Here is a 72,089-nt window from a genome sequence, read left to right as displayed (position 1 = left end):
CAGGTCGATGGCTGCAAACCAATCCTGTGGGCGAATGCATTGAAATATGCTCTTCTGCGTAAGCATTTTGAACGGCATCTTGTGAAGTGCTCGATTCAGAACGCGCAGATCCAAGATCGGTCGCAACCCGCCGCTTTTCTTGGGTACAATAAAGTAAGGGCTGTAAAACCCTGACCTCATCTCGGCTGGAGGAACCGGCTCGATCGCGTCTTTCGCCAATAAGACAGCAATCTCTGCACGTAATACGTGCGCATCTGCGGGTTTCACTACAGTGAAACGAATGCTCGTAAATTTGGGAGGTCGCCGGGCGAATTGTATCGCATAGCCGAGACGGATCGTGCGTAAAAGCCAACGCGACGGACTGGGAAGTTGCTGCCAAGCTTCCAGATACCGAGCGAGGGGAATTAACGACACAATCGTAGTACCCGCGGCGAGCGGAACGGCGGTGCTCGATGACGCGCTCTCTTGGGCTGCGTTGATATGTGTATTGTGTGAATGAGCACTCACCTGAGTCCGCTGATGGATGGCTGCGCGGGGAAGACTCTGATGAAGATGTCTCGGTGCGCTCGACACATCCGCTGGCGAGAGAGGAGAGGGAGGACGTAGGGTTATGAGCCCATCCGTCACACCCAACTGCCTCTGAAGACCTGGAGGAGGAAGAGGAATTCGCTCTTTTTGTGGTTCTGTGGGTGCCGGCTGAAAAGCCGGCGGAACGGAAATTAAAGAAAACCAAGGATTCCCCACCCGGTCCTCCTCCGGGGGGGGAGTGGTGCGTTCACCATCTCCCAAAGAGCGATCCCCTCCACCTCCAGGTCGCCCGTCTCAGGGCCGCTTAGATTTATGCTTTCCACCAGGCTTAGCGGGCTGAGCGGGCGGGGCGGGCTGCTGACGGCCGGTTCCTCGCTTCCTAGGACGGCCCCGATGAGGAACGGAGGCGGCCGTCGCTGCAGGACGCCCTCGGCGAGGGGCAGACTGAGGTGCCGACGTCGACGGGGCAGGTGTTGGTTTCTTCCGACGTGGCATGATGTTGGCAAGGGCCTCAGTCTGTTTCTGGGTGGCAGAGACCTGTTGTGCGAAGTCTTCCACCGCCTCGCCGAACAGGCCGGCCTGGGACACCGGGGCATTTAAAAGCCGGGTTTTATCGGCATCCCGCATGTCCGCAAGGCACAGCCAGAGGTGGCGCTCCTGGACCACCAAGGTGACATAGCACGACCGACGGCTTGTGCGGTGGTCTTGGTCGCACGTAGCGCCAGATCCGTAGCCGCACGTAGGTCTTTAAAGACCGCCGAATCGTGACCTCCCTCGTGCAGGTCCTTCAGAGCCTTAGCCTGATGGACCTGCAACAAAGCCATGGCATGTATGGCTGAGGCCGCCTCCCCACAAGCCCGGTATGTCGACTCCGTCAGAGCTGACGAATGCCTGCAGGCCTGTGAGGGAAGGGTAGGACAGTCCTTCCAGTAGGAGACGCCGGCAGGACACAACTGCATCGCTATCGAACGCTCCACTGTCGGGATACCGGCATACCCTTTAGCGGCCCCCCCATCGAGGGAGGTGAGGGGTGATGGCTGATGCGGACGGTTCCGGGAGGAAAACGGGGTTTTCCACGTCCGAGTCAGCTCATCATGCACCTCGGGAAAGAAAGGCACTGGTGGGGAAGACTGTGAAGCCCGTGCAGCCCCAAAGTACCAATCGTCTAGGCGGGACGGTACGGGAGGGGGAGGAGCTCTCCACTCCAACCCGACCGCCTCCGCAGCCCGAGCGAGCATGGCCGTCATCTCCGGGTCGAGATCGGGAACCGCAGCCCTTCCCGAAGGAGGGAGAGGATCCGGATCCACGTCCGAAAATGACGGCCCCCCCCTCCGATGTTACGACCGATACCGAATCCTCGGGAGGTCCGACAGAGGCAGAAAACGACGCAGAACGCGCGCTCTCCGTCTCCATCGGAACCTCAGATGGTTGCGGATCCGGTGGCTGAGAGCCGCTGGACGAACCAGCTTGCCGATTCAGCACCGTGAGGCGGAGGTCGTCTCTCCGTAGCTTCACAGCCGCCTTCTTAGCGGTGATCAGCAACGGAGGGCGGCGTTCCCGGAGAAACGCCACACGACCCCGCAGATCCGCAAGAGTCAGGCTCTCGCAAGCGGAGCATGTCCCTCCCACGAAAGCAGCCTCAGCATGCTGGAGACCCAGACATGAGAGACAGCGATCGTGTCCATCGCGAGGACCCATGTATTTGCCGCATCCAGAAGTCGAACACGGACGAAAAGACATCTTTAAAAAGACGCTTTAACGCCCGTGAGCAGTGAACGGCTGTCTTTAAAAAGACACAAGTTCAACTGCAGCTCTTTTAGGGGAAATCACTCTTTTAGCTGTGTAGTTGATGAAGCACACAGGGAGGAGAACGCACACACTCAAATAAAAGAGAGTGAAAAAGGTGATCACGTAGATCAAAGGTGGAACACTCCGCGAACCTCGCTGTGGTGCCTTCGCCCAATCAACTAAGCACGCAGAGATCTATCCGAGAGAGGTAAGAGCAGCTTCTCGTGAGCAGTGTTAGTCTGCCAGCTTTCGAAGCTAAAAAGCTGATTTGATAACTGCACCTGCCGCTCATTAAATACCTGTGCGGCGGGGCGGCGCCGGCAGATGCAATTATCTGCATGCCAAGTTCATTGGCGTTTTAAAGGTTTCTCGAAGCAGATAGGTCACCCGCGAAGCGGTTCCCAATTCGTCGGTCACGACGTGACGTCGTAGTGACCGACTGAAAGGGAACACTGTGCTACCATAGTGATTTTTGGATATTTTAATGCAAAAAATTTACATAATGTGCATTTAATTCATCTTGACAACCTATACGTCATTTTGCAATGGTCTATTCAAGACTATATTAAAAAAAATTATCTTAAAAATGCAATACTATCGCTCATAATCTGATATCTGTACCTATGGTTTCTATGGCAGCAAAGGTGGAAACTAGGGATAATCCAAACACTAATGACTAGTGACACTATGAACCGCAAGTGAGCACTGGTTGAAACTGTTAATTATCTGAATTTAAACATTGTTGAATATATAACGTAAATATACATGTGAATAAAATATATTACACTGTGGATATTTTAATGGGCACCTATTTCATTGCTAAAAACGTCATTTTGTGTATTTGGTATAATACAATGTGTTTGCGTGGTTTATGGTAAAAAAAAACACATTATTTTCCACATACAGTACATTTTTGTAGCTCCAGATATACTGTCTTCCTGAAAAGCACGGATTTTGTACAAAACTCATCAATTTGAAAAGCGCTGTGTCCCTGATTGGCCAGCTAATCTGTACGTTGTGACTGGCCTGAATACCTCAGACGTCAGCCGGAAATGTGACGCTCCTTACCATGTTTGAATGATTCACACACAATGCAATGCTAACAAGACTCAACTTACTGGCTAAATCCGAAGCGGAGGAATAATGATAATGTCTGTCTTTTTCTACCCAGTCTCACAAAGTTTCGTGATATAGTCACGTATTTTTTTGATTCTTTTTTCGTGCTATTATCACGAAATTTCGTGTTTTTTCGTGATCGTATAACGAATTCCTGTTTTCGTGTGATTATCACGTATTGGTTACTCAACTGCTTTTTCCTATTTTTAAACCATTGTCGCTTCGGTTTAGGGTTAGATTTGGTGCTTGTGTCACAAGGTGACGATCTTTTAAGGGCGGAACCAAAGTTTAGGGAAGTTTGGTTCCGCCCGGAAGGTTTCCCACCGGGCCGCATTCGAAGACGGACCGTGTCACTTCCTGGTTTCCAGGGCAACATAATCGGGGCTTATGAGCCACAGGTGTAAAGAGTTAAGCGAGTGAGGTGTGATTGGAGGCTGTGTGAGAGGGAGATGAATAAATAGCTCTGCAAGAACACAAAGAAAAAGAGACTCAGACACGAGAGGCGAGTGACACGGGGAAGCTCCTTTGCCAAAGGCAGACAAAGACACGCACCTTTTGAAGAGCCCGAAGCTCTGTTGATCCGGCGACCGCTGAAGCGGGCGGAAAGAGGACAGAGTCACAGAGGGTGAAAGGAAGGCAAGCGATGGATCTTTTGAAAGGAGCACCCCGAAATCGCTTATTATTCCTGTTGGTGGTGTGTATCGTAGTGCTGAGTTGGGCTCACCGGGTATGCTGTTTTGGATTGTTGTATTCGCTCTCTCTCTCGTTTGGATTATAGCCTTACATTGATGAAGATACCGAAGACCTTATAGGTAGAAGAATTAAACGAATACTGACCTTGGATGAAAGAAACGAAGGAGGGAAAGACACATCATTGTGAGTATACGATTGTGGAAAAGTGGTGTTGGTGGCTGGAAACCACTTTGTCTATGCATCTAGAGTCCTAGCAGTGTGAGATAAATTTTGGAGAGCGTGGGACGAAGAAAGTACAGCAGCTGTGAGTAACGGAGTCTTTTTATGGATGTGTTGTACATATATTTGACCTGTGTATCTCTTTGAGTGTTTTCGAAAGAGAGTGGGTGGCCCTACCCCTGAACCAGCGCGGTGGGTGAGCCAAAGGGTCTTTGTGCTGAAACAGCTCTAGTGACGAAAACAAACACTAGGCCAAGTTACCATCTCCATATTCTTCGTCCAGAGTGAGGTGAAGGAAGACGGGCGTCTATTGTGTGCACTAGCGTGGTGGGTGAGTCTTGGATGTAGAAATTTTCACTTGAAGTGGTGCTGTGTAATGCTGTGTATTGCAGTGAGATTGCTGTGTCTTGTCTGACGTACCCCCGCCTCCAGTCACTCGTTCTTGAGACGACGAAGAGGAAGAACGGTTCTAGAGTAAAAACCTGTACATGAATATGCTGTGAGTGTGTTTCAGTCTTAAAATCACGGAGTGGCATCTCGAAGTATTTTCCCAGCCAAACGCTTGGCGGACTTGAGTTTAGGAGTGGCGGTGAAGAACTGTGCTATCGACGGCGTGTGAGTATTACCTATAATATTGCTACCTTACCTGTGTCTTTTCATCATCACAGAGCTTGAGGCGAAGGAGATCCGTCGGCCCGAGGTCTCGACGAAAGGGCGCCCCGGTCCAGTTTTCGATTGACCAACGGGTCTCGAGGAAAGGGCAGCGCTCGACCCGGTGTGCCGGCGTGACGTTCTCGCCCCTCTGTAGACCAACGAGCTCGCCGAGAGGGTTTTGGCCCCCGGCGACACAGAGGAAACCACTGTCCAGTTGACGCAACGTGTAGGCCGCTATCTCATCTGTGGAGAGGAAGAGCCAGCGTGAACGTTGAGATATCGAATTGTGAAGAGAGCCATACCTACCCAAAGCTGTAGTCAGCGCAGAGTCATCTGTGGAGAGAAAGAGCCAGCGTGAACGCTGAGATATCGAATTGTGAAGAGAGCCATACCTACCCAAAGCTGTAGTCAGCGCAGAGGTGAGAGAACCATTGGAAACCGATTCATTGTGCCTTTGTGTCCCAGCAGTCATCTGTGGAGAGAAAGAGCCAGCGTGAACGCTGAGATATCGAACTGTGAAGAGAGCCATATCTACCCAAAGCTGTAGTCAGCGCAGAGGTGAGAGAACCATTGGAAACCGATTCCTTGTGCCTTTGTGTCCCAGCAGTCATCTGTGGAGAGAGAAAAGGAGAGCCAACGTGAACATGGAGATATTGAGCTGTGGAGGAGAGCCTGGAGTGGCTGTTATTTTAAGTTCCCCTTTCCCCTTCCCTATTTAATATTTTTAAGTAAATTAAATAAAGTATATTTTAATTTTATGCTTACCTTGTGTGTCTGGTCATTGGGGTGGCTTTGGGAATCTCCTCGAGGTGGAGAAAGGGGCGTGACCTTATTTACATCTGGGTCCACCCCTACCTGTGACACTTGCATTAAAATGTCACTTTATATATTGGTTTATACTATTTTTTCTGATTTATTTTTTTATATGTCACCTGACGTTGGGGTTCGAGTTGGGTTTGTTTAGGGATGTCATTTTATGTAAATCTAACCCTAAACCGAAGCGACAATGGTAAGAAAATAGGACAAAACAGTTGAGTAACCAATACGTGATAATCACACGAAAACAGGAATTCGTTATACGATCACGAAAAAACACGAAATTTCGTGATAATAGCACGAAAAAAGAATCAAAAAAATACGTGACTATATAACGAAATTTCGTGAGACTGGGCTGGTCTTTTTACATCACCAATCCCAGGAAGTAAACTGTTGCCTTCAATCCGTGTGTTTGCTGTAGTCCAAGAAAATAAATTTACGTTGGAGATGATAACTCGCGTCATTGTTTACTTTGGGGTTTGTACCTTTTGCATATAGTTAACATGTAATGAACTAAGAAATCATGAATCGGACAATAGGTGCCTTTTAATAAAATCCATTTAATTCATCTTGACAACCTAGATGTCATTTTAAAGATGCAATTATATTAAACTCTATTTCACGCAATTGCAGTACTATTGCTCATAATCCGCTATACGTATTGTTTAGACTCGAAAATGCGTTGGAAAGGCATACTCAATGATTTTAATAAAAATACGTTTTTACAGAACTTTACAGCCAACCTTCAGCAAAAACAAGGCTGAATTTTGATCTCAAATTGAGTACGTATAGTACATTGCTGGACTGTTCCAATCTAGAGCTTTTCTTGCGTTGACAAGATTCATCAGTTTCGCTTGACAGGGCCTCAGGATTAAACAGCAGGGCAATACAAGTGGGAATATGAGGTGAATATACCTGGCAGCAGCCAAGTTCAGCAATTATGGAAATGAGAGCACTGCTCCTGTGTGAACTAAAAGCTGTTTTTATTGTAACCCCTAATACTTACACACCGAGAGAACGGAGCTAAGTAAACACAGTATTTCAATGTTATGAATACGGATATCGTCCAGAGTAGCTATTTGTATATAATAGAAGTGCTGACTGTAATGTTTGCTTCAGGGATTTGTGTATGCGTTATGCATTAATATGTATATTCACATTTTTCTGTGATATTATACAGCAGGTATGGTGTAGTTTTACATTATTCCTCCCAATGGTAAAATAAAGCATGGCGGGCACCTCTTGCTCCGGTTGCATGTGCCCATTATGGATGCATATGTGGCTTAATTCTATTGCGGTGACTGAGTGATGTGGCTTTAAAGAGGCTCAGACAGCCCACTTAAAATGTGTCTATAAAACTGCCACGCTTTCTTGGATCATCAACATCAAATGCCAATAGTGATGGATTCCCCCGTCCAAGACTCTGGCTTAAGATATAGCCTACGTACAAATCTGAGGAATCGTGACAGCTTTGTTGATCAATAAGCATTTCTTCTGTTCTCAAGGTTTGATTTGGCTTTTTAAAGTCAATTTGAATATTTTGCATCAGTTAACCCTTTGGCTAGACAAAATGATGTCTTAAACCACTGAGCTGCAGTGCCTGGTATGCACCATTTCATATGATTACTTTTTTATTTGTTTGTTGTATTTTGAGGCAACAGATAATTGAATTTATATAATTTTGCACGACTTTCTCCAGGCCACATAAACGCACACAATATAGTTGTGGTTAGGGCAAAAAAGCCACTAGTGGATTGGCCCTATTCCACCATGCACAGTTCAACATCATTACGTTGTGTCTTGAGGATATAGACCATGTTAATAAGATTAATTTCTCGAAACTGCTTTCTTATTAAAAGTATCATGTGACTTCCTTGTAACGTGATAACAAAACAAAACTCCCACACATATTCTGCCTGAGTGAATTTGAGGTGAGGGGTGACAAAATGACACATCAGGTTCATTGTCTCTTCCCCCGGAGTGTCAGCTTGTGAAGGATGCTGCAGTTTACTTCATTTTTTACAGCCAAAACCTCCCTCGTGACATATGCCTCCACCAGCCTTATGAGAAACAATTCATCAAAAAATTTGCTTAGACAGAGACTTAAGCATCTATACATCTGCAATATCTAACAAAGGCACCGCTTGTACACATCGTCGACATCTACAGGAGTCTCTCCCATCGCATTGAAGCAGGCTTGTGTATGTTTACTATTTAGAAATGCTTATTTAATGAAATAATTCAATTGTGAGACTTTGGATTTTACAGACAGGGTCATATGTTGCTGCAAGAGGAGGGCAAAATAAATAAATAAATAAACTGCTGCCCACATCTGTCCAAATACTCCTTCTTTCAGTCATATTTTTATCTTCTTTTTCCATTTACTTATGTATTTATGTAAAAAAAAACCTGCAAAAACAACCAAACTATTTTCCTCTTCATTGTTTGATTAAATTGTTTGCTACAGTATGCGCAGTCCTGAATTTTGCGATCAGTTGAATGGGCACAGTGTGACAAGCTTGTTTGTTTTCAATCAATTCTCTGCTTGATGACAACCAATCTGGCATCAAAAGTGGACTTTCCATCGAGACCGCCCTGCTGTCTGCTACTAGAACCCTGCGGCTGGTGAGAGCTACAAAACCCCGTCATCTTATCACGGTTTTGGACATTGTAAATCATACGATCCTCCTGCGCAACCTCTTCTGAACTATGCATCACAGGAACCGCGCTAACCTTATGGGCATAGCGTACAAAACCACAGTGAGTCCAATCATGAATGCCCTCGGCTTCTTCTATCACAAGTTTGCAGGCGATATGCAGCTCCACCTGTCATTCCAGCTTGAGGACCCCATGATCTCGGCACGTGTCTAGGCCTGCACCTCAGACATCTTGGACTGAATGAAGGAACTCCACCTTCAGCTCACCCTTGCAAAGACAAAAATCCTCATCAACCCAGCCAACATATCATTCAACCACGAGTTTACTTTACAGCTGGACTCGACAGCTCTAACACCAGCTAGGTCAGCCAAGAACCTGGGGCTGGTTTTGAAGCTAAGCCTTGCAGACTCTTAACAACCACCTGCTCATGCAGATTTGCAATGTTAGGAAAATTTTTGCTGTTGTCTTCTCAAGACTGGATTACTGGAATGCCATGTTGGTTGGATTTCCACTTATCACAGTTAAGATACTACAGATTTGAATGCAACTGCGTGTCTAGTCATTAATCAAAAGACAGAATTTGACAGTTCTCTCGGTCTCGCTCCACAGGCTACCTTGCTTTTCGGTAGCATAAAAGCACTTGTGCTGTTTTTACAAATGCATGCATCAAATGTGTCACTTGCTGACATGTTTTTCATGAACTAAGTATGTGGAGATTGTTCCAACATATTATTTTCTTTCATTCATTTATCTTTTGAAAAGATAAGAGCCCAGAAAAAAATGGGAACTCGTTCTAAACTGTTAAAAAGCACCTCAATGTGGTCATTTAAAAAAAAAAATGGTTGATTAAATACAAAGAGTATTTTTTTTTTCAAATTCTAGGCAAAGGGTTGACACATAGATGCAAAAATATATATTTTTTTATTTATTTTAAATCTTGTTTATCTCACTCTTTTTCTATAGCAGCAATTTTGTTATGCTATCATTTTGATTAGTTTAGTATAATTAACTCGTTCCCCGCCAGCCATTTTTTTTTAAAGTTGCCCGCTAGCATTTTTTTTTGTGATTTTCACGAAAGTTTCACAAAATGCCTTCCAGGAAAATTTCCTTCTAAAAATATATAAACATAAAATATATCAAATGAAAGAACAGACCCTCTGCTTTCAAATAAACAATAAACAAAACAAACAAAAAGTTTCATCCTTTTTTAATATGGATTTCTTTAAAAATATATATATATTTTTTTGTAGAAAAAGCTAAAATAATTGCATTTTTGTGAAGGAATTTTGTTAGAGATCAGATTCCGAATGATGTTCAAAACATTCAGTACATAGGGCTCTATCTTACACCCGGCGCAATGCAGCGCAATTTTGCTAGTTTCCACCCTGCGCAATTATCATTTTCACGTTTAGCGCCACGTTGTTTAAATAGCAAATGCCTTTGCGCCCCCTTTTGCGCCCATGGGCGTTCTGATCTAAAAACGAGGTGTGTTCAGGCGCATTGTTGACGCGTTGCTATTTTGAGGCAACTAAAATAAACTACGCCATTGACCAACAAAAACCTGCTCTAAAGTCTAAAGTCAATGGCGCAATATGTTTTTTGGGTAACACTTTATTTTGATAGTCCACTTTAGACATTTTACTAACTATAAGAAACTTTGCAACTACAAATCAACTACCAATCTTTAGAGAATCAGTAGACTGTCTGCTTAATATCTACTAACACTTGATTGCGATGATATCTCAACAGACATTCAACTGTCTATAAGTATCTTTGCAGGTGCATGTCAACTTATTCCACTAACCCAAACCTCTTCCCTAACCCCAACCCTTACAGTCTACTAATACACAAATGACAGTCAGTTGACACATAGTTGCAAATTATTGAAAGTTAGTTGACATGTAGTTGCAAAGTTATTTATAGTTAGTAGAATGTCTAAAGTGGACTATCAAAATAAAGTGTAACCGTTTTTTGTTATTTAAAGAGCGCATTAGTAATATGCACCTATAAATGGGACGACAACGCGGGTTTGCTTATCACATACATGAATGCGCAGCAGCACAAAAACGCTTTTAAATATGAAAGATTAAAGGATTGAATGTAAAATATTATTATTGAGTCTCTTGGACATAGATGAGGACTAATTATGAGACGTTAGAAGACGTAAAGAGCTGCTTCACCTGCACCCTGGTTAGTAAATAAATGCTTTGCTTTAAACAAATGCATCTATTTTTAAATGTTTTTTTAAATGCTACCTCAAAGATTTATTGTATATGATGACTCTGTACCTGTGGATATGCTGAGATGAGAAACATTTAAGTAAGGCTTAAAAAACCTGACGCGGTCCAAGTGCTGAAACGGCTCTCCACACGTTTGTAAATTCTTTACAGTATCTTCTGTTTGTTACAAATAAAGTATTTTTAGAGTACAAACCTTATACTTGTAAGTTATTTTTTGATGATATTGGATAGCCATACATTTAAAGTAGGGCCGGGACTTTAACGCGTTAATTAAGATTAATTAATTACACAAAAATAACGCGTTAAAATTTTTTAACGCATTTTAATCGCACTTATTTTTGCACCGCGGAACATTTCTCATGAGTTTCGGCGGACCGATTATACTGGAGCACCAACTAGCGTTCATGACTTCACAACAAACCACAGTGAACATGAACCAAGAGGCTGATGAGATCGCTTTGGTTGGCCCCGTGGATGGGAATTTTTTTATAAAAAACGAACGGATGTAAGCGTCGATAAAAGCATGGTTGTGTGTAAGCTATGCAACAAGGAATTCACATATCACCGCAGCACATCGAGCATCTCAATGCAAAACATACAGCAGCTAGCGTGGACATTAGCCCGACTCCGGGCACAACGACTTATTCGGACGGGATTAGTTTTACATAGGGATGTGGGGTAAAGCAAGTTTTTATCAGAGCTTCTCGGTGATTTTAGTCCAGTCCGAATGCTCCATGTCAGTAATCATTACGGACAATGTCAGTAAAGATTACGGCGTCTTTTACCTTCTGTAAAAAGGTCCGGAGAAATTACCTCAGGTAATACAAATCCAGTGCGAATAGACCAGCTGTAAATATACACGTAAATCGCGTCATTTCCTTTTAATTTGCGGGTTTCTTTTAAATATAAAAGCGCTTAAAGAAGCGTTTACTTGCGTTCTAGACGGAGAAACAAGTCAGTTACAAGTCAGTTTCTGAATAAAACACGACACAAACTTTAAAAAAAAAAGTCAAATTTACTTCTCAGAGGCATGGAACTGTTTATGAAACTGACGTTCTCCCCAAACTGAAATTAAACACAGTGTTTCGCGTTTTCCTTGTCTGTGTCATGTTGTTTGCACATCTGATATCTGGAAGCAAGGTAACGTGCACGTGAAGACGAGAGGTGACGCGCTGCGCCAACGAGTTACCCCTCCCACTTCTGAATGTTTTACAGAGATTTCTAATCCCGTCCGAATTGACCATTAATATTACCGACGTCCTGTGGTAAAATTACATTACGCCATCTACCCCTGTAAAACCAATCCTGTCCGAATAGGGCTCAATAAACAATATTTTGTTGCTTAAGCTTATGTATTCAGTCATTATTCATGGTACACTCTAAGAACGAATGTGTTAAAAACAACACATTAGTGTTGATTCTGGGACAACACACTAACTGCGTCGTCCTGGAATCCACCCATCTCTGTGTTATTATTGAAACAACACATTTTGTGTTACTTTTAACACAACATGTGTTATACTTGAACACAAAATCAAGACAAAATGACTCATAATGTGTTAAAATTACACATAATGTGTTAAAAGCTTACAGCACAATGATGTGTATAAAATTAACACATCCTTTCTAAGAGTGTATACTAAAATCCATGTAAAAAATTACTTCTTAATGTTCTCAGGTCAAATATTTATATGCGATTAAAATGCGATTAATTTAGATTAATTAATTACAAAGCCTCTAATTAATTAGATTAATTTTTTTAATCGAGTCCCGGCCCTAATTTAAAGCAATTAAAAGCCTGCTTTTTACTTCCATGACTAAAAGAAAACGGGTTTTAATAAAAAAATAACAATTTCAATACAAGTGAAAAGCAACACAATTATTTAACATTAATCTTAAACTGGGGATCTTCTTCCTCCGCTTAGTTTTTCAGTTTACAAAGTCCGTCATCTAAATAGGGACTAGACATAGCGCCAGCGCAACAGGCTTTTAAAGGGGATGAGAGCTGAGACTCTCATTGGTTTATTGCACATTACGCCCAAAATACTCCCTTTACTCATTAAAAAAATAGGACCAACCCTTTTCGACCATGCGCTCGGCGCATAAACCATTTTTCCAGTCGTTAAATTCCCGTCTAATGCTCTTAGATTGTTAAAATAGGGCCCTTATAGTTTAAAATTTGTAAATGACGTTTTGCCTTCAGTTTTTTCATAAATTGGGTAAGTATCTAGTGGATAATTGCGGTATTGCAGATTAACATTAAATTAATCAAGACACGTTTTTTATTTCTCTTAATTGACGAGATAACTCGTCAATGGCAGGGAAAGAGTTAAAAATATGGGATGTGACAAGATTCCTATTACTATGAATAGGAGACAATGCAATATGGTGACGGAAGTCCCACCTTTCAGTAAAAAGAACCAATCATTACTCTGTAAAGAATGACGATTCTCTGTGGTAGTGGCTCTATACATATGGTTGCGTGATGCGCATGCCAACCTGTGTCTGAATTCAAAATACGTTTTATTTTCCGACCCCCTCTCTGATTGCCAGATGCCGGAGTGCAACCTACGATGAAAAGCACTTCTTTATGTTCTAAATTTTACATTTGCCATGTTTTTTGTTTGATTTCGAATTACAAACCCACTCATGTGGATTTATGATCCATTGCAGTCTCATTTGAGCAACCATGATAACTGGCAGCCGAGCAGTCGAAATACACTATAGAGTACTTTTTTTCAATTCAATTCAGTTTTATTTATATAGCACTTTTCACAATTGTTTATTTGTTCCAAAGCAGCTTTACATAAAAAAAAACAAAAGAAAATTGAAAATGCAGAAAAATCTGAGGACAACAAAAGTATTAAGATACAGCGGCTTAAACCGTACTAGTGAGCGTAGTAATAATGTAACATATAGAAGAAAGTTCTAAATCAAGCCAGTGTCAGCTGTCTCCCAAGGAACTGAAATAAAAAAAAACTCATAGGAAAAACCCTTTGGGAAAAAGAAAACCCATTGAGAGAAAGCTTGTAATGAACTTGCTCTGTGTTTTCCCAGTCATGTCTCTTATGAAGTTCTGTTCTATCTGCCATGTTTTGTAGTCTTTTGTAGTTCTTTTGTTCACTGGTCAGTGTGTTTATTGTCTCCCCAGGTATTTCTTGTTATCTCGTTTACCCTGTATATATATAGCCCTAGTGTTTCAGTTGTCCTTGGTCAGTCTTTGTGGATGTATGGTTGGTTTCTGTCTTGTGTTATGGATTACCTGTCGTAAATTATTTTGGTTTCTGTTTCTTTATCTGTTTTATGTTCACATTAAAGAGTACCTATTGTCCGTTTTACGGTTTTACATTTCCTTTGGTGCGTAAGTGGGTAGTCCCACTAAACACTGGACGTCAGATAGACGTGCAGATTATGTCTATACTGGGTCCGTCGGTCCATGACTAATTCTGGACATCTATACAACGTCCAAACTAGGTCCACTATTTGGACTTCCAACCATGACCCAACTTGGACGTCATAATTATGGTCAACATTTGACCTTGAACTGGGTAATTATTTTGGACGTCTATTTGACTGGCCTATATGTACATATTTCATGTGTTTATTTACAAATAATCAACATTGTTGTTTCAACATGATTAATATGAATAGCCTATATTATTTATACAGTATTTTTCTGTTTTCTTGAATGACATACAATTTCATCTAAATTTACAATTAAAAAAATCTGTAATTAGTTTGTTATATTAAAAGTATATGACCATACTAACAATTTAACATGAAAAACACAAATACATTTATTGTAAAAAGTGTATAGGGTGACTTAAGACTGAAGTAATAGTCAACCATTTAAGATATTGATGGCCTAGGGGATAGAGAAACTTGTTTGTAACCAGGAGGTTGCTGGTTCGATTCCTACAGTGGGCAGAAAGTGACTGAAGTGTTTCGGTGTTGCAGTGATAGTTGCCCAGTATTTGTGTCTGTGTGTGTTCATGACTTGCAATGGATGGGTGAAATACAGAGACAGTCATGTCTCTTTCAATTTTATACCCTTTTACATGTAGTTCCCACAGACGTGAATATTAGACGTGCAGTAGACGTAAAAAAAAGACGTCACCTAGCGTTACAAAACAACCCCTTCGATGGACCGAATTTGGACGTCCAAAAATTACCTGAAAAAGACGTCACATTGTGCATGTAAACGATATGCAAAAGGTACACACCCCAAAGTACAGTAAACGATGACACAAGTTATTGTCTCCAACCTAAATTCCTTTTCTTGGACTACAACAAACACATGGATTGTAGGCAACAGTTTACTTCCTGGGATTGGTGATGTAGACAAGACCGACATTATCATAATTCCTCCCGCTTCAGACTTACAGCCCGTAAATTAAAGGAATATTCAATTTTCTTAAAAGAAAAATCCAGATAATTTACTCACCACCATGTCATCCAAAATGTTGATGTCTTTCTTTGTTCAGTCGAGAAGAAATTATGTTTTTTGAGGAAAACATTGCAGGATTTTTCTCATTTTAATGGACTTTAATAGACACCAACAATTAACACTTAACTTAACACGTAACAGTTTTTTTTCAACGGAGTTTCAAAGGACTATAAACGATCCCAAACGAGGCATAAGGGTCTTATCTAGCAAAACGATTGTCATTTTTGACAATAAAAATAACAAATATACACTTTTAAAGCACAACTTCTCGTCTAGATCCGGTCCAGCGCGACCTAACGTAAATGCGTAGTGACGTAGGGAGGTCACGTGTTACATATAAAACGCACATTTGCGGACCATTGTAAACAATAAACTGACACAAAGACATTAATTAGTATCAGTTGACATACAACAGCGTAGGAACGGTCCTCTTTCTCAACACTTGTAAACACTGGGGCGGAGTTTCGCGTTCGTCCTCTGTGACCTCTTGACGTCATGACGTATTGCGTGGGGTCACGCTGACGCATCACGACCGGATCTGGACGAGAAGTTGTGCTTTAAAAGTGTATATTTGTTATTTTTATTTTCAAAAACGACAATTGTTTTGCTAGATAAGACCCTTATGCCTCGTTTGGGATAGTTTATAGTCCTTTGAAACTCCGTAGAAAAAAACTGTTACGTGTTGATTTAAGTGTTAATTGTTGGTGTCTATTAAAGTCCATTAAAATGAGAAAAAACCTGCAATGTTTTCCTCAAAAAACATAATTTCTTATCGACTGAACTAAGAAAGACATCAACATTTTGGATGACATGGTGGTGAGTAAATATCTGGATTTTTCTTTTAAGAAAATTGAATATTCCTTTAACTCCTGTTAGCAATGCATTGTGAGCAAATCTTTCAAACATGGTAAAGAGCGTCACATTTCCAGCTAACTTCAGAGGTATTCAGGCCGATCACAACGTACAGATTAGCTGGCCACAACGTACAGATTAGCTGGCCAATCAGGGACAGAACTTTTCAATTTCAGGCGAGAATATATGTATAATATTTATATGTGCAATCGATTAGCAAAGATGGCCTTGCGCAACAATAAGTAAACGTCAGAGAGATGTTGTTTCTGCGTGATGCTTATATAAAAATCAGTGGTGTCGTCTCGTGTTTTAATATTCACATCACCGGAAATAAGTCAGCAAGTGTCCCGAATCCCTGATGTATAGTGACCCAGTGTCCTTACCAGAGCCCGAATGCCTGTATACGATATACTAGCTGGGTGAATTCCAAACAGCCTGTGCCTTTTCAAGGAAGGGGATGGGTGCAAACAAACGCTCCAGGTAAAAATAAAATGATTGCTTTCATTGCTCTATTCGCCAAGTGTATTTTAATCGGCCAAGCTATGCGACACAATGACGGCAACTCCATCAAAAGTTTACACATCAAGACCTCTAATCTTTGAAGGGAATCGGGCTGATGTGAAGCTCTGTTGGCAGCTTTTTCCAGTCACAGATATAGCGACTGTACAGCTCATGTGCCTTCTTCACTCATTCATTACCAATGGCGGAATGATGTGTAAAATATACGAAATGGTAAAGCGGTTACTGTTACGATACTAGTAGAGTAGCTTGTCTTTTTCTGTATTTCTTGTTGTATGTTGCCTGCATAGGATAAAAGCAACCTTCTGAATGTTAAAAAGAAGTCTCTGTGAAACGACAAAAGCTCATTCATGCCCACATTAAATGGTATATTTGTCTTTGTGTTTTCTTCCAAGCTCTGTAATCGTATTACTGCATTGTCCGAGCAACCTTAATGACTAACTGTTGAAAAACAGCTCTAATTGCACAATTCTAATGACTTTGTCCTTGCTCAACAATAGGTGGAAAATATTGAATTTGGCCCGCATACAAAATCTACCCTATTTTACTGCAGTAGGTAATGCTCATTGATCTGTGAAATTATGAGCTACCATTAAAAAGAACTGGTTACCACATAATTCAAGACAGTCTGATCTGCTTTTCTTTAACCTATTCATCTAAAAAAAAAAAAAAACGTACAGACTTAAATGTCATTTACATTAGAATGTACCGTAATTACCTATAGGGAGATACAATAGGCTCCTTCTGGCTAAAGAAATTGTTCAATTGAAAGAGCAAATGAGTTTGTTCTGTATGCACTTAATGGTTTAGCTTTTAATCTTGATAAGAAAAGTTATGCCTTGACTTTACAGAGTACCTGTACTCGTAAATGGGAGAGGTTTAAATTGATGTCAACAGAGATCCTGAGCACACTAGTTGGAGGTGCATACGGTATCTCTGCTTTAAGATATATGTTTGACAAAAGGTCAGATAGCATTTAATCAATATATAACATTTACTTGGAATAATGCATGGAGGATCATCATTAAATGCATGTTTGCGAAATTACACAGGCCTTCTAGTCAGGAAATTCGTTGTATAAAAGGTCTAAAAACCTCGGACTTATGATGGGCCATCACAACCCAAGATAGATACACTATATGCACATAAGATAAACTAGTGCTTGCTGAATGATTTATTTGAGAAATACTTCAATTTCAGTTTGTCTTTTACAGCTGTTTTCTGATAAATATGAAAACATCAACAGTGCAGGTTTAGATGCAACAGTAAAAATCATGCCTCAAAACATAAAGACTTGACACTGACTGAATTTCCTTCATTATTTTACTGCCTTGATTAACATGAAACATAAAAAACACGTCTAGGACACAAATAATTTTCAGTGAGAGGGATGGGCACAGTCTTGCAATATAAAAGTACTGTAATTGTGCAGTAAGTACATGGAGACTGTACAGAATAATGTTTATAAATTCAGCATAACATTAATGATGTGATGTAGCACTTTTACATATACCTACGTACCAGGGTAAAGATGCCAGTACAATGTTTAGTAAGTCGAAATATTTTTCATGATATTTTTATTGCACAATATTGTTGTGAATCTTATGTTCTGCCAGCAGGATGATGCTGCTGATACAAAAGACAATGACAAGTATAATGTCAAAGGTCTCTTTTCATATATACCTTATAAGTTGTAATAAAGTACACTGGCATTGAGACATGGAGGTGGGACCTTTTAGCAGAAGCTTCTGACCTTTGTGTTATTTTTAAAGGGCAGAAAAGAAGCCGTTTGTTTCCTGAATGGACCGTTGGAGATGATCCTTGTGTATCCGTTGTGCTTCATAGATCACTGAGTGTTATCACTCCACAGGTGGAAAACACAGCGGCAGAAGTTGGATGGGAGAACAGCTGTGAATGGCACAGGCGAGACCTTTAGACAGATTTCCCCCATCTCATCCTCTTGTTATTGTGCATTGCGGTTTCCCTTGATGTTATCAGGTAGACTGCTGGAAAGCACTGCGGTGGTACAGTTTTATCGCTTGGATAGGACTTCATTCTTCAGATGGGTTGGTTTCATGGCTCACAGGTTCTTATTTTTCTTTTAAAAAATGTTGGTGTAGCCTGCTGTCTTTCTACAGTACTGTATAAGACTGTTTGTCTGGTTATGCAGTATTTATTGAGTCAAATCACTAGTGTGGCTAGTTAAAGTTAAGCTTTAACTTTGTTTTTAATAAGTTTGGGACAATGTTCGCTATGCTTCTCAATAAATTTCAGTGAAGTGCCATCACACCCAAAACCAAAAGGGTGCTCTCGTGCAGAAACTCGATATGCACTGTAGAAGAAGTACCATCTCCACATGCAGTCCATGAAAATCGGTTGTTGCTAGAAGGGATACAGCTATGTCCAAAATCACATAGCTGTATATCATCTAGCAAGAACCACTGTTTTTCATCCTAATCCTACCCCCAAACCTCTCACGAGATTGGACCATAGCTGTATCCCCTCTAGCAAGAACCATGAACATGCCTATAAACATATTTATGTTGCTGTTTATCAAACCTTTTCGGGTATTTTTATGATAATAAAGAACATTTATAATAATTAAGTTTGAAGAGTGTTGCTTTTTTAAATGCATGTTATGAACTCATTCTAAGTGAATTTAGATTGATGTGGACTTTTTACTGATCAAAGAGCCATAATGCATGAAAGAGCTGTGCATAGTATTGCCTTTACGATTCAGAATCAATATCAGGTTTTATTACTATGAATCACGATTAATCGCCCCAGCCCTAGTTTTTAATATGCAGTACAGTACATTATAACTGATGTTAGATTACCTAACATGAGGGGGCTTAGTTGAGTACACTGAAAAATTGTTTCCTTCAATTATCAATATAATAACCTTTATAAGTTATTTTAACGTTATTGCATTGTAAAACCTGATAAGTTAGCTCAACTCAAACCATATTGAAACCGATTGCCTCTAACCTTGTAAGTTTAAAAAAAAACATAAATATGAGTACTGTGAACTTAAATATATTGAGTCATACTGTATGCACTTATATTCAAGTTCACAGTACTCATATTTATGTGTTTAAAAACTTAAATGGTTTAAGGCAATCGGTTTCCTCAAATGGTTTGAGCTGAGTTCACTTTTTAGGTTTTTCAGTGTGTAATTGTGACTGAGTTGCTGTAACTTATAAAGTTATAAAGACTTATAAAGAGTTAAAGTAATGTAAAACAATTATACAACTAAAATACTAAATTGAAACAGTATGTGGGCAAGGCCGTAGCCAGGATTTTTCAAATACCGAGGACATTTTTTATATTATTTACATTTTTTCCATATTACAGAATAATAAAAAACATGTCCAAACTACGACATAGCACAAATGTAACTGTGTCTGTGAGAATTTTGTTGGTGACTAAAAGCATCCAAAATAAATCAATGGTTACATTTCATCATCTGAAGTGCAAGTCACCCTTTGCCTAGAAACTGCAAACTGTGTCATTTTTTCAAGAAGCTTCTTAAATTTTCAATTTAGGATGAATTTTTAAGAGTATAGAAGGAGTTTATATATAATAAGGGCTCTTAGTGGCTGCTTTTTCTTCAATATTCAGCGTAAGTCTATTTCAAAAAATATATTTTTTGGTTTCTAATAACAAAAATTAATCTGTTTGGCACAGCTATATTTTGTCTACAAAAGTAATTTCAAGCATTTAACCATAAGCCTTCAGATTTAATGATTTTTAAGAGAATAGTTAACATTTTAGTTAAGTGACCTTAAACTTTTGAGCAGTACTGTAGGTTTTAATCTCATTGGTAGCCGTATTGCATCCCATATTGTAGGCTATTTGCTCCATAACCTTTAACTTTCTCACCTTCCCTCCTATTCTGCTCATCTTTTGCTGGCTTTCCAAATGATAGTTAAGTTTGTTACAGCCTTTTCATTTTCATTTGCTTTATTAGATTAGAATTACAGACGTGGAGAGACTCTTTCTTATGTTGCATGTTACACAAACATTCTTGCCTTTCTTGCATAGGCTACTATTCTTGTATAGAAGCAGTGCTTATTATACTTTGTGTTTGCGACCGCTACCTTTGAGCTTGTTGTACTTGCCATCGCTCTGTCGTTGCGGGTGTGAGGGACTCTGGCGGACTGCACGTGAGGACCGGGCTGCTTGTGATTGTCTAGCAGCACCTGCTGCTCGTTGAGTGTAGAGAATGATACATGCTCTCGCGTCAGTCTCCAACCACGACAGAAAAGATCGCTAGATTTGTCCTTTTTCGCTTTTTTAAGTTGCTAAATCTAGCGACAAAGTCATCAACAAGTTGGCAACACGACGACACTGCTCGGACTGTGCATGTATATAGCTAATCCTGCTTCTGGTTGGCTAACGATGGAAATTCAGCCAATCATCATTGATTATGTGGTTGTCCCACCCCCTCTAACATACACAGCCCAATCAGTTCTGTGTTTCCCACCCCTCAACACACGCAAGAGAAAAACATTGCCTGTCTAATGATGAGAGTTTACTCGCTTCAGTGAGATTAATTATACTAACGCGCAGCATTTTAATGTCAGTAACGCTGTAAGGAAAGGACACTTATATTTATTTAGTCGTTATTTCCATCACTGCACGTGATGATCCGTAGATGCAAGGATTGTCTCGTCGGCTATTTTCACATCAAAATGAAACGAAACTTCAAGAAAAAACTACCGAGGACATGACCTCGGTGTCCTCAATGGTAGCTACGGCCATGTATGTGGGTCAGTGACAAAAACAGTTTGGCAAGATGAGAAATTCAAAAATCTTTTTAAAAAAACTTGTTTTAAAAGCACGTATCATGTTTATTTCAATGCACATATTGTATTTATGTTAATTTAATGCAATAAAAAATAACACTTGCACCATTTTTATGAATGTTAAGACTGAATGGACCTGAAAATGTCAAATGTAACTGCCAATTGCGCCGAAGATTGAGAAATATTAAATATTTTATCCACCTTGACAGCATGTAAGTGGGATAATACGATAATAATAATAATAATAATTTTAAAATATAATTTTACTAGTTATTTCTAAATGTAAATTTTAATGCGTTTTTGTTATATTTGTCCTGACATATGCTGAAAGCTCTGTTTTCTAAATAATCTTTGACAAATGATGTAAAAATGTATGTAAAAAAAATCATATTACACTAAACTATATGATTATATTTTTTTCCACATTTTTTAAGAATATATTCATGTTTTCATTTAAAAAAAATACTAGTTACACCAATTGACACAGACTGGTTACACCACATTGACATTTTTGCAATTATCCCCCAAATATTCTTTCAAAATGAAATAAAACCAGACATTTTGGACTTGGTCTTCAAAAAAGAGAATGTATGCAAGTAATCTGCAAATTTATTTTGAAGCTTTACCCTTTTACATTGAATTAAACCATACGTCACGTCATTGATATGTTGGCTTTCTCAAGCAATTTCTGTTGTAGTGTATCTACATCAAAGGTCACTTTGATATAACAATAGTAAAATAAGAGTTGAGGAGGTTTGAAGGCATAATAATAAGACACTTATGTCTGACAATCTACCGTACGTTCATTAACAAAAAAATTTGATAGCATGTATCTATTATAACAAGGTTGAGGGTTCAATTCTGTTAAAATATATTCCTCAGGGCACCATGTGCCACTTCAGATAAAAGCATCTATCAAATGCATAAAGTAAATGCAAAAATTCTAGTCGACATTGTGCATTGACCTGGATGATTGAACAGTTTTACAGATAAATAATCTGATTCAACTTTGCTATTTGACCAAATGTAACTGTTTTCCACATTTTTCCCAGTTCAAAGAAATTGAAAGCAAGATATCCTTTAAAAGACTTGTAATGGTCCTTCCATATAATAAAGTGAATAAGGAATTGAGCTGTTAAGCCCCCAATATCATGGAAAAGTATCATAAAAGTGGTCCATGACTTACACATTACATTCCTTGTTTCCAGTGAAAATGTTCCTCATAATTCAGCCTACGTGCAGTCACATTTGTAATGCCTCAGGCTTGAAGTCTTGCCTGGTTTGATGTCATCACACAATGGAATCAGTTAAATGCGGAAACCATTTGTATTAGTCAAGTAACAGTAACAGCTGGAAAACTTCACGCAACATCAGATGCTGTACACATTAATAAAAAATGATGATTAAATGCTTCCCAGTCTTTGCTTTGCGGAGCAACATTTTTCTTCAGCCAAAGATGTTTAAAGCAATTGATACTGTATAAGGCATCCTTATTAAGTCCGCTCAGCTCCATCGATATCCAAATTACAAACATTGATCAAGGGTTAAGGTCAAAACACTGAGAAATTACTTATCACAGTCCGGTTTAACCAATCCTGAATCTCCCAGTGATTTTCCATGTGGTTTTAGATATTAAATGGTTATCTAATCTATGGGCTTTATTTTAACGATCTGAAACGCAAGTGTGAAGCGCAAAGCGCAAGTGACTTTGTGGGCGGATCTTAGGCACTGTTGCTATTTTCCCGGCGGGAGAAATAACTCTTGCGCCAGGCGCAAATCAATAAGGGGTTGGTCTGAAGTAGGTTCATTATTCATAGGTGTGGTTTGGGCGTTACGTCAAATAAATCAATCAGAACGCTATCCAACATTCCCTTTAGACGCAAGGGCGCAAGTTCCATGGCGGCTTGCTATTATTATGACGGATTTACCAGGCGCACGGCAGGAGCGGTTCACAGCTGAGGAGACCGACGATCTTGTAAGAGCAGTCAAAGACAGAGAAGTTGTTTTGTATGGGGATGGGAGAAACCCGTTCAAATCAGCGTAGGTTAAACAGGCGTGAGAGGAAATAGCCACAATTGTCTCATCAGCTGGCATCCCCATCGTTGCGCCAAGCGCTACAATGATGTCAGGAGACGGGGGAATCCCAAGCTTGCCAGCATAAATCGGGCACGCCGTGTAACGGGAGGTGGATCTGCCTCTACACATGACCTGACGCCAGTAGAGGACATCGCTGCGTCCACCCTCACCGCTGAAAGGGTTTTGGGGCTTTGAAATCGGACCCAAGAAACGCAAGCAAGGTCCAACCCCAAAGTACTCTTACAAATCAAGTTCATATACATTAAGGTTTCTTATGAAAACATTTTAATTATTATTTACATAAAATAAACGCAATACAGCCACACATCAAACTTATGAAAATATTTTAATCGTTATTTGCATGAGAATTTTTTAACGCAGCCACACAATAAATAAAAACTATCACCACAATGCTCACCACTATGATTTCCCTTATCTCATGTGTTAATATTTTTTATTGCAACAATTTATGATTTGCAAAAATAACTGTTGCATCTGTGTAGATTAGATAAGCAAAGTGTGTGTGCGTTGTGCACGATATATACATTATGGTCAAGCATGCGCCCTTAAAATAGCATAATGAACCACGCGCAACGTGCCACTGAATTTAGACTAGTTTTTTTGGTCAGTGGCGCAATTGTTTTTTGAAACTGCAAAATAGCATCAGGGATGGTTTGCGCCGCAACACGCCTCCTTTTTTTGCGCTGAACCACCCAGGGAGCGCAAGTTCATTCCCTAGTTTGCCGACGTGCGTCTGTGGAGGGAAAAACCCGCTGTGCGCCGGTGCAAAATACGAATGATACATGCATCACTGACAAAGTCAATTGCGCTGGGTGCAAGATAGGGCCCTATATGTATTAGAGAGAACCTTCATCATTTGAGCGTCTTCACGGCGTTGATGCATTGCCCACCTCGCAGTCTCCTTTTCATAAAATAAACTGTTAGAGAGATAACTAGATGATAAACAAATCTGAAAAACAATAAAGAGTTATAGCATGGTCTACGTAGTGGGCCTTTTGATAAATGAAAAGCAACGGAGTAGTGGCAAACCGCCACGATAAATACAAGCACAAAATACCATTAGTTGTAGTGGAAGTAGATCAAATAAATGCATTCAAGAAAGGACTCTTGTGGACAGCCAGTTTTATTGTGACTGATCTTTCCGAAGCATGTGAGAGATGCTGGATTTCCAGTGGTATTAGATGGTAATCATAAAATGCTGTCTAGATTTAAATTTTACATAAATTCAATCTTTCCCTCAGCTGCACCTTTCAAATCTCATCTTCTATTCCACATATTCAAACCGGCGTTCTGCATTCAGTTAAGACACATGCGAAAGCCAATAGAATTTGCCGTGAATAACATGAGACTTGGCGCGACCTGTCGTTTTTTGAATTTGAGTGAAAATGAGATTTTAGAGCTCTGGCAGAGGGGAAGATTATCTGTGGAAAATGACTTAAATTTTCACTCTTTACAAAATGTTATTGCATTGGCTTCAGGTGGCTTGTAGTATAAGGCAAGAGTTCAAATGGAACCATACAATGTTGGAACTAAACAAGGGTGAGTACATAATGTACAACAGCAAAATTGTTGATTTACTTTAATCAAAAGAAATTTAATCTTTTTTATGCACTACCACACATATTGTTGCAATCCCAGTAATTAGACTGTTTAAAAAAATATTTTTTTTCTGATTCAAGTAGTAGTATGTTGCATAATTTGGGGGTCAGTACAATTAAACAAATATAAAGTTTTAAAAACAACACTTTTACAATTACACGAAAGAAAAAGTTTAAAAACCAACAAGTTCACAATCGACCTATAAAACTTTTAATAGCTTAAACAGCAATATAATTCCGCTTGCTAAATTAGCACACCACCTATTCTATGCAGATCATGCATGAAAACAGCATCTGTCACAAACAGATCCGACCCATTCGTAGCGTAAACACAAGACGGCTATGCTTTCATATCCACATATTCATTTAGACATTCATTTGTTTACAAGTCACCGCAAGTTGAGGAAAATCCATAATTACATATTGAAGCAAGCTGGGACATTGGGCAAATTAAATTTGTCTCTGCAGATCTGATATGAATTTTAAAGTGTTCTCTTTATTTTGCCCTGTTGACGAGAATAAGGCAGACCCTAAATTCAATTCAATAAGTAGCTAATTAAATTGGTTGACAACAGGCATGTAGAGAAATGTTTCACTCCACGTGGGATTTAATTAGATTAGTTAATAGGATATGAAGACACTTTTAAGTCTCAGACTGAGACTCTGAAAACATAAGGGATGAGTACAGTGTAGGTAAAGTCAAACTAGATAAGGTAACCAATCTTTCATTTAATTACTGTAATGACCCGGTTTGTAATAAGTGTGGAAGCTAATGTGCGGTGAGCATATATGGGTTGATAATGTAGTCATTACTGCTCAAAAGAGAGAATCTTCACCACAATCCATGTAAATTTCTCTTCGTGCCCTTCATTTGCTCCCTTTCATCCACACTGCTGTACTCCTATTTAAACTACACTGTTACTATGTCATCTCTAAAAATATATATGCTAACCAATGCACTTTAAAATATAGAAATATGAGATTATTATAAACGATTTAGTTCTATCTGAAAAACATAAACATTTAAAGTACATTTGTTGGTGTCGTAAAACATAAACACTGTTTAAGACTACAGTAATTCAGACTTATCAGTTAATTAGTTAATTTAACAAATAGATCATTTCAGTTTGATTTTACATAAATTAGTAATTATTTTCCTGGTTGTCTGATTTGTATGCATTTGTATAATGTGAATCATATAAACATACTTTTATTAGAAAAAAGGAACTATTAAGCCACACCCCTAAATTCAACATCACTGGGGTGAAAGCAGATCATACTAAAGCATTTAAATAATCTTGAACAATAGTTTACATAGTAATACAAATTCTCATAAGATTGTATTATAAAAACATTATTTACAGTACTACTGTATGTTTGCACACTCATTCACAATTAGCATAATCCCTGCCTATGCACTACAGCTATGCAAATTGTGTTTCTAGGAATGCTTTAATCCTTTGGACTTCTACATTATATTGGAATGCATAAGACATGAATAGACTACATGCATATACCAATAAATAAATAAATTAAACTGTGTCCACCAAAGCGTTAAAAAGCGTTTACTATCTTAAGTAATATCTGGTGCTCTTGAGACGCTGGAGAGCGCTTTGAAAGCACTGTGCAGTTTTCTAGTATTCTAGGGTCTTATTTTGAAGAATACTTGGATAAAAAAAACTGCAGTACCCATTAATATTAACATCTCCATTGATAAGCTGAACAATCTATTGTTTGTCCCGACCAGGGCATGAAATTAACACCCGACCACGCGCCAAATGCGGGTGGATTTTGCAATTGGCGGGTAACACTGTCAATCTACCAGCCACATTGGCGGGTAGCCAATGCGAATCAGTGATGTGCGGGTCATTGTATAAACAACCCACTCCCGACCGACATTTTCAACTAACCCGCCCCGCCCGCAATTGTTCAAAATAGTTTTTAAACTCGACCGACTGACCGCGGCCTGAATATCAATAAAATATTTTTGGATGACTCGTAACCGGCACCCGCTCATTTCTTATCAACCTGCGCATTTTACCGATGCAAATTGAGTGATTCATTGAGAGGATGCGACTGCTGTTTCGCAACGTTCATGCGATTGGAAAGAAGATGAGGCACTTTCCTGACTACGTTTGGATGTGCGAGTAAGTATTAAATTGTTGGTGAGATGGGATGAGAATGCAATGCTGACGTATGCTACTGTACAATCACAGTTGCACAGATGTGTAGTGCTGCTGTGACGGATCAGAACTCTTGATGTGTAAACTTTAGAGAGAGTTGCGCTACTATGCCTTATACTGTAGTACATTAACATACATTTTGCGAATATAGTAATGAAAAACAACGTATGTGCGGCGTTTATGTGCGCAGTTTGCGCCCCCGCTGTCTCTGTGTGCGTGCGCGGGTATAAGGGAACTCAAAAGGGCACATCGGAGAGACGCGTTCCTAAAAGCATGCGTACATAAAATTTTTCTGCTCTTGACAGGGCACATATAAACAAAATGATCTCAACAGTATTCATTTTCTAATAAAACATTTCTTTATGTCTTAAGTGTATGTATAGAGTGTCAAAAACCAGTCTGTGCTGGTCTTAAAGAGACAGTAACCTCAATTAACCTACTTAAGTCTGTGTCATTAATGTTAATCAAACAACCTAAGACAAAGAGAAATTCACATTTGTAGCTCTGAAAAAAAATTATATTTAATTCATACAATAAAGACAGTGTTATAATTCACTATTCGGGCAAAAAAAAACTGGCTGGTAAAAAGTCTCTGTGGCAGGTGGATTTCTAAATCCACCTGCCACAGTGGCTGGTGGTCAAAAAAGTTAACTTCAGGCCCTGGTCCCGACCCTTCTCTTCTGTGATTGGATGACTGTGTAAAAAATGACAGTGACAATCTCTGTGTAATAAGTAAACATTTTTAAAAGACAGGGTAAAAGACTTGTTAAATACCATTATAATACATAGTGAAGCAAGATGCAGTGTTTGTCTAAAAGATGAAAGAATGTTGCAATGTTTTATGCACCATTTTCACGTGGTAGGGAGCAGGTGTACATTTATTTCGTACCAACTAACATTTTGAAATTTCAAACATTTTCATGATTTCGACAATTTACATCAGAACTTGACAAATGGTTTACACACTAAATCGTTCTGTTTGCGTTTCATAAATCAGGCCCAATGTTTTTGACAATGTTTTTTGAGATAATAAACATTTGCTGTTAAGTATTTTTGCACTCGTCTATTAAGTCCCCCTTGTCTTTGAGCATCATAATAGCATATGTATTTTTTTCTGTGACAGTGATTTTTAATGCTTTAAAATAGGTTTAATGTAACTACACCCTTGCCTCATTTAGTATACACAGATCTATGAATATGCAAATTATTCCCCACCTCCACTCAATCACACCAGCTCGGACTATAAATATTATTATGCAAATTAGGCTCTGCCTTCAGTAGTTCGCATCACCTAGGACCAGTGGCGTGCACAGACCTCCTCAGGGGCAGGGGCGGAAAGACTAAAAAGGCATTAAAAAATTATAACAACAAAAAACAATCAAATGAATTAATATTTTAATAAATGTAATGTAAAATAAACTAAAATAAATAAATAGTATTGTAATATTACATTAATAAATACATTATTAAAGAGTAACTAAACCCTAAACCAACTTTTTTTAGTTAATGATCGGTAAGAATGATGCTTTATTAGTGCTGTTCATTGATTTTAGTAACTTTTTTTGACATTTGGATATAAAGTGTTTCAATCAGTGGTGGACAGTAACGAAGTAAATGTAATTCGTTACTGTACTTAAGTAGTTTTTTGGCGTATCTGTACTTTACTTGAGTACTTTTATTTTGGGAGACTTTTACTTTTACTTTACTACATTTTAAAGTCAAATATCTTACTTTTTACTCTACTACATTTTGAAAATTCGGTCGTTCCTTTTTATTTATCAGTGGATAAAAAAAACTTAACTCGATAAAATAAAGCTGCAAAAAAAAAAAAAAAAAAACCGCACACGTGATGCGTCAAACCACCAATCAGGGTACAGCATGCGCTTTTGAACTTGTTTTGGTTGCCGCGCGGGTTCACGAAAGCTAAGCGAGTGCAGCAGCCAGCGTATCGTTTGGAGAATAAAACTGCATTTAAAAACAACGGAGGAAATGACTTGACCCGCCACAACAACAATGGCCTTAGTTACGCGAGTTTTTTAAGTCCTTGAAATAGAAGAACGAGTCCTTCGTGTCTTCTCAGCCTGCCTCGAAACTGTGCTATTTCTTTTTACAAGAATACTCCTTCAAATCTAAGGAAACGCGTAGAGGTAAGCCATTTTTATTCTGGTTATATTTTTAAAGGAGCAATCTTAACAGTAGCTTGCAGAAAACTGTTTCATTGTGTAGTTAAAATTTATACGATGTTATCATGAATGAATTTTAAGTAAGTTAGCTATGCAGGCTGGAGCAATTTTTAGCCGTACAGTTAGTGCTGTGTTATTGTGAAATGACAATCAATCGCTATCAACACTGTTGTAAAATATAAATGACATTTTGACTAGCCATGCAGTGTATTTTGCTTAAACAGGCAGGTGGATTGGAGTGGTCCTTATACTACATATTATAACTAATATTTTCAAAAGTTTTGCTTCCAAATATATTAATACATTTATTTATGTATTAGAATATACATATGACATGCTAAAGCACATTAAATGTTTCTTAAATTATATTCTGTAAGGCTTATTGTATCTGCCAAAGGAAGGGAGACTGGTTTCTAGATATGTATTTAATGTCTGAATCTTTTCTTTTGCAGAGAAAGCATGGTAGCCAACATTAAAAGGTATGTTACTGTAACATCATCAAGGAAAAGAAACCTGGAAAGTAAGGAGGCTCCATCAACCTCCAGATAGTAAAAGAAAACTCCTGTGAACCTGTGCTTAATTCAAGTTTTTACTACACTTAAACTGTTAAATTATTTAACAAATAAATCTTGAAATGAGACTTACTGCTCTCAAATCCTGTTATTTCATTTGGTGCTAAAGGAATTGTTTGGCTTTAAGGTTTTAGGCTTATGATAATTTTAATAGACATCAGTGTCTGAATAATTAATGTCCTTCCAATAATAGATTAGTGAGCCAAGAGAGTTTTTTTCATATAATTTGAGTTTCGTGACAATATGATACAGACATAATAAATCACAGTACTTTTGTACTTAAGTACATTTTAAGGCAGATACTTTTGTACTTTTACTCAAGTAAAAATTTTAAGCTAGTACTTCTACTTTAACTTGAGTAAAATTTTACCCTGGGTATCTTTACTTTTACTCAAGTACATGATTTGTGTAATTCGTCCACCACTGGTTTCAATACTGCAATATATGGTGTAAAAACGTCTGAGTGCTGCCCTCTTCAGGTTGAACGGTGGCTACTGCAGTTGAATTTTCCTATTGGATGTTGGGTCCAAAAAATGACTCGTGACGTAACCAGATTCAAGCTCACCACGCCCTTGTTACGATCTCACCACACACTTGGTACTTAGTTCGTCCCCTCTATCTCCGTTGGGATATTCCCACTTTTCTTGCATTTTTCAAATATTGCCAGTGGGCGGAGTCAGGCTCTGACCAGGGGTTTAGTTACGCTTTAATATAAAAATATATTGTATTGTTATATACAGTATTGCTATGAAAATACCCAACATTACTAAAAGAACACAGATACACCCACTTCGCTCCACGTTTGCCAAATGCTTCCGCCAAAAAACAGTGATTTTTTGTATTATTGTTATTGTTAGTGGCAGTTACGTATTGTTATTTATTATAATATTTATAATAATAATCATTATTATTTAATATTACTGGAAAGGGGCACATAAAATTTTTATACAAAAAGAGGAAGGGGCTTGAGCCCCTCCGGACCCCGCCCCCAGTTCATGCTACTACTTAGGACGTAGGAAACTGAGGCAGACTCCAAATGTATAGAGAGAAAATACACAGAAATGGTGTTGAATGATGAATATGCAATTGGTTTATCTTAAAGCACTTTAAAAATGCCATGCACATAGACATATAAACAACTATAAACAATTGATTTTCACCACAAGGGGACTTTATATTTACTGCTGTTTAAGCTCATGCTCCTAGCTTTGCTTGCCACATTCACATTAAGACCAGAGTTGTGCAAAAACGTACACTATAAAGTCCAAGAAATAGAGTAAAGATGTATATCAACATCTCACAGGCTTCATTCTCCAACCTAAATGTCCAAATGAATAGTTTAAAGTGTGTTAAATCACCTATCTCTCTTTGCGGAGGAAATAAAACCGTCTTGCAGGACCTTGACAGCGTGACGTCCCGCACAAGTAGGCGGTGTGAAGTGAGCTGTGAGTCTTTATCGGCCTCTTATATGATGCCTGAATCACTTCCATTCCAGTACATTCTGTCTATGGGCTCATTTTAAAGATGCAGGAGGGAAGGGGAATGAAATGGGGTTGTTTCTTTGAATTGACAGTAGTGAATGATCCTACCCTGGTTAACCTTTATAGATCACTCACTGTAAACTCTCTACAAGTGATCAGAATTTCAAACAGGCTAAGTAGAAAGAAAAACTGCTAATTAAATGGACCTAAAATTTAAGCTGATGCTAAACAGATTGCGGGTGAAGTTTGCCAAAGGTTTTTCACATGAGACACATTAATCGTCTTTGTGGACATTGTGATTTGCTTGAGTTGAGTACTATTAAGCTCTTATACCCATTGGCTGTTCAATACATTTACTTACATGGGGATTATCTTCTTGTCACGGTATAACCACACACACGGGAGACAAAGATACAAGCAACACTTCTTTTAATATACACCGGAATCTGGAGTTGAGTAGTGGCAAACATGTAACATTAGGACATATCATGAAAATCTGTCTCTTTTCATGTGTAAGAAGTGCTGTAATTGGGTCCCCTGTGCTTCTATCAACCTAGAAAATGTGAAAAAGATCAACCCAGTAACTTAGTTTTGGTAAAACATTCTCTGAAAGCATGTGTAAAAAAATAACTCATTGAAATTTGGCTCCCCTTGTGATGTCAGAAGGGGATAATGTCGCCCCTTAATCTGCACTATCTGACCACGGCACTTCTACTTCAACAGATCACAGATTTAAAAGGATATACTCAAAAATGGCACATTCTGCTCACACAGACAAAGTGGCAATTTTAACATGCTATAATAAATTATCTATATGGTATTTGGAGCTAGAACTTCACATACGTACTTTGGGGATACCAAAGATTTATTTGACTTCTTAAAAATGTCTTATGAAATGTCCTCTGACCGACAATAAATGAAGACAATGGTGAGAATAAAGGGGTGTGCGGGGCAAAAAGTAACGCAGGGTTAGTTGTAACACGGACTGTTTACATTGTTCCACAAGGTTGAGCGTTTTGTTTTTCCGGTATTTTTTTCACGCTGCCAAAATATGATCTCCCGCAAATTATTGGAAATGTTTAATGTTTTCCCAAAGAGTTATTGATGAATGAGTGTTTTAGTGGCATGTAAGTAATTTTTTTTCGGTTTCCAAGTTGGGAGTGTAAGATACCAAATCCAATGCTATGTCATGTTGACTAAAACATAGCATCGTTTTGAAATATGTCTGCAGCTCTTGGCAACTTTTTTGGTGGGCTTAAAAATGTTTTGACCCAGCGGGGTTAACGCTGTGTTTAAACTAACCGTTCAGCACTTAAGATATGAAAACCACTAACGTTAACGTAATTCTTGCCGTTGTTTTTAATGAACGATTGATAGCTGCTAACAAAATAAATGTGCCTGTCTTTTCAAAAATTGTGTGTCAAATGTATTTTTGCTAATATCTTTAATATTGATTGAATAAGCTCACATCAAAGATTGAAATCATAATGAAATGAATGGCTAAATTCAGACTTTGATGTTCATTCAGAATATTATTTGAAACTGTAGTATGGTTATTACAGACTGGGTCACATATAAAAATTTTTTTATTATAATTGTTCTGCCTTTCCTCACATATTTAGACATTTGTATCCATTTATAACTGAACTATTGTTAGAAAAGGGCTGGATGAATGAATACAGTGTGGATACCTGTCTATTATAGACAGATTTATAAACAATATCCACAAAATAGTATTAAAATATTTAATTTTTAGCAAGTGTTACAACTAACCCACTGCTGTTACAATTAACCCCACCTATGGGGTAAGTTGAACATTTGCACTTCCGTCACTTTAAATGTTCATTTGTAGCAGATGTGTGTGTTGCTTGTGTAAAAATATCATTAATCAAACTCAAATATTTTTTGAATGATTGAGCCAAAACCAAAAAGCGTTAGGTTGTGCCCTGCTCTCCTCTATGGGTGATAGTGAACAAGTGAAGACATTAATCCATGAATACTTGTCGTTTGTTGATGAACTCTTTTTCTCAATTTTTGATTTTGATCTATCCATTACACTTGCATTTAGAATATAAAGTCCCATTGAATGGACTACTTTTATTGTTGGATCTTTATTTATTTATCTTCGTACACGACCAAAGTCGTCTCATGATATGTCGCTATACTACCTCATCTACTGTACAATGAGTACAGTACGTATTAATGTTTTCTAGATGGCTTGACAGAACAGAAAAGTGGTTGATGAAAACAGATCTAGGGAATAAACTTTTAAGTTTTGAGATTGATTTTTTTCTTCCCTTCAAAAGATTTAAATTGCCTTATTTGTTTTTCCATCTGAAAACCTGTCATTGTATCTATGATGTTCAGTCCACCTACAGTGTATTCTCATTGTGCTTTCAATCTCAGAATCTTGCCTTGTGATGGTTGTGAGCGCAGAAGCTTTATGAGAACATATCAACAAGGAGACAGATCATGTGATGGACCTGTTAGTAGTTTTGGGAGATCATATACTCAGGTAATGCGATTTATTTTTTTATAAAAGTGTTGATAAGTGAGCTTGTGCTCAAACAGTCAGTTGTGCATATGGGAATATTTTCATGGATACATAATTATGAGTACACGAGATTTGGCCATATGGCTCGATTTTATGAAATATTTAGTAGCTGTCAAAATAAAAAAAAGATACTCAACGCAGTCTACTTTCAGATTTTAATTTTATGTTTGTCAGGTGATCATTCAGTTTCAGATCAGTTTCAATGGACAGACATTCTGATAGTGCTTATTGATTTAAAACTTTGAAGTATTCGGTTATCCTGATGATTTTGATAAGATCATATCATTTACGTGCTTATTAAAAGAAACATATCTTACGACAATAAATAAGGACAGCTAAGAAGATAAGGGCAAGGGCATGAAATTGTGTTTTTCATGTAAATGTGTTGATATTTAATCACCCCGCCTTCCTTCCAACATTCTTCGGTTAAGATTAGCTGAGTGGTGACAAGGAAGCCTTGTTCAATTTTTGCCTTCCTGACTGCCTGTGTTCACTCCAGTTTGAGGAGGGTTTGGGGGGTTTGAAGCTTGTACCCACCTGACATTAGATTACAAAGTAATTCTGCAGTTCAGGCTGAGTGCATTTCAATTTGGGGTCTGCATTATTGATCTGAAGGAACAGAATCAGTTTTCTGACAGAGACCTCTGTCCTCTAAGCTGCAAATGATCAAATTGAGTGGCTTTTCTTCTCTTGTGTTAAAAGGCATTCGAAACGTATACATAACAGACTTATGCTTAGGAAATCATTGATCAACTCATGCCAGAAAGCTTCATCTATGAAGAACATATGAGGAGCTCAGTAAATGTAAAACTCAGTGCATCTGACATGTTTTTTTTTTTTTTGTAAATTATCATATTTTTATATCTTAATGGTTTCAGGCATTTCTGAATTGAGCAGATTTGATGGGAAGGTATTTGAAGAACGTATAAAAAGTGCCACGAGCATTGGGTTAATATCATTATCTCATTTTTGACGGAGGTGGGGTTTAGTAGATTTTGCATCTTAGCTCTGAGCTCATGTTAGAAGAAAATATGATGCACCATGTGTCAAAAAATTTGATTTATGACCTTGATTTACGACCTAACACCTAGGTGTGAAATTTGTCACCTTATGAGTTGTTTGCTTCCTGTAATAAAATTTTATGGCGGCAATTGATGTTTATACTCAGGAAGTTGTTCAGGAAATGATGTTTATCCAGGTGTCCTATAGTCTCTGTTGTTTCACGCCTCCCCTCTCATACGTGAGTGTTTAAATAGGGTCTGGTAGTTTGTATTTTAAACAAGAAGACAGTGTAGTTCTAGTGTTGCAATGGCTGCTCCAAAGACTCCTAAAAGGGCGAGACAAGTGTTGTGTACTTCTCCGGCAAGAGGTACTGTGGAAATGGAAGAAAGGATTACTTTTGCTCCTAAGAAAAAACAGAGTGTTAGTTTGACAAAGTTTCTCCATGAAAATGAGAAATTTGTGAGATATGATTTCACAATGTCTGATAGACGCGTGGGGAGATATCTGTTTGACAAGGAGTCGCGGTGCGTCAGGCTCTTTACGGGCGATCTTGGAGATGGAATCACTACTGATGATCCTTGTCTGATGTTCCCTGCTAAAGACTGGTTCATATTTTATAATTATGTTTGGAACGATTTGAACAACTGTGGCGACGCCCCCTTGTACATCGCAGAGTGGGACAGTGAGGTTCCTCAAACAAGATACCGGGTGGTTGGAGACCATTGTAGAAAGCTGCCAGATGACTTTGTTTATATTTTTCGCTGCAACGACAAGACAAAGATCATGGAATATACCTGGCCTATTCCAGAGTCTGAGCATCACAAGTACTATGACTTGGTATATCTGTTTCAATGGAAAGATGTGCGAATGTTTGACAACATTTTTTCATGCATTGACAAATTGTTTAGATGGTGTCAACTTTATGATCACTACACTTCCGTTAAAGTGAAGTTGTTCCACCCCGAGAGGTGTGTCTCCGCCTCGAGGACCGGCCTCCTATCCCCACCTACCTATTACAGCCATTAAAAATGGCTCCAGTTTGGATCATTCAACACACTTGCTTAACAGGCTTCAAGAAACTATGGCTTCCCCATGCTACACCAGTACCTTTGCGCTCCCCGTACCAGGACTTGATGAAGATGAAAGAACCTACAGCTGGACCAGTGCCCTCAAGCCGGCCCCGGCGATGCCTGATGACAATGCAACACCCTACACCGGCAGCAACCCTCTTGAGACGGCCCCGACAATGCCTGATGTTGTTCCAGCATGCTACAGCAATATCCTTGGGACTGCTCCGGCAATGCCTGATGAGGTTCCAGTGCCCTACAACCCCAGCCTTGAGACGGATACTGCAAAGCCTGATGATGAGCCATCCCCAATGGAGATCACAATGCCTGTTTCTGACAACTCTTGGCTGGATAAATTTTGTATGGATCTGGGATATCACAACCTGACCTTCCTTACGACTCCTTATGGTTGTACTGGTTCAGTAGCTGGAGCAGCACACTTTGCGGGGATCGACTCCACAGACGGATGTATCCGGACTGACGGCTTCAAGATCATTAAAACAATCGTCGTGGCACTTTTGCAGCATCTTGTTGACAAAAAGCTGAAAGAGATCTGTAGCGGTTGTGAGGTTAATCATCCTAGTCAACTTAGGCACAGCTGTATTTTTGAGCCTAATGCCTATTTCTTTGACTTTTACTTTGAGGAACTGTCACGTGCTCTGTTCAAGCCTGAACTCAAACATATCATTTCTCAAGCATTGAGCCGTTGTGGATTAAGGATTCATCCTCTGAGGGTTCAGGGGTCAGTTGACAGCATCTTGCACGAACTGCGTGAGGAAATTTTTATTGTGGAAAAACTTTCTGAGATCAGAGAAAAACTTGGAGGCCCTGACAACGAAAGGATTGTCCGTGACGCTGTGGACAGCTGGAAGGGTATCATTCATATTGACTGAGTCTAACAAAAAACCATGGGGAATACATGCTTTGTGACTGGATTGGTGAAGTGCCTACTTAAACATCGTATTAGATGTGAAATGACCAGCTTGCTTTATAAAATTGTTAATGAAAACTCTGATGTAACTGTACCTGTTAACAGCTGTGTTGTGGATGCTAAACGCCTTACAAATCTCGAGAACCATATGTCTGTTGTAAGAAATATTTCTAATGATTGGTCTGCACTGATGCGTTTATGCATTAACAAGGGTGAATCAATTTCTGTAACTATTAAAAAAATTTTAGACTTGATGACTGAAGGTGGTACCTGTATCAGAATTACAGACATATTATGCATGTGTACCTATGTGTCTGATTTATGTGTATTTACAATGTCTAGTAATGATCAGGGTTATGTTTGTGAAATTATTGAAACACTGGTTGATTACCTTATTGACAAAAATATTGTGATGTGTATAAAGTTTCTACACTATATTGATGACTTATGATGTAAAATCTTTCACAATAAAAACTTGTATCACTTTGAACCTCTGTGTTATTCATCTGTGGAGCCTGGTGTTACAATATGTCTGAAGAAGTAATGAAAAGGATTTATTACACGCCTTCAAACCCCGGTTCTTTAGGTGGTAAACAACGTTTAAAAGATGCTGTTTTGAAAGAAACGGGTGTTCGCTTAACCAATGATGAAGTAGCAGAATGGCTCTCCGGCGAAGATGCTTACACACTACATAAAACTGCGCCTTTAAAATACAGAAGAAATCGGGTATTTGTCTATGGCATCGATATGCAGTTCCAGGCTGATCTAGTTGATATGTCTACATATGCTAAGGAAAATGACAACAATCATTTTCTGTTGACATGTATAGATCTGTTTAGTAAATATGCATGGACACGTGTGTTAAAAAACAAGTCCGCAGTAGAGGTTGCTAAAGCCTTTGAATCAATACTGGAAGAGGGACGTGTACCAGAGAAAATACAAACAGATAAGGGGAAGGAATTTTTTAACAAACATTTCCAAAAACTTATGAAGAAGTACAACATTACGCATTTTGCAACATCCAGTGAATTAAAATCAAGTGTAATTGAGAGGTTTAACAGGACTCTGCGAGGAAGTATATCGATATAGCGTTTTGAGTTTGTAGCCGTTAAATATCGCCACATCCTTCCTCGCAGAGTCCTGTTAAACCTCTCAATTACACTTGATTTTAATTCACTGGATGTTGCAAAATGCGTAATGTTGTACTTCTTCATAAGTTTTTGGAAATGTTTGTTAAAAAATTCCTTCCCCTTATCTGGTTGTATTTTCTCTGGTACACGTCCCTCTTCCAGTATTGATTCAAAGGCTTTAGCAACCTCTACTGCGGACTTGTTTTTTAACACACGTGTCCATGCATATTTACTAAACAGATCTATACATGTCAACAGAAAATGATTGTTGTCATTTTCCTTAGCATATGTAGACATATCAACTAGATCAGCCTGGAACTGCATATCGATGCCATAGACAAATACCCGATTTCTTCTGTATTTTAAAGGCGCAGTTTTATGTAGTGTGTAAGCATCTTCGCCGGAGAGCCATTCTGCTACTTCATCATTGGTTAAGCGAACACCCGTTTCTTTCAAAACAGCATCTTTTAAACGTTGTTTACCACCTAAAGAACCGGGGTTTGAAGGCGTGTAATAAATCCTTTTCATTACTTCTTCAGACATATTGTAACACCAGGCTCCACAGATGAATAACACAGAGGTTCAAAGTGATACAAGTTTTTATTGTGAAAGATTTTACATCATAAGTCATCAATATAGTGTAGAAACTTTATACACATCACAATATTTTTGTCAATAAGGTAATCAACCAGTGTTTCAATAATTTCACAAACATAACCCTGATCATTACTAGACATTGTAAATACACATAAATCAGACACATAGGTACACATGCATAATATGTCTGTAATTCTGATACAGGTACCACCTTCAGTCATCAAGTCTAAAATTTTTTTAATAGTTACAGAAATTGATTCACCCTTGTTAATGCATAAACGCATCAGTGCAGACCAATCATTAGAAATATTTCTTACAACAGACATATGGTTCTCGAGATTTGTAAGGCGTTTAGCATCCACAACACAGCTGTTAACAGGTACAGTTACATCAGAGTTTTCATTAACAATTTTATAAAGCAAGCTGGTCATTTCACATCTAATACGATGTTTAAGTAGGCACTTCACCAATCCAGTCACAAAGCATGTATTCCCCATGGTTTTTTGTTAGACTCAGTCAATATGAATGATACCCTTCCAGCTGTCCACAGCGTCACGGACAATCCTTTCGTTGTCAGGGCCTCCAAGTTTTTCTCTGATCTCAGAAAGTTTTTCCACAATAAAAATTTCCTCACGCAGTTCGTGCAAGATGCTGTCAACTGACCCCTGAACCCTCAGAGGATGAATCCTTAATCCACAACGGCTCAATGCTTGAGAAATGATATGTTTGAGTTCAGGCTTGAACAGAGCACGTGACAGTTCCTCAAAGTAAAAGTCAAAGAAATAGGCATTAGGCTCAAAAATACAGCTGTGCCTAAGTTGACTAGGATGATTAACCTCACAACCGCTACAGATCTCTTTCAGCTTTTTGTCAACAAGATGCTGCAAAAGTGCCACGACGATTGTTTTAATGATCTTGAAGCCGTCAGTCCGGATACATCCGTCTGTGGAGTCGATCCCCGCAAAGTGTGCTGCTCCAGCTACTGAACCAGTACAACCATAAGGAGTCGTAAGGAAGGTCAGGTTGTGATATCCCAGATCCATACAAAATTTATCCAGCCAAGAGTTGTCAGAAACAGGCATTGTGATCTCCATTGGGGATGGCTCATCATCAGGCTTTGCAGTATCCGTCTCAAGGCTGGGGTTGTAGGGCACTGGAACCTCATCAGGCATTGCCGGAGCAGTCCCAAGGATATTGCTGTAGCATGCTGGAACAACATCAGGCATTGTCGGGGCCGTCTCAAGAGGGTTGCTGCCGGTGTAGGGTGTTGCATTGTCATCAGGCATCGCCGGGGCCGGCTTGAGGGCACTGGTCCAGCTGTAGGTTCTTTCATCTTCATCAAGTCCTGGTACGGGGAGCGCAAAGGTACTGGTGTAGCATGGGGAAGCCATAGTTTCTTGAAGCCTGTTAAGCAAGTGTGTTGAATGATCCAAACTGGAGCCATTTTTAATGGCTGTAATAGGTAGGTGGGGATAGGAGGCCGGTCCTCGAGGCGGAGACACACCTCTCGGGGTGGAACAACTTCACTTTAACGGAAGTGTAGTGATCATAAAGTTGACACCATCTAAACAATTTGTCAATGCATGAAAAAATGTTGTCAAACATTCGCACATCTTTCCATTGAAACAGATATACCAAGTCATAGTACTTGTGATGCTCAGACTCTGGAATAGGCCAGGTATATTCCATGATCTTTGTCTTGTCGTTGCAGCGAAAAATATAAACAAAGTCATCTGGCAGCTTTCTACAATGGTCTCCAACCACCCGGTATCTTGTTTGAGGAACCTCACTGTCCCACTCTGCGATGTACAAGGGGGCGTCGCCACAGTTGTTCAAATCGTTCCAAACATAATTATAAAATATGAACCAGTCTTTAGCAGGGAACATCAGACAAGGATCATCAGTAGTGATTCCATCTCCAAGATCGCCCGTAAAGAGCCTGACGCACCGCGACTCCTTGTCAAACAGATATCTCCCCACGCGTCTATCAGACATTGTGAAATCATATCTCACAAATTTCTCATTTTCATGGAGAAACTTTGTCAAACTAACACTCTGTTTTTTCTTAGGAGCAAAAGTAATCCTTTCTTCCATTTCCACAGTACCTCTTGCCGGAGAAGTACACAACACTTGTCTCGCCCTTTTAGGAGTCTTTGGAGCAGCCATTGCAACACTAGAACTACACTGTCTTCTTGTTTAAAATACAAACTACCAGACCCTATTTAAACACTCACGTATGAGAGGGGAGGCGTGAAACAACAGAGACTATAGGACACCTGGATAAACATCATTTCCTGAACAACTTCCTGAGTATAAACATCAATTGCCGCCATAAAATTTTATTACAGGAAGCAAACAACTCATAAGGTGACAAATTTCACACCTAGGTGTTAGGTCGTAAATCAAGGTCATAAATCAAATTTTTTGACACATGGTGCATCATATTTTCTTCTCATGTTGGTTGTATTCTCAACGAAAGGGGACATTTCACAAGACTTTTTTTAACATGTAAAATAAATCTTTGGTGTCCCCAGAGTATGTATGTGAAGTTTTAGCTCAAATACAGATAATTTATTATTGCATGTTAAAATTGCCACTTTGTAGGTGTGAGAAAAAAAAGTGCCATTTTGGGGTGTGTGCCTTTTGAATGCAAATAAGCTGATCTCTGTACTAAATGGCAGTTCTGTGGTTGAATAGTGCAGATTTAGGGGTGGTATTATCCCCTTCTGACATCACAGGGGGATCCAAATTTCAATGACCTATTTTTACACATGCTTGCAGAGAATGGTTAACCAAAATTAAGTTACTAGGCTGTTCTTTTTCGAATTTTCTAGGTTGATAGAAGCATTTGGGACCCAATTATATAGCACTTAAAGGTCATATTTTCATGATATGTCCCCTTTAACATGTGGCCATAATTGGCAAGGAAACTATATCAGCTATTGGTTTATCACAAATGAGAACACATTTCTTCTAAATAAATTCAATTTAATATGCTTCAATATGCTTCTTAAAGCCAGTACCTGATGGTGACCAGATGGTCAATCATTTTCAGAAACCGATAATGAAGTCCAGACTTCAGCATGTTAATTGAGTGTTGAGTCCTAGCTCTGAAATTTATCAAATTAGGAATGCACAATGGTTTACAGATACATCCACATTTTTCCATTTTATAAAAAATGCAGTGCAGTGCAGACTATACAAAAATTGTGTCCCTCTATTTAATTAATGAATGATAGAGAGTTTACATATTTATGTGTTAACTTGTACCTCTCTAAAAAAACGATCCCACAGGTAATTTGTGCAAGCAGCTCATACAACTTATAATTACTCTGATGAGCGCCGTCTAGCTGATGTCTTGTGTTGTGCCATCATGTAATGATGTTTGACTGTCGCAATCAATCAAAATGAGGGATTGTTTATACGCAATGTGTAAAGTTTTTACTTGGTACCTTACCCGCAATTCTTCCAATGTTTAATTAACAAAATTTACTTATATGTGACCAGTCACGGAAAGTAGATCTGGGCCATTTTGAGTTGTTCAACGATTCTGAAAGTGCAGTTTCTAAGCTTTCCAACGATGTGTAACACATGGAAATCTGAAAAGATTTGGAGAAGTTGTGGCCATTTGAATATAGGATCTCAGAAAAACTCAAACCGAGAAAATTGAGACAAAAGGGACTCTTCTTTCCAACTGGGGGAGACAATAGGGCTCATTTACATCAGATGTGGTATTCCACTCACCTACTTTCATAGTAGGAAAAAAGAATACTATGGAAGTAAATGGGTTCTACAAACGGTTTGGTAACAAACATTTCTCAAAACATCTTCCTTCATGTTCATCAGAACAAAGAAATTAATTCAGGTTTGTAACCACATAAGAGTGACTAAATGATGACGGAATTTAAATTTTTGGGTGAACTATCCCTTTAAATGTGCACTGCTGGTGTTTGTGTACATTTAACACTGGTGATTTTGCTGTGCACTTTACCAACCCAGAAGTCCTTGTGAAAGAGCCATCAGACCAATCAGACGACGGATGGGAGGAGTTCACACTGATGGGCAACTTCTCTTCCTATTTCTGGTGTGACACTCAAGTCTGTTCCAAAATACGACTCCAGTGTGCCCTCGTGGACTTCAGTTTGCACTACATAATGTCATCAAAGTGTAGACTTATAAGTATGGAGTGTGCCATTTGGGACAGGGCCAAACGAAAATGCGCTATGTAGAACAGTTTGTCCATTTAGGGCTACTTTAGAAACATGACGGCGACTTCCATGTAAGAAGACCTGCAGCTAATGTAGATAAAAACGGCTCAGTCTAAGGTAATAAAAAAATACAGTTCATTGTGTAAGGTCATCATACACCACTGATAATAAAGTTATGTAAATTATATTGCTTTTCTGTCTCAAGATCCTTATAGCACATGGACATTGCTTGTTGCCAATAGGAGCGCAAATTTACTAAACATTTTTAAATGGGTCAACTTTGAATGAAGTGACAAGCATATCTTGTGAGTTGAAGGATATGTTCTTTTGGAGATTATGTGTCACGAAGACTATAACAATTGAGGGTTTTTAAGTATAACTAGCAATCCTTTGTGTTGGCAAATGTTTCTACACTCATATGTGCTGCTTATGTTTCACAGAAGCAGCAGCTTTGGGCAGCAGCCATCAAAATAATGATGTAATCCAAATGATTTGGCAATGCAAAGTTTTTGGACAGATTAATACAGTATTGCATATTGTTTCATTGCAAATGTATTATGAAGTGTATAATTTTTGTGTAACTTGTGGCACCAAAACGTATTCCAATGAGTGGTCTCACTGGGCCCAGCATAACAACATTGTCTCAACCAATGGCGTGTGCTCGGGGCGGGACTACCTGTTTGTCTAAAATATGGAATATAGGAGTCTTTCACACTTACATTTGAAATTCTGTTTGTTTCTGCTCGTGGCACAGAAATGACACACTTTGACTTTAAATGACAGAAAAGAGAGAAAAAATTGCATCATGCTGTGCTTTGTTCGTTGATGGAAGTTGTTTGATCCTGAAAAGGATTCTTTGTATTTCTGCCAAAAATGACAACTTGACTCAGTGCATGCCATTTCCATTCAAATGGAAAGCAATCACTCTAATGAGTGTGAATGTCTTCGATATGTTTGCCCGGGTGTTGCATGAAGCAAGCAAATTGGTGGGTGACATTTTATGATATTGATGTGCATAGTGCAAATGTTAGGTTTACGTCAGAACCAGCCCTGAATAAAACAAAATAAACAAGTTAGACAGTTGTCTATACCACACAAGGCCACAATGTCGAACAATTGTGGATTTGGCAGTACGTACAGAACACTTATATAGTGTAATTGAGTGAATAGCCACCAGAGAGAGCATATTTTCTCAGTATTACATCGAGATATGTGTGTGCCTGTGCTCGCTTTCATTTATACAGTTTCAGGGAGGTAAAAATCATTCTGACAATTTACTGTACCAGTGTTCATTGCATTCCGTCACGGCGGATGACGGAAAGCAATTTGACAGTAATATTACTTCCAATTTTCTGTAAATTACTTTGTAAAAAATTCATTTCAGGATATATGTGTCAAACATGGGGCAATGTAAATTATTTGAAAGGACATCTAATAAGCAAATGTCAATCAGACTCACTACAGGCAGATCGACGGTTTCACACAGGTCAGATAATATGGCTCCCAAAGTCAGATTTGAGCGGTTCCATGCGAATGTCAACCTTAGCATGAAAAGTAAAGTTTTTATCCAAAGTTTTTAACTAGTGCTGCACAATTAATCGCATCGCAATCGCAATGTCAGCCTGTGCGATTATATGACAGCAAAATGTTGCAATTATATTAAATAAATAAATGTGTGGACTTGTTAACACAAACTTTCTGATAACAGTTTGATGATTTTTCTTGCTGTTTAAAAAAAAACGGACAAAAAAGGCAGTGCACGTGTGGCATGCACGTGTGTGGCGTGCATTGTCACTTGTGTGTGCGCAGCGCAGAAATACCAGAGCGAAGATGGATGCAGAGGAGATTGACAGTGATCTGGTAGCCGAAAAAAAAACTCTACGTCTGTTGTATGGCGGTATTTTGGATTTAGGATTACTGACACTGAGCAGTTGCTACATCACGTGGCAATACGAAAACACTTCTAGTTTTACAAATACACATTTTAGCATTATCCCTAAACTGTGTGTGGATTTTCCTTAAAACCCATCAAGTTGACTCATAATACCATTTATTATAATCGCACATCGCAATATTAGCACCAATAACCGCAATGGGAAATATTACCCAAATCGTGCAGCCCTATTTTTAACCATATATCTCAGATGTCAATATTTGAAACTGTCCTCCAAAAATAACAACCTTTAAGAAATTGCAGAATTGTCACATCGATAATGTATAAATGTCACATCCATATTGTTTCTTCCACCAAAATGTACATAAAATAAACATTATTTGTACTTTGAAGAGCCGTCCCTTCTTCATGGTTTGTGCCTTTCAATTCACAAATCATACAAAGTATGCTGTCTCCCCAAAACTTTACATTGTCACATCCATAACGCACAGTGTTGGGTGTAACTAGTTACAAAGTAACTAGTTACTGTAATAAAATTACTTTTTTCAGTAACTAGTAGTGTAAGGCATTACCCGTCTGAAAATGGTAATATTATTACAGTTTTCCCGAGCTAGTTACTTAAGTTACATTCGCCAGTAGCACCTTCATCACACAAGGCACAAAACACAGAGAACAAAAGGGAAGGGGAGGAGGGCGTGAATGGAACAGTGATTGGTCTAAGTTTGGCACGAGGTATCATTTACCATCACCGATTGGTCGACACCCGGTAGCCAGCAGCACAGAGCGGCAGCAGCACAAAGACAGATCGGGTAAATGGAAGCGTCAACAACGGCAAGCTCTTTTTCAGAGGAAGGTTCCCAGCAACAGAAAGCTAGTTTCGACGGGTGGAGATTCAGTCATATTTTATTATGTTCAACGGAAGTGCACACTCTTTAATGTTTCTCCGAACGCTGTGCCCCACGTCCTGTAGCGGGTAAGGAAGCCAGCATTTTCTTGGCCGTGGCTTGCCCAAATAAAAATTCTTGTCCAGAAAAAAATGTAACTAGTAATATAACTAGTAATATAACTAGTTACTTTCTCCAGGGAGTAATAAAGTAAAGTAAGGCATTACTATTTTTGAGAGTAATATGTAATACGTAATATATTACTTTTTTGAGTAACTAGCCCCAACACTGATAACGCATGCATGTTCCCTCATGAGTGTATTATACTGATATATTTTTTTATTTCTGGACTCTATCATCAGGGGTTTAGGAAAATATAACCAGATGGTTGATGATGAAATTGATAATAAATGCATTCTCTGAGAATTAACATTTTAAGTTTTGATTGCAAATGTCCCATCCATAATGCTGGAATCGCTTTATAAACCACCCCCAATAAAGCAGGTGGAGAACATAGAAAAATTGACAATACGATGATGCAGTTAATGCCAGTGAATAATGTTGTCTACAGTCAGCTGCAGTCAATGGACAAATGACTTTCCCCTCCATTATGTTAAACCCAGTTTTAGATGTGTTAGTTAATGAGGCAACATGAGGAACCCATACAGAAATGTAATATATGTCAATATATGTAAATTACATATATAATATCAGTGCCCATGTATGTCTGCTGCATATATGAAAGTATATGCAAAATTCATATATGTAAAATATATAGACATATATGAAAAATATATTTCAAAATATAGCAAAAATGGCCGTTTTCATGTAAGTGCCATATATTTTCCCATATATGGACATACATGTGAAATATACGTAAGACACATATATGTATACATGCATATATGTACTTATTTCCATTGTACATACTTTCACTTATATTAGGGATACAAATATGCTTCTTATATGATGCCACCATGTACTTTCACTTATATTAGGGATACAAATATGCTTCTTATATGATGCCACCATGTACTTTCACTTATATTAGGGATACAAATATGCTTCTAATATGATGACACCATGTACTTTCACTTATATTAGTGGCACAACTATGTTTTTTTATACAGCCTGCACATATATTTGTACTCATTCTACAGAACACACAATTCCAAGTCTTTTCAAATACAACCTTTACTGCATTTTTTTCAGCACAGACTTGACAAGTACAAACAAGTACAGTACAAACTTTTCAAGTAAAAACTTTAACTTCATTTCACATCAACTTCAGACTTTTTTTTCTTTTTAAAGCCTTTTCAAAGCGCTCACTTTTTTCCCTCAGTATTACATTTTCAAACTTCTAGACACATTTAAAACATTCCCAAACTCTCTCGCTGGGGAAAAACACACTCATTTTTAGTAAACATTTTTCCTGGAAATTGCCAGTCTTAGCTCTGCCATCTTCCCATTCAGGTTCTGTTCCAATCTGGCCATCCGAAACGAGTGCTTTGACATAACTGCATCTGAGAAGGTACATTTTAAAGAAAAAGTTTTAGGTATAAAGCAGACAAAACACTGGTGGATAAACTTATCACAAAGATAAAAAAAAACTTTATTGCAGTTTCTTCTAGTGCAAGTCCGTAAAATTAAGTGACAAAGTACGTGAATAGGCAAGTAAGGCCACACTTAGTGCAAGCATGGCGGCCAGTTTTGCACCTATTTAATTTGCAGGCGAGATAGGGTCATAGTGCCAAACACCACCCTCCACCACCTCTCATCGAAACTATATTTTTTTACGCAGATTGTGAATTTGAAAACATACATTGAAAATTCTGTAGCCCCATGAATGATTGTCCATTTGTTGGCAGATATCTCCACGGGTGTGGTTCGAAAGCAGGGACTAAGCCGAAAGGGGTGGTGGTAGCACAGCAGTTAAGGAACCTGGGTAATTTTTTGGATAGTTCTGCGGAATGATTTAAAATTTTTTTAAAAATATATAAGAGAATTTAAGCCGTAAATATTACAAAATTGCATCTAAAATAGTTACTTTTTAAAGGCTTACAATGAAAATGAAAACACCAAATCAATCAAGTGCTCTGAATTAAATTGGACCAACACGAACCAGATAGATAGAATTATAGTTTGTATATAAAATTACATATATTATTGTTTATAATGTTATAGCAGAATAAAAAGCTTGTGTTAAAGGGACATTCCACTTTTTTTGAAAATATGCTAATTTTTCAGCTCCCCTGAGTTAAACATTTGATTCTTACCGAGAAAATATACTCTCAAACAGGCATAATAATCAGTGACTTTGCTGATGTAACATGGCTGCAGCAGGCGTAGTGATATTACACACTGCCCGAAAATAGTCCCCTTGGTTACTTTCAATGGCAGGGGACTATTTTCGGGCAGTGCGTAATATCACTACGCCTGCTGCAGCCATGTTACATCAGCAAAGTCACTGATTATTACGCCTGTTTGAGAGTATATTTTCTTGGTAAGAATCAAATGTTTAATGTTACATCAGCAAAGTCACTGATTATTACGCCAGAATGAGAGTATAGGTCTAACCATATCTGCCTAGAAAATAGCATCTTTTAATTTCCGTCGGTCTTAGTACACAATGTAATTACAGAAGAGTCTTAAGTTTTAAATAGGAAAAATATTGAAACTCTTTGGTTATTTTTAAGCACGATGATAATGGTCTGATCAGATTCAATGGATTGGATTGAATCAAATATTTAACTCTAGGGGAGCTGGAAAATGAGCATATTTTCATAAAAAGTGGAATGTCCCTTTAATACATTTTCTTTATGAAATTAGCATGTATGATAAATTTCATAATCTTTTTTACAACGCAATGTAAACAAAGGCTTTGAACAGGTTCAAGGAAAGAAAACCAGAAACTTTTGATGTTTTGCAAAGAACAGAAACAAAACCAGAAACTTTCCAAAAATATATGTTCTGGAACAAAACCATTAATTGAAAATAATGGTAACCGGTCAATAACGTTATTTTTTTCAGTTCTTTGACAAGATTTCTGTGCAATTTGACTCTGTGAAGTTCACTTCCGGTCGTCGTTGACTCAGAGAAATGAGAAGCTTGCCACCAGCAGGTAGCCTACTCAAGCCCAAGTCTCTAATGCTCAATCATAAGAGGTTAATATTGTAGGCTACCAAGTATCTCAAGATGTTTGTTTGTTTTTTTTTAATACTAATTAGTGGTGTAACGGATCGCAGTTGGTCAGTGATCTGTACAGATCACGACCCACAGTTCGGCTCGCATGCGATTTGCGGATTAATATGCAAATTTAAATAGGGTGAAAGTTGATCATTTGCACGTGTTTCAAAGGCTTGCAAATGTTAACACTTAAGTGATTTTAAACAATTTAACCACAAAAAGGCGCTAAAATAAACAATTTTCTGTACACACAGACGCACATGGATTTGAATGTGTCCAGCCCAACTCCAATTAGGGCTGTCACTTTTTATTCAATATTCGAATATGCATTCGAACAAGATGTGAAATATCCGTATTCGAACTATAAATAAACCATCCGGTTTTTAAAATACCATGTGTAGCGCATTTTTTTACGTAACACCTCGTAATAGGAAGGAGGCTGAGAGTGAGACCAACGACGGCAACTGTGCGCAAGAAAGGGAATCAAATTGGACCAACATGAACCTAATGTGCATGTTAAGATAGAATTATAGTTTGTATATAAAATGACATATTATTGTTTATATTAAATATTATAGCAGAATAAAAAGCTTGTGCTAATACGTTCACATTATGAAATTAGCATGTATGAAGATACTTTCATCATTTTTACAACGCAATGTAAACTTTATATTAAACAACAACAGCATTTGTCTTGTAAACGGATTTGAAATGATCATGTGCTGACTGTCACGCGTCACATAGACAACAGAGTCAAGTGAGATCTGCTTAACTTAGCGGTAAGTTTAATTTTTTCTCAAATATCAATGGTTTGTGCTCTCTATCATTTAAAACAGTCAAGCAAACAGCACGAGCAGGGTTAATGTTTATGCACACGCGCATACATAGGCTATGTATGTGTGCTTGTTGTCAGTGACGATTACTTTTCAGAAACACGCTCAAGCGCGGGATATGTGTGCTTGATTTTTCTCAAAAGTGACAGCCCTAATAAGATCCTTTATAAAGATAATACATTACTCGTATACAGACAGGAGCCATCTTAGAAAACTGTCTCGATTAGTCGAGCAACGAATGTCGTGCTATATACATTTGACACCCCTATAATCCCTCCCTCAATGGAAAAGCTAACCAAGCCAAAGTAAAGTGAGCTGACTCGACCTTACCTGTAGGGTACTATGCAATGGAAAAGCGCCATTAGGGTGCAAAACCCCTTTAACCATAAAACAGGGTTAAAATGACGTGCTGTCTCTGATATATTATATATAACTACAATATAAAAACGTAAGATTTACATTACCATAACATCTTCACTCTGAAGAGTCGCTCAGCTTCTTCTAACTCAGTCAAGTCTTTTAGAGAGTGATAGAGGTAATGTGAGATTAGTAGCTACTGAATACACTACAGTTTATACATTTAGTACATTACTTAATTACTTGCCATTTACCTTTTATTATGTACCGTGACTGGATAATCCATCCATTCGCTGACCTTTAATAAAAAAATACAAAGATAAACTTAATAATTTACACCTGTCACCGGTATCAACTGGCAGAAATTCACTCTTACCATACAGCATATGTGAAAGAACTCAGAAAATCACTCTGATGGGCCTACAAAAAGAGAAATAATAAAAGGGAAAAACACTGCGATTAGGCAAGGTTTAAGCCAAACATTAGTTGTAATTTTGGTGAGGTAGTATTGACTTCAGCCATGTCAAGCTATAAGTGCTTGCCTGCTTGCAATGTCTGCTTAAACACAAACATAACCCTCTCACTAAAATAAAAGTATAACTCTTACATAAAAATAAATATAAGGAATGTCAAAATGCATTAGATATGAACCTTTTAAATATATTATCTAAAACACACCACCTGTTGCCAGAAAGCTGTATTTATGTAACAGTTACATTAACAAGGTCTGTGAAAATGTCTGTACACGTTATTTTTCTAGAATTATTTCTCAAGTGACTGTTTTAAACAAATTGTATTTTGTAAATTATGAGTTAACTGCATAAATAAGTGCCTTATTAATCACTGTTCCTTTAAGAACATGCTTCATAAGGTTAACCAGAATAATATAAACTGAAAGATTCTGAACAGTTTTGTGCATTGTGCAATAACATTAAATTAAGACATATTTACAAAAACACCCAAGAAAAATTAAGGATCAAACCATAGTAAACCGCAAGCTACAAGATTACTACGACAAAAACTTGCAAACCTCCCCTAACAATAATGATTAATTAGGCTGTAACAAACTAGACAGCAAGAAACTTATGCAAAATATATTAAATATTTAAAACTTACTTCTAAAACCCCGCTGTGCTGTTGTCATCTTCTCAGTCCTGTCAGATTTTCCCGGTCATTTTTGTTCTTCTGCGCTTTTGGCCTGAGTGGCGATTGGCAACTGAAGGGTCATTAGCGCCTCCTACTGGACTGGGTGTAGCGCATTCAATAGGCAGTGGAGGAAGTTTTTATTATGTTCTTTTGACTATTTATTATTAATTAAGCAATACATTTAACACGATTTAATAATAGGCTAATAATAATAATATGTAAATTCGCTTAACAAACACTATACTAAAAGATATAAAAGCAACCAAAAAATAACATTTGGTTATTTATTTATTTATTAACTTTACCAATCCCTGCACAAATAAAATAAAAAACTAAAATAAAATAAAATAATAAAATAAAAATAATAATGTAATTGATTTGTGATTGTTAATAATAATCAGTATCAACTTATCACTGTTTGTTAATATACACAGACTTAGCTGGCAGTTTTCTGAACTAATGCAGTCATTTTTGTTCAAAGTAATTAAAATAGCTGTTGATTCCCCATAATGATCATACATTTCAAATCTTCTTGAACACTCACTTACATATTTAAAGATGATCTGACCAGATAATTTTTACTTGCTGTATAAAAGCAAAAACCTGTCTGATGGTGATCCTGGGGGGGTCTTTAGGTCACAAAACTAACAGGACTTCATAATATAGTATTTTTAATACAATAATGCAGTGCTTTCTTTGTCATTTTTGACAAATACATCCACAAAGTACCATAACCATATGCCACAGCTTTAAAAATGCATCAGTATCACATGCATGTATGTTTACATACATTTATTAAATATGTGGAAAACAAATATGTATGTCACATATTTATAATTAATGTTGTCCATATATGCAAGAAACCAATATTATACTGTAATATATGCAGATATATGGTATCATATATTGATGACACCAAATATGTTTTTCACATGTTTGGACATATAAATGTTCATATATGTTGCAGGCATATATTGTGTTCTCAGATAAGTCAAATATATGTATAGATATGTGGAAAACAAATATGTATGTCACATATTTATAATTAATATTGTCCATATATGCGAGAAACCAATACTATACTGTAATATATGCAGATATATGGTATCATATATTGATGAAACCAAATATTTTTTTCACATGTTTGGACATATAAATGTTCATATATGTTGCAGGCATATATTGTGTTCTCAGATAAGTCAAATATATGTATAGATATATGTCATACTATGTAAAATATAAGTACATATATGGCCATATATTAAATTTTTGTATGGGAAGCTCTGGAAGGTCTCTACCAACACCAGCTGGGAAGCACATTTATGTTCAGAAACCTGTTCATGACAAAACAAGCCTGCTGGAGCAAATGACAGTTTACAAGCTGCTATTTTTTATTTCATTTTGACTAATGTGGGGAAATAGCAAAACAAAACATTAACATTTTGGAGAAAACAATGTGCAGATGTACTATTATTTGAGTGATTTAAACTGAATTTTACATTAAATATTCAGCCTGGTCTCACTGTTGTTTTTAAAAACACAAAACATACTTTTTTGTAAGTGTAAATAGATGCTGAAGCATACATAGACATATTTGCAACATTTAATCATAACATTATTAAGTTTTTACAGCTACAAAACGTAAAACATTTACACATTTTTTATACCATAAAGATTGTCATTAACATGAGTAAGAAACGACAAATGCTAGTGATTTTAATATTTATGAATAGGAATACGCACAAATTTGGCTGTAAAAGCTGTTAATATGTAAATAATTAACGTATTAGTATTGTGTATTAACGGGCCATTCCACTTTTTTTGAAAATAATACTCATTTTCCAGCTCCCCTAGAGTTTAACATTTGATTCTTACCGTTTTGGAATCCATTCAGCTGATCTCCAGGTCTTGCGCTAGCACTTTTAGCATAGCTTAGCACAATCCATTGAATCTGATTAGACCATTAGCATCGCGCTAAAAATAACCAAAGGACCTATACTCTCAAACTGGTGTAATAATCAAGGACTTTGCTGTTGTAACATGGCGGCAGCAGGCGTAGTGATATTACGCAGTGCCCGAAAACAGTCCTCTCTATTGAAAGTAACCAAGGGGACTATTTCGGGCACTGCGTATCACTACGCCTGCTGCCGCCATGTCACATCAGCAAAGTCCTTGATTATTACACTAGTTTGAGAGTATAGTTCCTAGCCATATCTGCCTAGAAAATCACAACTTTTAATTTTCCGTTTGTCTTAGTACACAAGTTTTAAATAGGAAAAATATTGATTGGTTATTTTTAATCAGATTCAATGGATTGTGCTAAGCTACGCTAAAAGTGCTAGCGCCAGACCCGGAGATTGGCTGAATGGATTCCAAAACGGTAAGAATCAAATGTTTAACTCTAGGGGAGCTGGAAAATTAGCATATTTTCAAATGTACGTTTGTGTACGTTAATGTACGTTGACGTAAAAATACACAAATACACATATTCTTATTAGATCATGTTGGAATATTGGTCTTGTCTTAGTCAAGGGACAAAATGTTATGGGTGGGCACCCTTCCTAACAATTTACACATCAAAGCTTTTTTGTCTCCATCATGTAACATTATATAATTGTTTTAGCCAAAAATAGCTGTACTGGTTACGCCAGTGGTTCATCCTTTGTAATTAAAGAAAATGTGTTTTGACATATACAAACCCAAGAATTTTTTTTCAGTCAAGTTTGGAGGTTTTGTTAAGCATCGAATTATTTAACAAAAGGCAATCTAGCTTACCCACTCACCCGCTTTTGTGCTGAATGACAGATATAGCAACTAAGCAGCTTATAAGCAGTGCACCTGGTTATACACATTCAGGAAAAGTGTTGGCATCCTATTAATTATTGCCCAGAACCTGAACTGATGAGAACATCAATAAATTCATGCCAGTTTCTTCCATAAATCTAGGGCGCTTGGTCTGATCTATAAATTTCTGTGCGGGGAGCGGCTTTATGGGCATTTACATAGAGACAACACATTGATTACAGGGCTGAAGAATTATTGAATCCACTGATGAGCCGGCCGAGGGAAAGGGGCGCATTAGAGGCCCACGTCTTTGTGTCCATTAGCCTGTAAATCTGCTTTATTTCTGTGGCCCACATTTTTCTCCCTTTCTTTCTCTCTATGCTCATAACTGCAGAGCGGTGCATTTCAACCTTCATAATGGGCATGATGACGATAAAAGTTTCATCAGCGTCCATCATTGTAAATTCAATAGAGAATGTTATTGGTTCATTTTTGTTTTCAATTTCAGTTATGATGCCATTACATTCAAAGGGGCAGAAAACGGCGAGAGTTCTGATCCCACGTGTACGCTGAGAGGCTTGGCAGAACCAAGCACCTCTCCATTGCTCTGAATTGCCATTAAAATCCACTGGTGGCCAGAGAGCGCCTTTTAGCCCTGGCTAATGGAAAGCTGGACGCGCTGCGACAGACACTCTTAATGCTTATAAAGCTGGCTCTGATAAAATGGCTCATAAAACATTTTCTGCTGCGGTAAATACATCTGTAAAATGCAATTAATTGGGTAATGACAGTGGTTTTCAATTAAGTCAAACCTTATAGAGTCCTATCCTACAGGTGAGTTTTTTAACTACTGGATTCAGTAGAGGAGCACTTACGACCAATGGTATAAACACAAATTTAATTCAGCCGAATCTCTAAAATATTCCCACATTAATCAGGTCACTGTTTTTTGTTGGCTTCCCACAACTTGTTTGGCACCAAGGCAGAGATAATCATAGTTGTTGTAAAAGTTACTCACAATGTCAGAAAAAGTAATTTATGAAAAGTTGGGTTCCAAAACATGATAAACGCCATTTTGAAAAACAAATTAGTTACCACCAATATCAGGTCAGTATTAAAAATTAAATTCTTAATTTTACGCAAAATCCAATATCTGCTGTGTTATTCTTTCATCTTTTCTCCCTTTTTCCCCAAAATGCAATAAATGCCAGTCCTCCTCCTCTGCTGAATGCAATAAATCTGTTCAAAAAAATCACAGCGCACCATTTCACGCATTGTAAACAACAATGGCGGTGCCTTGAATACACACAGAATCCTAGTTTTCCTCATCTACTTTGTACTTCGTGATCAACAAAAACTAAATAATACTTTTGATGGCATTCATAAACCTGTGGTGGGGAAAAACCGTAAGCCACTCTGGCAGTCGGGCGATGGAAAAATGCCGGCTGTTGCTTGTTATCACACGACAGCATCAAGCTTCTGTCATGGTAACACATTGACCCAAGGGGATCTTATGGCAAATCTTATAAAAAACGTTTCATTATTTTACTTGAAGTCAACGAAAATCAAGCAAGACCAAAACATTTTACAGCTGATCTCTGTCAAAAAAGTTCAATGACGACATCCCAAGGATGACAGCAGCAATGACAGTGTTCTTAATATGACAAAGTAAGTGATTTGATTAATGCCATTAATGTTTATTTTTTAATCAGTGTGTACCACTAGTCAACTAAATTAATATAACATGGCAAAGATGAATGCAAATTTATATATTAATTCAACAGATTCATAGCATTTTGAAAAAAAAGACTTGGATTTGGATTTAAAGACTTGGAAGTCATGAATTTATTGCATTTTGCAGAATAAATAATCAGTTTTTAAATGGATTTGAAATTTTAATGTTATTAAAACCTAAAGATACTATGTGAAGGTTTGTAATGAAAATAGTGGTTTTCATCTTGTCACTTTCTTTTTATATAAAGCACATTTTTACCGAAATTAGTAAAAATGGATTTATTGCGTTTTGGATCCAAACTGTATGTATATTCAGCCTGATCTCACGAGAATTTGTACAAATTTAAGAGTTGGCTAATTTATATTGATTCGTACTAAGTGAATCGTGCAAAAACTTATGATTATCATAAGTATTATCATAACATTATCATAACACAATAATGAAATCCCACCCCTACCCCAACATCACAGGGGTCATGGCAAATCGTACAAAAATGCATGAATGTGGTCGTACATATTATACGAATTAGATTAGCCTCGTAAAATATGTACGAATTGCCATGGAATAGCTCTGGTATATTTGTAAAATCAAAATATGTACCCCAGCTGTCACTAGGGCGGTACCCTTTAAAAAAAGTCCTACATTTGGTAGCAATATGTACCTTTGAGATACTATTATCAATTCCTTAGGTACAAAGCATTACCTTTTGAAAGGGTACTGCAGAGAGAGATGATATTTCGCAACATGCACTAAAAGCTTTCTTATACATTTAAAGTTTTAAAACAGTTCCGCTATAAAAAACAATCGCTGCTCGGACTGAAATGTTATTAAAAGTTTTTTTTTAATTGCAGAATGTGCTGATGCATAGCCAAGCCAAACAGCTCATCTTTAAACACAGCCCAATGACAGTGCACGTTTCACTTAACAAAGTCATAAGATTTATCTTGAAATCTTGTTTCAAAAAGATGTACTTTGGAAGGAACAATCAGTGTACGTAACACAAAGGTCAGCACATTTGTCGAGGGTGAAATCCATTTCATGCCTGTCAGTCGGAACTCCATTAAATCTGCCGCCCCTTGTTAATTCTGTTATGTGCCGAAATGATTACTCAGGTCCATCATCCAAAAAGGAGAGACACAATTTATTGTGATAGGTATGAATGCTGAGCATTACCGACCAAACAGATCAATATAAAGTGTACTTCTGTAGCTCTGTGTACTTTAAATTTATTTCAATTTACTTGTTTATTAATGGAAACAAATCAGCTTGGAAGAATCACAAGTTTGAAACCCTGTGACCTGGCATACTAAAATTATTAAACAGCCAACATAATACTTGCGGAATGCTAAAATGCTTTGTCTACATTTTAGTACTAACAGTTTATAATGCACAGCTAAGATGTTGTTTTCCTGTTTCAGAGCTTACAGAATGAATTATGGGGAACTATTGAGAGTTCAGGGTCAATATTTGTTCATCTCTGGCAGTGGTTTAGTAAAAGGCGTGTAAGTAAACTCCACTGGGTACTTTAAGCTACAGAAGCGGCTTGGCTGCTGAGTAAAGCTCAATTTAGAGAAAGGTTGTTTTGGAATGTCCCATTTCTCCAAATTCCCAAACTAGCAGCCAGCAGTTGAATTCATCTATCATTGCGGAAAAGCCTTTGACTCTGGCACAGCTTTTGTTTTGCGATGAATTTTAGTCATTACTCTGAAAGTCGAAGGCTTGTGATAAAAATTGATTGCATGAGAGCATTGACCTTGCTAATATTGGCAAGTGTAACAAAAATGGTTATATTTATGATTTGGGTAGAATATAAAAAATTGAAAGTGCACATTAAGTACAAGCTTTTCGATTGAAAAATGTGGCAATAACACATCAGGGTCCATTAAAGGACTGTTCTGAAAACATCTGTCATTTTGTCCTAGACGTAACTTCTCTTCTGTAGATTTAAGTCTTAGTTTGGCATAGTCCCTATTGAGCAATTACAAAATGTATGGCTACCCCAGATTTAGCCATCATACTGTAGACATCTCACATTTTTCTTATACTCACATATGCGAGCACATGGCTAAACAGTTAATAGGATTCTAGTGGTACTGGAATTCAAGCACTTTAGATCATAAACCTGGAATGCTTGAAACTTTATCGTAAGTTCCTTCGAAACACAATCATGTTTCAAAATGCTGCTTTGTCTCGTGGTGTAAACAGAACACTAATATTTAAAGTATAAAGCATATCAAGTTGAGGCTTGTAGCCAAATACTGAAAGTAAACAGTTTTCACATTTAAGTATACTTATGGTTAGTGATAGCTGGAAAATGGACTTGTGGGCTACACGCTGCATTGTTAAGGGGGTCGCACACTGGACGCGCAGCTCAGTGCCATGCAGCGCCTGCGTTGCATCGCGTCAAGGACAACTCGGAGGCATCGTACACCGGAAGTGCACATTAAATAGCGCAAGCTTGGTCAGATAGCGTCTACTTCAAAATGCAAATATACGTTAGCAGCCAATGTTAGTCGTTTATGATTTAGGACAAATATAATATTATTTAATGTTAAAGTATGTGAGTGGCGCTCTTTGGCACGACAGGGATTTGAGCAACTTCCTGAATCATAGCTGGGCGCCGCGGACAGGCGCCACCTGTCGGTGCCGGTCTGCATATATTCATAAAAAACAATGTGTTTGATTTTTTTTAGAATGGCGCGGCGCTGTGCAACCCCCTTTAGAGTCCTTTCTTGATCCTGTAGCTGTGATACTTTCTTAAGTCTTGACTGAATAGAGGTATCAAAAAAGTTTTATTTTATATAAGTTTATAAATGAATTATTAATTATGTTTGCAGTTGTCAAATCAAGTTGTCCATCTTCAATGACAGTTGTATTGTTTAAGGTGAAACATTATGGGGCGGTTTCCTGGACAGGGATTAGACTAGTCATAGATTAAAATAAATGTTAGAGCTGTCCAAACTGAAAACAACTTGCACTGACATATCTTAAAATACATCAGTACCCTTTGTTTTGCATCAAAATGCACACCAGTAATGTTTTTAGTGAGGCATGTTTGTTAAAACTAGTTATATTTCCTAATTAAACTAAGACAGAGTCCTGGTTTAAAGCCCAGAATACACTGCAGGATTTTTGCCCTCCTATAAGATCATTACCTTATCACACTGTGCGACATGGATTTTTTTGAACTTTGGTATGACAAGCATGTAGACTGTACGATGATGAAACAGAAGCTTCGGCGGCTGCGTCACATGTTAGGGCAGCGTCACCAGCATGCACTAGTGGTAAACAATTGCCAGTACACAGGTCGGAGCAGCAAACACACTGTGCGGTGATCATGCTGAATTTCTGACACTATCAGAAAACTACCGTAGGCTTTGGACGCAAGACCGGGAAAATGGCCGTCTATGAACCTCTCTCACTGTATGATAGGACCACCGATGAAGCTTCACGATCACAGAAATCGCGACGATTGTTTCACAATGGCAATCTTTCGTCTGGGACAGCAAATAATCGTGCAGTGTATGCTTGGCTTAAGATAATCCCTGTCTGGGAAACCACCCCTATATATTATCAGGTACATAGCAGTCATTTAAAAAGTGTGGGAGGGCAGCTGTCAGGTGACGTGGTTAACAAAGGCAAAACAAATTATTTAAGTTATGTACAAAGTAAGTACATTTATATTCATATAATAAATTCTATATAGAATAGCATTTGGCACTTTAAAGCACCCTGTGGCAATTTTGGGCTTATGCCATGCATTGTATATAAAGGGGGCATGTAGCACTCATTTACTAATTTGCAATTTCCATATGTTTTTATTCAAAGTAGATGTTGTCAGGATTGGTCTTACAGAACCCAAGAACCCAAGTGCAGATGGTTCAGGGGTATAAGAAACACTTTATTTACAAGGACAAAACAAGGCAAACAAAACCCACAAGGGGGCAAACATAAAATTGGCAAACAAACACTAAACAGACCAGACTAGACAATAAACTTGACAATAATCCTAACTTAACACTAAATTAGAGTTGACTACTCACAAGCAAGTACAAAACGAACAAGCACAGGACAGCAAACACAAGGGCATTAAGTAAGGGAGCAAATCAAGAAGGCAACAGGTGACACATCCTATCAAACAATAATAGGATTAATAACAAGGAGATGAGGGGGTGGGGTCAGAGGCGAGACAGGGGGCCCGTTCTTCGTACGTCGCTAACTCAGTGAGCTGGATTTGATTGTTGATGATTTGGCATGATCTTGGATTATTTGGTTCTTCGAAGCTCATTCTAAACTTGGTGTCATAGCAACAGGTCCGTAAGATCAAACCTGCTCGGGAGCAGGCTTATTTCATGTAAACAAGATTAGTTTGTACCTTTTTAAGCGGATGTGATACGGAAAGTCTGACGCAGTCGCGTATTCTTCATTATACGAGCGCAATCTGCGTAAGATGCATGATTAATATAAAGAGCTTTTCAAATTCAACACGTAATAAAAAAAGAATATATTAATTAAATCTTTTAGCGATGTTATTTAAAAAATATATAATATAACAAATATATTTTTTCTGTACTTGTGCGACTTGTTTTTGTGTAACAGGTGTTTGATTATTATTCTTAAACGAATGACACGCTGATCACATTCATTTTAAATTTGTTTGAATTTTCCTTAATAAAAACAGCAATTAATCATACCCAGCACTAATAGCTGTTATGTACAATAAAGACTATTACTCAGTGTGAAATAATTTTCATTTGAATAAACTAATCTCCTATTTTAGTTTTGTCTTTAGATTGTCAAGTAGCTTACAATGTCATGCATGAAAGGGTTTTCGTTTAGTAATTTCTATCTGTTCTATCTTTAAAACGTTGTCTACAAATATGTTACCCTGTCCCTGTTCTGTGACAAAAATGACCAAAATAACCAAATAAGTTTTTTGCACATATTTTCACATATCTTTATCTTCTTTACTACACTTTTCTGTGCAGACTCAGCAGATGCAGGACTTTCAGTTAACGTGGAATACTGCTAATATAGTCAGAAATCAGTTAAAGGAACAGTATGTAAGAAATTTATATCAATTAATCATTAAATGGCCCTAGAATGTCACTAGACATTAAGAAATAATTTTCATTTCAAATACTTATATCACTCACAACAGCGGTCTGGCCAGGATATTGTCATTTAAAAAGTGGAGTTGCAGCCCTCAACTGATGTTTATGTTGTCGTTTGGTATATTGGCCACCAGCTGTGTGATTGCAGTACCAGTTTTAGCCACACGTTTTGTGATTGCAATACCAGTTTTGGCCACAATCCTACATACTGTTCCTTTAAGAATAATGCAATTGAAGTAAACTTATTTAACCACTTGCATATAGTTTCTCTAAAGGACTACCATCTGAGAGGATTTCTTTACTGTCATGTGCATTGCTATCAGAAACGGCTGTATTTTAATCTTTTGATGTAGAATAACATTACCATTCCCTTATTTTTTTTTTTTTTTTTTTATTTGTTTATTTGTTTATTTCACACACATCATCATTCTAAAGGCAATATAGTAATTATATAATGCTAGTGTGCGAAAAGGGAAAACCCCAAAGAAGCTACTGAAAGCTTTTAGTAGGGGACCCAACAATATCATACAACATATAACATAAAGTAACAAATAAATACATCAAAACACATTCACTACAACAACAAACGACAGACGATCCCAGCACAAATATAACACTCATAAATGATCAAGAAGTATACGTAAACAACAGTTTTCCCTTGAGTTTTTTCTTAAAAACGGAGACAGGATGTAACATTTTAAGGTTTTCCTCCAGCTCGTTCCAAATCTGCGGGCCTCTGCACACTACACTCAGGCTCGTACATTTTAATCGTCTTATTTTACCAGTAATTAAATGTTTATCCCGTGTGTGATAAATGTGCTGGGGTCGGCTGATTGGAACAAGTTCACATAATCTATAATTTAGCTTATGTACAACCTGGAAAATCATACAGGCATTCTGAAAAATATTATATTCGGCAAGTCTTAATAGACCAAGGCGATAAAACAACGGACGCGAAGGGGTATTTGGCTCAGACCACGTTAATATTCGTATAATTTTTTTCTGTAAAGACTGTATTTTACTCAGATAACTTATAAAAGTGTTACACCATATGACATTACAATAGTTTATATGGGACTCAAACAAGGTTTTATATAATATAAGAAGTGCTGACTGTGGAAGAAAATTTCTTATTTTGATAAATAGTCCAACATATTTTGATAATTTTTTTATTAACTGATCAATATGAGATTTGAATTGTAGACATTCATCAATAAAGATTCCAAGAAATTTAGTGGTGTTTACTCTTTCAATAATTTTCCCATTTATTTTAAGACAGATATGTTTTTTTGCCAATTGATTTTGTTTGGAATGAAATACGATATAATTTGTCTTATTTATGTTAAGAGATAATTTATTGCAGCGAAACCAAACAGCAACATTTCCTAGTTCTCTATTTAATGTTCCTTCCATTTCATCTAGACACTTATGTGACAAAAATAAGTTTGTATCATCAGCAAATAAAACCTTGTGTAAAGCCAGTGTGGAATTTTCAAAATCATTTATATATATTAAAAAAAGAAGAGGGCCCAAAATAGATCCCTGAGGGACTCCACAATTAATAGGTTTTCTAACTGAGATTTGTTCATTGACACTTACATACTGCTGTCTACCATAAAAATAATTTCTAAACCAACTAAGGGCTAATCCTCTAACTCCATAATGGTGTAATTTTTTCAACAGAATGTCGAAATCAATTGTATCAAACGCCTTAGATAAATCTAGAAAAACGCCGATACCACTATCTCCTTTATCAATAGCGTCATTTATCTTTTCAATCAAATCAAGTACCGCCATACATGTGGTTCTTTTTTTCCTAAAGCCATACTGAGAAGAAACAATAATATTTAATTTATCAAGGTAGCCATATAACCTATTGTACACTACTCTCTCTAAAACCTTTGAAATTGTGGGCAAGATTGATATCGGACGGTAATTGCACATATCATTTTTTTCACCAGACTTAAAAACTGGTATAATTCTAGCTATTTTTGTCCTTTTTGGTACAATTCCAGTTATCAAAGAGAGATTAATACAATAAGTCAATGGCTCCATGATTATAGATGCTATGGCTTTCAGAATTTTACCACAAATTCCATCCTCACCCGCAGTGTAAGAACTTTGTATATTTGTAATTATTTTATGAACTTCATCACAATTAGTGGGAGTCATAAAAATAGAATTTACATAAGAGCCCCGTAAATAATTCTCAAATGTAATACTCAGGGGTGGAACTATTTTGTTAGAGAGTTTTTCCCCAATAGAGCTAAAATAATTATTAAAGTTGTTTGCTAAATTAATATCATGCATATGTTTATTTTCCAAGTCTGAGGATAAGCCCATAACATTTGGAAGCACGTTGTTTTTGCTCTTATTAAGGACTTCATTTAACACTTTCCAGGACCTCTTAGTGTCACCCTGTGATGTTTTTATGAGGTTAGTATAGTAGTTATTTTTACTTTTCCTTATTATGTTAGTAAGTTTATTCTTGTAACTTGTATATATATCCTTTTTCCTTACACTAGGACTTTTTAAATAGCGTTTATAAAGCTTATTTTTATGGGTAATGGATTTTAAAATACCCTTTGTAAGCCAGGGGTTAAGAGCAGTAGTGTGATTACTGACGTTCTTTTCAGGGATTGTACAACAGATGGAGTTTGTAATTTCATCTATCAGGTTGTCATAAGCAGTATCAGGATTATTGCAGTCATAGACTGCTTTCCATGTTCTGGCCTGTAAATGTTCACTCAGTAGTTTCAGAGTTCTGTCATTTAGTACTTTCATTTTTGTTTTCCGCCGCGGTAATTCATTCTTATTTAAAAGATCAAGAAAAAGTACAATCGGAAAATGATCAGTAATGTCAGATAACACAACTCCAGATTCAAGTCTGGTATTACGAATGTTTGTGATTATATTATCAATAACTGTCCTAGTAGAGGATGTAACTCTGGTAAATTGATTTATAGTGCAAAAGAAAGAAGATGAATGCAAGGTATTTACAAAATCTCTTTTTACAGTGTCGTCTTTGGATACATCAATATTAAAGTCCCCAAGTATGATGCAATCTTTGTTTTTTTTGTTTATGGAGAATAACAATTCCTCCAATTTACCCTCGAAGACATCAAGGTCAGAGTCAGGGGGGCGATATATCACACCTACTATGATTTTTTTTGTAGAAGTAAATTTTATCTCCACAAATAATGAATCAGAGTGATTATCATCTAAAGTTATATCATCACAAACATTAATTTGATATCTAGAGTGAACATATAAACAAACACCACCACCAGTGCGCCCAGGCCTATTTTTAATAATGAGCTTATATCCATTTAAGTTAAGAATATCCGTAAAGGTCCTATCATTAAGCCAGGTTTCACTGCAACCAATAACATCAAAGCTACTATCCAAGTTTGAAAGTAAAGTAACCAATTCTTCATAGTGTTTACATAAGCTTCTTATATTGAGGTGCAGAAATGAACATCTTTTTATACTATTTAAGCTTTTTAATTGTTCAGGAGTGTAATATCTACAATTTAAATTGTTATCTATGTCAATACAATGTTTTTCATCCTCTCCATCATAATTCAACTCATCAAAGGCCATATGAAAAGATAGAATAATATTCAAGTTGATTGGTCAAAAAGTTTTCTGGGATCAGACACAAATAAAAATAACATCTATACACTAAACCCAAACATACATACACGTACATATTTATCCAGATAACGTTAATTTTCTGCAGTGATAAGCTATGCCAGCTATCTACCCACGACAGTATGTTGAAAACTTGTAAGAAGAAAGAAAGAAAAAATAATAATAATTTTGAACCAGCAATAATATAATAAACTGAGAAACACAACGTTCAAAGAAAAATTGCTCTCCCCTTTATGAAATACATAATTGAAATTCCAAAACACATGATAGGGGAAGAGTGAGCCACCTCAAGAGACATGTCTCGGTAGTGAAGTCTTTAAACGTCATAAATCAAGATCAAATCCATAATTTATCAGTACTTGCTTAACAGTCTGGTAAAGCATACGACTGTATTTCCAGAGAACTGAATGCTTACACACAGTGCACGCACCCTGTAGCAGTCAACTACAATCGTACATAAAAATTGGTGAATAGAGTTAGTTTGTCGAAAAGCTGCTATATAATCTTTAGCCTCCGCAACTGATGTAAATCCTTTCCTGCCTCCCTCTTTCAGTTTAATGATGAGCCTGGCAGGATACAGCAGGGCTGGTTTAAGTTCAAGTTTATATAGTTCAGTCATTACCTCTCGGTATTGTTGTCGTTGTTCCAGAACCTCCGGAGCATAATCCTCATATATAGAGATCAGGTTATCCCGGTACTTCAGCTTCCCTCTCATTAACCGTGCTTCCCGAATTATTTTATCTTTTACCTGGAAATTGTGAAGGCGGATGATGACCGGTCTCGGACGCTGGCCCGGCAGTGGTTTCCTAGCGAGGGTCCAGTGAGCTCTATCGCATTCCGGTGGAGAGTCGAGAATCTTTTCGCCGAAGATCTCAGCCAGCATCTTCGAAAAGAAAATAGTTGGATTGTAGCCTTCAATTAATTCCGGTAGACCGAGCACTTTGATATTCTTGCGCCGACTCCGAGATTCAAGATCAATAACTTTAGCGACAAGTTTTGCGTTGCTTTCAGTTAGCTTGGTACATGTAGTTTCCAAAGCTAGCAGGCGTTCGTCCTGGAGGTTAGCATTTAATTCGAGCTCTCCAATCTTCACAACATGACCCGTCACCGTAGTTTGAATACTATCCAGCTTTTTTTCTAATTTTCCCATGGTGGCGTTGAAGTCAGCTGTAAGGGCTTTTCGGTTCTCCTCTAATAAGGTGGCTATTGACCCCAATGTCAGCACCTCTCCTCCGTCGTCAGGACTTGTAGCTCCTTGATCAATTCTGCTCTTTCCAGCTTTTGGAGGCATGGTTTAGCCAGATGGAAAATTTCTTCAGTTTTGAACGAAGTCAGCTAAAACATAGCTAGATATAAGTAATTAATGCAACTTAGTCGCAACTTAGTCGTGGGAGCATAGCTTAGCCCATCACAGCATGTACACAGCGTGTACTACGTCATCACGTCATCACGTCATGGTATGCATGACGTGATGACCTTACTGCGCATCATACTTTATTTACCACATTATTGGAAACTGCTAAAAGTGTTGGTGTATTATCTACAACTGCACAAAAGAGAGGAAAACACTATCTTATAATACACTACAATTAAAATTTTATTTATCAGGAATTAAATTGTTGCATTGGCTGTCAGTTTAAGAAAGAGCAACTGCTCCAGGAACTAGCTGATCTGTACAATCAGCTAGTTTAGAGACATCACTCCTGCCAGCACATCACATGAAGATGGAGGGCCACCACCTGTGTTTTTTAATTCTGCTTTTTAAGTTGCTGTTACAAACAGACAAAATAGCATTTAACTGTTTTTAAAAGAGACTTAAAGTACTTTAGGAGCATCAAATTTTAATTACAATCATTAATTTCAATCTTTGACAAGCATAGTAAAGATATCAAGATTATATTTTTACAGAAAATTTTACATTATTTATGGTGATTTATGTACTAAAGTAGCTTTAACTGGGTTTTTAAATTCAGTTACATAAATAGTTCACAACCTTCCATCAATAGCTCTCAGACTGCAGGGGTTAAAAATGGGCATGTTCTTGGCCATTGTAACAACTGGCCAATCACAGCGTGGCTGATCAGTGTTTCTACTATCGATATGTATTGACTTTTCTTGCAGTGCACGAACGAGCAGTGATCTCAGATAATTCAATCCTGCCATAATAATCATCAACAGCAGTGGTGTTCAAAGACCCAAATAAGTGAGATTATAATTAGCCAGATCTAAACTTCTCGGATGTCTCATTTGATCTCGGATGTATTAAGCGACGTACGAAGAACGGGCCCAGGGAAAGCACATGGCCATAAACAAAGCCATGTGCCTTCACACAAAACATAGTACTGGCAGAACACATTTACAATGAACTAGAAGCTAATGCCAAGTTCAGACAGCATGGTTTTCAAACTAGTCAGGTCACCTGTGGTTTCACACTGCGTGATTCTCTTGGGTAGCATTCAGTCGCTGCCGTTTCACACTGCATGATGGATTGGCGACAGGGGTTTTCATACTGCATGACGTAAGAATCGCCGATAACTTTGTCCCGGTCCGCAAACTATGTCTCACAACCAAACGCACCCGAGAAGTGACGCGAAGAAAACAACGCGAGGTCACGCATGCAAGACCGGAGTTCTCAAGTGATCTGGGATTATTATTAAAAATGGTCACCTGCAAGAGTTTACCATACAAATTGCACGTGCACTTATTTGCAGCAGAAAGTCGAAGAAATAAAGATTATGAAGGAGGAAATGTTTTGAGAGACTCCTCCCCGAACTTTCAGCTGCACTGTATGTTGCTCTGTCATTGGATGTAGGTCATCGCCGATGTTGTTGTCAGTCAAAACACATTTCACACGGCATGATTTTGAATCGCCGACCGGTCCAGATATTTAGCATGCCAAATATCTCACGGGTGCCGGCGACTCGTCGGCGATCCTCTCAAAACGCGTCTTTTATAATTCACACTGTGTGATTGTCACTCGCGTGCACGAGCATCGATTTGCCTGTGATTTTGGGCATTTGTCTGCGATTTCTCAAAACCTGTCGGCGAGTCAAAATCAGGGCTAAGATCGTGCAGTCTGAACTCGGCATAAGCCACGATCCTGACAAGATGTAAAATGAAGTGCCGCAGGGATGACAAAACAATGTAAATATACACCAGTGCAAGATGGTTTTAAACTAGGGATAAGCCTTGTCCGGGAAACCGCCCCCCAAAAAACCTGTATAAAACTAATTAAACTAATGACTGTTTTACAGCTCATAGCTTTTTGGAATAATAGTACACTCTGGAAACTTTGGAACAACACTTATATAACTATGAGAATTATGTTGTTACACATGAAGTCAATGTGATGGAACAAGAAAGCTTTCGGAGTTGACCTTCTGGTCTTTAATTAACATCTCCAGCACAATGCAGAACTGTAATTGGGTCCAGCAGCCGGGGAAACGGCACCATCGAGCCGATGCTCGGATGGCAGAAATCAAGGCATCTTTGGCACGGGTCCATTCCATCATTTTTGAGCCCCTGACTGAATGTAAAAGTGATGACAGAAAGAAATTGATTTTTAAAATATCTGCATCTTCTAAAAGGCCAGAATTCATTGCATCGATTGACCCTGTGTCTCTAAAGGTAATGTTAAGCTTTGTACACTTGTCGAGATCCAATCCTTTCGCTAACGTTAACTCTTGACAAAATGGTAATTACTGACTTGGCAGTATTCAAATCATGCGGCCTAGCCAGGGTTCCTGCTGATCATTAAACTTAGACGAAAATGCTGACGGTGTAAAACGTGGACACAAAGATTTTTGTATAATTTTTCACTATATGTCTGTCTGCCTGCTACTTTCACACAGGTGTGATACAATGAAAGGCCAAATGAGAAACTTATTGCCTGTGTTTGACACTACCTTCAAATTCAGTATAATCATTGAACCTCATTCATGAAATACAAGCAGAAAAAATATTATATGGTAGTATAATGTAGATGTAGTGATGTAGATATAAATAAACATAAGAAAATAGGGGGTGAATGATAGAGTAAAGTTTATTGCGCAGTAGCTGTAGTGAGTGAAAAGTCCCTAGTATTCCACACTCTCCGAGGCGTGAGATTAATGGTTTTTAATGATTAACTGGAGCTCAGTTCAAAGATGGCACGTGGGTAAAAACTATTCAGGAGTCTGGAGGTGTGTGTCTTGAGGGATATGTAGCGTCTTCCAGAGGGCAACCGAGTGAAGAGGTTGTTGCCAGGGTGAGAATAATCCTTTATTATGTTTCAGGCCCTTCGTATGCATCTCGTGCTATGCTTCTGTTATGAAGTGAGGTGAATAGCAGTCATACAACAGCAAATCAGCAAAACCTTGATTTATATTTATTACCAAAAAAAAGTTTGTACTCTACTATAAGCTGCCCAACACAGCCATAAAAATTCACAGACCCTGCGCTGAATATTATCTGTGATTCAGTATAAGACACAAGTATGTCTGTGTTAGGCTGCATTATGTTCCTAATGCCTGTTTTATGCCTTATGTCCTGTCTGTGCAGCGTTTGTATTGTGGCTCCCTGCAACGCCTGCAATGCCAGAATTTCACATAGCTGCTGTTGCCTGCAGTCATTCCATCTGTTTCTCAAATGCGCAGACATAAAAAGAAAACACATACAAACGGAGAGCGGCATATAGAGACCCTTTGGACCCACCGCATCAGTAAACCAACACATTTTTCTAAACAACCTCGAAAAAGTAAAAGTGTAACTCTCAAAGTTTGGAAGTCTTATTATGTAACTATTGTGAAAATCAGATTGCCAGGACTATTCATGCACCAATAGTATCTCTCTCACATGTAATTTATGCAATATTAAATTTTCAGATCAGAACTTTTACTTTGTAATAGAGATAAATTAACAGTCTTTCGGATAAGAGTGACTGCAAGCACGCTATTGCACTGAGGAGGGTGTTCTACAAACAAACCATTTGTCGGGGCACACAGGATTGCCTCTTGAAGTTGTTGTTTTCATGTATCTATTTATATGGAAATTGCAGTATTATAAATTATAAGCAGCAAGGACCAAAGACCAGATCGGCTCTCTTTCTGAATATTATATTTTTTGTCAACAAAACATGGCCAGATCTTCGATGGATTATAATAATTTAGCAAGGCTGTACCAAATTCTTGTACTCCGGTAGCTCAAATAATGCAAACATCTGTTCTAATTATTTGTTTTTCCTCACATCAACCATAGCGAGCCAGAATGTGATAAGACTATGAAATCACTGGTTACCATATATTAAATTAAAAATATAATTACTCTATACATCAACGCTGGGTCAAAATAACCCAGCATAGGTTAAATTACAACTCAGTGGGTTGGGTTCATCCCTTTTTAACCCAACTCTACACTCTAAAAATAAACAAAAAATGGTTCACTGGCTCTTAATCATAGGGGAACCATTTTAAGTGCCATATAGCACCTATTGTAGTAGTGTAGCACCAGTGTAGAACCCTATTGTGCTATATAGAACCATATCTGGTGCTATAGTGGTGCTATATATCACCCCCATATGGTTCTTCATCGGTGCTTTAAAAGGTGCTTAATAATGGTTCCCCTATGATTACGAGCTTGTCGTGCTATTTAGCACCCAGTATTTTTAGAGTGCATAACTAGGGTTAGAACAAAACATTAAAACCACTACTCTAAAAAATGATAGGTTATTTTCAACCCAGCGTTGGGTTAAATTAACCCAGAAAACTTTATATAACGGTGGATTAAAACAATGCTGGATTTTGCTTGAAACACTCCGACATAGGTTAAATTACGACCTAACTTTGAAGTAGTTATACAAAAACACTGGGTTATTTTCAACTCAGCGTTGGGTCAAAAAGGAATGAACCTAACCTACTGAGTTGTAATTTAACCTATTCTCGGTTGCTTAAACTCATTGTTGGGTAAAACATAAAGGGGCGGTTTCCCGGACTGGGATTAGACTAGTCCTAGACTTAAACACTTTTAAGAGCTCTCCAAACTGAAAATATCTTGCACTGACATATCTTAAAATACATCAGTGCCCTTTGTTTTACCTCAAAATGCACACAGGTAATGTTTTTAGTAAGGCATGTTTGTTAAAACTTACAGTATATTTCCTAATTAAACTAAGGCCTAGTCCTGGATTAAGCTAATCCTGGTCCGGGAAACCGCCCCAAAATGTTCTGGGTTAATTTAACCCAAAGGGTTTGTCCAATGCAATCTCATGGCAATTCGTACATGAGGTGGCTAAATCGTACTGAATTTGTAGTATGTCTGTGTGCGTATGTTTGCATGTCGGGGTGAACTCGTTCCAAGGAAAATGGCTAGGGACAGAATGTGGTTGCAAGCGGCGAACAGTGAACCCTAAAATGTAGTCATCTTTAGTGAAATGACTGCTGCATACAATAGTGCTCCCCTTTATTATGGTGAAGTTTGGTCCTTCATCCCTACAGGTAGCCTAAATCCATTTCTGTCTAACTTCCCCATCAACAGGGAATGAATGGAACAGATATGGATTTTTATGTTGCCTTGACTGAGGAAGTAGATAACCACGACGATTGCGTATTTCTGGTCATAAACACGGAAGTTATGAGTAAGGTCTATTAACTCTTTCCCCGCAATTGACGAGTTAGGAAAAACATTTCCCTGCAAATAATGCTTCCCTGACGAGATTTAACAGTAATCTTTAATTATGTTATCATCCACTAGGTGGTGCTATTACCCAATTGATAAAAAATTGAAGCATCAGCTAATTCTACAAAATTAAAACTCTGTGTATGTTTTCACTTTTGTTCTAACAAAAGTCCTTGACAAAAATGCAATTATTTCAGGTTTTTGCTCAAAATTTGGTATTTTTGAAGAAACCTACCCATATTTAAGAGGTTATAAAAAGAGAACAAATAAAGAATATATTTTCGTTTTATTTGTTTAAAAGCAGAGGGTTTGTTCTTTCTGTTGAAATATTAGTATGTTAATATATTTATAGAAGAAATTTTTCCTGGAAGGCATTTTGTGAAACTTTGGTGAAAATCAAAAAAAAAAATGCTGGGGGGCAACTTTAAAAAAAAGCCAATTTATTTGAATTACATAAAATCATCCTACATTAAGACCAATCTGTGAAAATATAACCTTGACATCTTTAATATTGACTACGTAAGGACATGTCAAAGATTGAAATTTAGTAAAATCAATGATTCAAATCAAACCTCTGATGCTCTAATTAAATTGCCCGAATTTCACAGACAGAGTCGCAAATGTAAATTGGTTGTTGAGTGTATAGACATCATGATGGTGCTGACTGCAACATCCCTTACAACACCTCCATGTCTCACTCTTTGAGAATCACTGGATCAATCTCTAAACCATCTTAAAACTGTCCATGAGTTGGCAATTGAGCCTCTATCATCGTGAATGATGAGCGAGCTTTGATGTGGGCAGCAGAGTTCCTTAATAAGATCAATTTTCAACAGGTAATGACTCAGAAAGAGGATGAAAATGAGAGAGGCTGTTTTCCTGAATCGTATTTAGAGAAACCTCTTGGGCA

General features: G+C 37.8%; 1 long non-coding RNA gene across 1 annotated transcript; it reads right to left on the bottom strand.

Annotated features, from left to right (window-relative positions):
• Positions 1 to 46,895: 46,895 nt before the first annotated feature.
• Positions 46,896 to 51,506, bottom strand: LOC135757954 (uncharacterized). The gene is made up of 5 exons (XR_010536382.2): positions 51,212 to 51,506; positions 50,472 to 50,515; positions 50,350 to 50,393; positions 50,203 to 50,254; positions 46,896 to 47,242 (listed from the first exon to the last, which is right to left on the bottom strand). It is a non-coding gene; the product is annotated as an uncharacterized lncRNA (long non-coding RNA).
• Positions 51,507 to 72,089: the final 20,583 nt, after the last annotated feature.

The sequence above is a fragment of the Paramisgurnus dabryanus genome, chromosome 7, assembly GCF_030506205.2.
Source record: "Paramisgurnus dabryanus chromosome 7, PD_genome_1.1, whole genome shotgun sequence".
Lineage (NCBI taxonomy): Eukaryota > Metazoa > Chordata > Actinopteri > Cypriniformes > Cobitidae > Paramisgurnus > Paramisgurnus dabryanus.
The sequence above is the reverse complement of the archived record's forward strand: the minus strand, read 5'-3'. Positions and strand labels throughout refer to the sequence as shown.